Below are 72089 nucleotides of genomic sequence, written 5' to 3' on the forward strand. Positions count from 1 at the left end.
AGGGGTAAAGATTTGCTCCCAGGATGTAAGCTCTCTATTCTATTGTTTTTTTTTTTCTTTTTCTGATAAAAAAACTTTTTACTTTGAATTCCTTTCATGTGTTGATTCTTGGTTTTAATTCTTGTGCTATAGGAATCTTATTAAAGAAGTTGGGGTCCAGTCCCACATGATGAAGATTAGGGTCTACTTTGCCTCTATTAGATAGAGAGTCTCTGGTTTAATCCCAAGATCCTTGATCCATTTTGAGTTAACTTTTGTGCATGGTGAGAGAGAGGAATTAAATTTCATCTTGTTGCATATGGATTTCCAGTTTTCCCAGCACCATTTGTTGAAGTTGCTATCTTTTCTTCAGTGCATGTTTTTGGCACCTTTGTCTAATATAAGGTAGGTGTAATTATCTGGGTTAGGATTTTTATTTTTTGCGTCTTGTGAACAGTGACTATAATCATCTACTAACCTGATTTGTCTTGTTGTTGTTCCTTTCATAAAATCTTGATACCATATAATTCCAATTGGCTCAAGTATTTAAACATTTTTCTATTGAATATTTTTAATTGGTTATTTGTGTAGATGGGGTAATTATGCTCTGATGTCAAGGTAATTCTTCCAATAAAGTAGCTATGTTTAAATAATTAGGATTCATCCACACGTGGAAAACCTGTGTGGACATTTCTGGTGTGTCTTACTGATCTCATATTTCTTTGCACAGAGATGATGACAGTCCTATGACTCTTTAATGACTAATAGCATCTCACAGCATAATTGTCACAAAAGGATTCATACTGGAGAGAAGCCCTACAAATGTAGAGAATGTGACAAAGATTTTAATCAACAATCATCACTTACTCGACACCAGAGAACCCATCCTAGAGAGAAGTCCTATAAATGTGAAGAATGGCAAAGCTTTTAAAATTGAAGATCACATCTTACTAAACATTATAGATTTTATCCAGAAGAGAAGTTTTACAAGTGAAAACATTGCATCAGTGTATTTAAGGATGAATCAACCCTTATTTCACAGTAGTTCAACAATATTTCACACCAGAGATATGATAGCACAGAAATTATACAACTGTAAAATAGATGACAGTCTCCCCCCAGTTGTTCACACCCTACTCAGCACCTCAGAATTCATACGAGTGAGAGGACATGTGAAAACATTTTTGCAAAGCTTTTGGCCATTGATCAAACATTTTTAAAACACTGGAGGATTTATAACATATAGAAACCCAAAGAATGTGTCCGAGACTGTATTCAAATTTCAGAGATTTTTCAATTTTTGACCTCATATCTGCAGCACATGTGGAGTAGCATTTGTCCAAAGTGTGTACCTTAGGTAACAGAAAAAATATTTACAAAAACACCTTGACAAATATATAGATTGTTGTAAGTTTCTTGTCTATACCCTATCCATTGAAGTATTTGGGACCTAGAAGGGGAAAAAATCATTTAAACATGCAAAATGTGTAATTGCTTTTGACATTTGCTGAAAATTTTCTTAACATCTTGAGCTGATATTGTAGAAATAAGGAAATACAAGTATAGAATAGTGTATCCCTAAAAGGATATAAATTTACTATAAATCAACAATTACTAAAGATTCTCATTTTTCACAACTGGATAAATAATAATTCTCAGAATTGATTATTTCAGAAGTCTCTTAAGATTTATATGACATTTTAAATTTTAAATTTTTATTTTTGTACTTAAAATTAGGAACACTTAATCAGTAAACCACATCCACAGATTCTTTTCTTTTTTTTATTTAGAGATAGGGTTTGCTAAGTTGTATAGGACCTCACTAAGTTATGGAGCCTGGCTTTGAACTTGCAAAGCTTCTCACATCCCTAGGGTCACAGGCATGGCCCAACATGCCCATTTTACAGAGCAGTTTTTACTTATATTTCATTATGGATGCAATTTGTTACTAAATAAAGTGTGAATTTCTTAATGTTAACCTTGTCATGCATTTAATGATGTTATTAGTTCACACATCTCCCACTATTCACTTTGCTAATGGATCGATGCAATAGTAAAACATTCTATTGGGTATATTATGCTATAACATCTCCATTAATTATTTCATATGTTTAATCAAGTTTTATTTGGGGAATATTATTTATGTAAATTATATACTCTCTTGTTTGTAATTAAGGAAAAATTCAGACACTTATAAGAAGGACCTAGGTATACTAAAACAATGCCCAGATATCCCTCTTTGAATTATGACTTTAACATGTCACATTTTACACGTTTCAGGTTACACTTTTCTACTTGTAGAAAAGTGTAACCTGAAACGTGTAAAATGATGACTGTAAAAAGAAAAAGACGTACTATACGATCATTTATGCCCCCACATTTTTTACTTCATAATATATTTTGATTTTTATAGACCTTTTTTGTTCTACTTAATAACTTACAATATAATGTTTGTTATACTTATTGGATTATATGATAGATAGCATGTGTCATGGTCTCCCAGACCCCTCTACAACCCAGTAATTATAAGATACTATAAACTAACCCTGTCCCTCTTCAGATCTTACAGTTCCAGGAGCCTATGACACTACAGAGAGAGAAACATGATCTTGATTGAAATAAACCTCCAGACTCTCATCTACAAGTCCTGTTCAAAAACTAAAAACACAATTTTATCTTCATATGTTAGACTTTTGGGTAAATAAAACACCACCCACAAACATTTTATTTAACTATTTGGGAATATAAATATTGAAATATAATGATAAGTTCGAGGAGAATAATATTCACAGCTTTTTTTATTCCAAAGAGTAGATCTCTAGGTTTCATGCTTATATCCACTCCATGTTATTTTAGGCAGAAAACTGGCTTCATTTTACATATGGGTCTTAACTATTTATAAGGCCTAGAGAGAAGATTCAGTACTAGAGGTCTAAGGAAAATACTAAAGATCTTCCCTTTCCATATGCCTGCATGAGTCTGCATATCCTTGATGAAACAGCTAAAGAATGCCAATTTCTCAATGAATCTGGCTCAGTGGCTCACTCATTGGAACCCCAATTTATTTACTCATCTCAAGGCTATCACTCCCTCTGTGGTGAGCCGCTTCTGCGGACTGTGGTCGCCATTACAAGATGGCGCTGGCCTCGTGGTGGTCTGTGACAAACAACTCCTTATTTGGGAGAGTTGGCGCATGGTTCTTTCACACCCTATGAGAAAGTTCCATGTGGCAGCTTCGCATTGGGGCTTTAGATACTTTATTAAGGCTGGGAGGGGTTTCCGGAGAAGAGTAGAAGAAAGTTCGAGGATCCTAATAAACGGCTGAAAGAAGATTTCTGGTGTTGCGTCTTCCTTGCGGGCAAGGGGGTCGCGACAAGTGGTGCCGAAACCCGGGAAAAACCAGGACTCTCAGTCGTCAGGAGTGGTGCACCAGATCGTCCCGGTGAGTGGGACCCCATCGTCTCGGAGAGCGAGACCCCATCGTCTCGGAGAGCGAGACCCCATCGTCTCGGAGAGCGAGACCCCATCGTCCCGGAGAACGGGACCCCATAGTCCCGGTGAACGGGACCCGCGACCAAAGCGGAATCAGCTCCTCTACTAAGAAAGAGAGAGCCTCATATTTTATTGCAGCTGCACTGTGTACTTTCATTTTTGTTTTCTGTGTGCTTTCATTTTTGTTTTCTGTGTTTGTTTTGTTGTGGTATCATGGGTGTCGCATCTTCAAGTCCACTTCTTCTGGCCCTAGACGGCCTGTTACGCTCCAAGGGCCTGAAAGTGAAACATAGCACTTTACAGAGATTTTTACAGAAGGTAGATGTTGCTGCACCGTGGTTTGCATATTCGGGCAGTCTTACTATACCTAGTTGGGATAAATTAGGCAAAGATCTTGATTTTGCTTCTGAGCAGGGCATATTAGAGGGTGGGGTGATACCCCTTTGGAAAATAGTCCGTAGTTGCCTCACAGATGACAGATGTCATGACGCACTTACTAAAGGACAGGAAGTTCTAGAACAATTACATGAGGAGAAATCAGAGACGGCAGGAAGTGAGGTATCTCAGGGGGACGGGAGCGTGCGGAGCGTGAAACAGGGGAGGAGACGATTGTCTCCGGCAAAAGGTGAGGTATCTCGGGAGGATGGAAGTGTGCGGAGCGAGAAGCAGGGGAAGAAACGCTTGTATCCAGATCTCAGTGCGCTGCGCACGCCCCCATGTGAAAGTGGGTCAGAGGAAGAGGAGGATGAGGAGGAGGAGCTTGGGAGGCTGTCTCGCCAGCTAGGGAGTTTAGCTGTAGGAGAAGGAAACAAAGATAGACAGGGGCTCAAGAAGTGTGATCCTCCGGATCCACCGCCGTATGGTGGGGGTGTTTCGGGGAGAGCTTTCCATGCTCAAACATGGAAGGCTGTTAACGCTGAGATGGGTCTTGCTTATCCAGTTTTTCAGGATGAGAATAGGGGAAGATTTCAGGAGCCTTTAGATTTCAAAATTGTGAAGACCCTGGCAGAGTCTGTGCGCACTTATGGAGTGGATGCCGCCTTCACACTAACTCAGGTGGAGAGTCTGTCTAGATACTGTATGACTCCCTCTGATTGGGCTAGCCTTGTTCGGGCTTGTGTTTCTCCAGGTAAATATTTAGACTGGAGAGCATTTGTGCTAGAGGGCGCTATAGAGCAAGCCGCCCAAAACCATGCGGCAGGACATCCTCATTGGGATAAGGACATGCTTTTGGGGCAAGGTAGATTTGCTAATCAACAGACTGGATTCCCTCTTGAGGTATATGATCAAATTAATAACATCTGCATCCGGGCATGGAAGTCACTTCCAAATAGAGGAGAGGTATCTGGTAATTTGACAAAAATTTTGCAAGGCCCTACAGAACCCTTTTCAGATTTCGTAGCAAGGATGGTGGATGCTGCTGGAAAGATTTTTGGGGATCCTGATAGAGCCATGCCCCTTGTCAAGCAATTAGTCTTTGAGCAATGCACCAAGGAATGTAAAGCAGCAATCGCTCCTTATAAGAACAAAGGCATAGAAGCATGGATGAAGGTGTGTAGAGAGATTGGAGGACCTTTAACTAATGCAGGTCTTGCAGCTGCTGTCCTTCGGATTGCAAAAGGGGGCGGTCCTACCGCCGGAACATGCTTCCATTGTGGGCAACCCGGTCATGTCAGACGTGAGTGTCCCAAACTAAACAATTTTGCTGGACCTCCTCACGGTGGCAATTTTACTGGACCTCCTCACGGTGGTCCTTCCAATGGCCTTCGGCTACCGGGATTGTGTCCAAAATGCAAAAAGGGGAGGCATTGGGCAAGGGAGTGTAGATCAGTGAGGGACATCCATGGACAGCCTCTTTCAGCTGGACCAAAAAACCATGGACAGCCTATTTCAACTGGGCCAAAAAACGGCCGACGGGGCCCCCGACCCCAGGGCCCGCAAATATATGGGGCAGTGGAGAATGTCACACCCGAACCCGAGACATGGCCGTCTCTACGCCATCCCATGCAACGCGGAGAGCCACTACAGGTGCCGCGGGATTGGACCTCTGTTCCACCTCCAGACTCGTGTTAACACCTAAGATGGGAGTTCAATTGGTGGAAACTGAGTTCAAAGGGCCTCTACCACCTGGCACTGTAGGTTTGCTAATTGGACGTGCATCCTCTATTTTACAAGGTCTTCATGTTTTCCCCGGAGTCATAAGTCCTGATACTGTTGGGATAGTACAGGTTATGGTGGAAGCTCCAAGGGGCATTGTGTCCATCTCCCCAGGGGATCGGATTGCTCAATTACTAATTTTGCCTAGTTTACATGATCATTTCCCTGCAGACTCAAGGCCACGGACAGGGAATGAGATTGGTGCCACAGGAGGGAATTGTGCTTATTTGTCACTAGATATGAGCAATCGCCCTACTTTGGAATTAAGTATAGAGGGTAAATCTATTGTGGGCTTACTTGATACAGGGGCAGACCGTAGCATTATTGCACTTAAGGACTGGTCTAAGGGATGGCCAGTGCAGACTTCTGATCAGTCTCTGAGAGGACTTGGATATGCCCAAGCTCCTCAGATTAGCTGCAGGCATCTATTCTGGAAAGACCCGGAAGGACATAATGGTACTTTTCAGCCTTATGTGCTTGATTTACCTATCTCTTTATGGGGCCGTGACCTGATGAAAGACATGGGGTTTACTCTTAGTAATGACTATTCCCCAGTGTCCCAACAGATTATGCAAAATATGGGGTATAGGCCAGGTCTAGGACTGGGAAAACACTTACAGGGACGTAAGCATCCTGTACAAGGTCATCAAAAGCTTGACAGATTTGGTCTGGGTTTTTCCTAGGGGCCGCTGAGGCTCAAATACCCATAACATGGCTTACCGAGGAGCCTGTTTGGGTGCCTCAGTGGCCTCTTCCCTCGGTTAAATTGGCAGCAGCCCATGCTCTAGTTAAAGAACAGCTTGACTTGGGTCACATCCAACCCTCTACTTCTCCATGGAATACTCCCATATTTGTCATTAAGAAAAAATCAGGGAAGTGGCGCCTACTGCATGATCTACGAGCAGTTAATGCTCAAATGCAACTTATGGGGCCCATTCAAAGAGGGCTGCCTCTGCTCTCCTCTGTTCCTCAAGGCTGGCACATTATTGTTATTGACATTAAAGACTGTTTCTTTTCTATTCCTTTGCATCCTAAAGACTCACAGCGTTTTGCCTTCACCCTTCCCTCGTGTAACCACGAGGAGCCAGATCAAAGGTACGAGTGGGTAGTGTTGCCGCAGGGAATGGCTAATAGTCCCACGATGTGTCAGATGTATGTGGGAAAGACACTCGCACCTCTCAGGCGCAAGTATTCCTCCATCAAGATCATTCATTATATGGATGATATATTATTGGCTGCTAAATCAGAGCAGACAGTTCATGAGGCCTATGCAGACCTAGTGAAATTGTTAGCTCAATATGGACTGCATATCGCACCTGAAGAGGTTCAAACAGGGGACTCTATTAAATATTTGGGTGGAACAATTGGGTGTGACAAATTACGACCACAAAAAATCACCATACGAACTCAGGATCTCCAAACTCTAAATGATTTTCAAAAACTGCTGGGAGATATTAATTGGATACGAGGATATTTACATGTTTCTAATGTTATGCTGCAGCCTTTGTATGCTACTCTTAGAGGTGATCCAGATCTTACTTCCCCTCGTAGCCTCACCAAGGAGGCTAGAGCGGCCCTTATGTCAGTAGAAGAAGCTATACAACATGCAACTTTATGCAGGCTCCAGAGTGATAAACCTTTCCAGCTATGTGTGCTTGCCACTATGCGGCAACCTACTGGGGTACTATGGCAAGAGGGACCTTTGCTATGGATACACCCACATGTATCCCCAGGAAAATCCTTGGAATATTATCCTGATGCTGTTGCAGCATTAGCACTTAAAGGGATTCACCAAAGCATTCAATTTTTTGGACAATCACCTTCTTCTCTTATTATACCCTATACTAAAGCTCAACTTAGTGTTTTGTGTGCTACTCTAGATAACTGGGCTATTCTATGTTGCTCGTTTCAAGGGGACATTGATAATCATTACCCTTCTCATCCGTTACTCCATTTTGTTAAAGAACATCCTATCATTTTCCCTAAAGTAACTTCATCCAGTCCAATTCCGGGGGCTGTTAACATTTTTACTGATGGTTCCAAGTCTGGAATGGGAGCTTATGTAATTAATGATTCTCCCCCTGTTCAGCATCAATTTGCTCCTGGAAATCCACAATGGGTAGAACTGCAAATTGTTATTGAGGTTTTTAAACAGTGTTCTTTTCCCTTTAATCTCATTTCGGATTCCATCTATGTAGTGCAAGCACTAAAAATCTTGGAGGTTGTGGGAGCTATTAGTGATACCCGTAATGTATCTGCTTACTTTAATCAGCTTCAACAGCTTATCTGTAGCCGCACTGCTCCTTTTTATCCACTGCACATCCGGGCTCATACCTCTCTCCCTGGTCCGTTATCGCAGGGTAATGCCTGTGCAGACTTAGCCACTAGAGGTCAGTTGATCTGTTTGGCTTCCTCCTTAGAGGAAGCTAAATTATTTCACCAAAATTTCCATGTTAACGCTTTAACACTGCGCAGGCGTTTTTCCATTTCAAGAGCAGATGCTCGGCAGATTGTATTACACTGTCCCCATTGTGTCACATTTCTTCATCCCCCTACTTATGGAGTAAACCCACGGGGATTGAAACCATTGGTTGTCTGGCAAATGGATGTGACACACATACCTGACTTTGGTAACCTCAAGTATGTCCATGTTTCTGTTGACACGTACTCCGGAATTATTCATGCTTCTGCTTTATCAGGAGAAAAGGCACGTAATGTCATTACTCATTGCCTGGAGGCCTGGGCGGCGTGGGGTGCGCCCACGTCCCTTAAGACTGATAATGGACCTGCTTATACCGGCAGACAATTCACATCCTTTTGTTCTGCTATGGGAGTACAGCTTACTCATGGTTTGCCTTACAACCCTCAAGGGCAAGGCATTGTTGAACGTGCTCATCGCACCTTAAAAGAAACTTTACGAAAACAAAAGGGGGGAATAGGAGCTGAACATACTCCTAAAGAACGCCTGTCCTTAGCTCTCTTTACCATTAATTTTTTGAATTTGGATATTCATGGTCGCTCTGCGGCCGATAGACATGTGTCCCCTCAGCCCTCTGTGATTGGCTATGTTAAGTGGAAAGATGTTCTTACGGGCCAATGGAACGGCCCTGACCCCGTGCTGACATGGGCACGAGGATCTGTATGTGTTTTTCCCCAGGATCGCACGGAACCGTTGTGGGTCCCGGAACGCCTGACAAGAAGAGTCTTGGCGCCAGCTACTCAGCAACAAGAATTACCACGGCAATCCCGCGATGAGGATCTTTATTCTGCTGAGTGCTCTGGCTCTGGTGCTGATGCCGATGACGCAGACGACACCAATGCAGTGGTGGGCAGTGGCACGGGCTTGGCCAATGCTGATGCCGGTTCATGGTAATTCTAGTGTCCTTCCCACTCTTTTTTCTACCTCATGTGAGATGTCTGCTCCCTGTGCCTCTCCTAGAGGGGACGTGGAAAGCATTTTCAATCAGTCTCAAGTTAATCTCACAGGAGTTTTTTGTTTTAGCCTTGGGAATGCTCATTGTATCAGTCTTAAGACCAAGAATTTGACTAACTGGGAGGATCCATTGCAGTCCAGTCAGGTCTCAGGGAGCATTCTCAGTGCTGTATTGAGCCAAGTAGCCTCAGGGGAACAATCAGGCTCAGGAACCCCTGCAAGTAGCTCTGCTTTAAACATAACTACCTTGGCTATTATCTCTGAGGTACTAATCCCAGTGCCTCCTTCTTCTAATAATCTTTATAATGCCACTCATTTTAAGGCCTCTCCTTACTGTACCCCTAATCTCGGTTTCCCCCCAACATTCACACCTTGTCAGGATCATTCTTGGGAGAAACGTCAAGTTGCTAAAGGTTTCTCCTTTTCCCCCTCTCTTAAGAGGCATGTTTACAACTTTAACAACAGTGCCAACTCCTCTACAGGAGCGGGTTGGTCCTGGTTTCAATGGCTGATTTCCAACAACAAGGGGGCTTCAGCTGATATTTCTGCATTGGCTCGATTGCTGGGGGCCAAAAGTTGGCTGGCTAATGTTTCTGGCACTGTTTACGAGAGTGAGCGAGGTAGTAGACTCACATCTGTTTCGTTCAACTCTCTGTTGGATAATGCCACATTGCCCCCTGCAGCGGTTTGTGTTCAATCCCCGTTCTTACTCCTTTTGGCTAATGACACCTCATCAGAGATGCTGGATTGTTCTAATGTTACCTGTCTCTTAGCTGAATGTTGGGATGGTTCCTCGACTGTAGCAGTGGTTATGAAAATTCCAACTTTTGTCCCAATCCCAGTCACTGCGGACCCTGACAAATTCCCCATTGTTGAGCTACTTAGAGTCCGCAGGGATTTTGGAATCACGGCTGCTATAGTGACAGCCGTGGCGGTATCTGCTGCTGCAGCGGTCGCGGCCGGAGTGGCCATGGCCAATCAAGTGCAGACTGCTGCCACTGTTAATCAAGTTGTTCAGCAAACTTCCACCATACTTGAGTCCCAAAATGCAATTAATCAACATATTTTGTCAGGGATTTTAGCTGCCAACCAAAGAATAGATTTACTCCAAGCTCAGGTAGAAGAATTGGCTGATTTGGTGCTTTTGGGCTGTGTTGATCAACGTGCACATTTATGTATAACCTCTGTCAGATTTAATGATTCCAGGAATGCCTCTCGTATCATTGGCGAATACTTGGCCGGAAATTGGTCCATGGCAGCGGAAGACCTGATCCAGTCTCAACTAACCCAGATAGCTGTCTTGAATAGTACCCACGTCGATCCCATAACTTTGGGTCAATTCACCGATTGGATATCTTCTGCCTTTTCCTTTTTTAAAGAGTGGGTGGGGGTAGGCATTTTTGGCGCAATGTGTTGCTTCGGTATGGTTCTCTGCTTGTGGTTTCTCTGTCGCCTCAAGGCCCGCAATGCTCATGATAAGGCTATGATCATTCAAGCTCTTGCAGCTTTAGAAAATGGCAACTCACCTCAAGTTTGGCTTGCGCAAATTAAACAGTAAATCTTTGACCTGGTCGTTGCACCCCAAGTTTTTCAGACATTGCACTGGGAACGACATGTCTCTTCTTGCTATTCTCTTAGTGTTGGAAAGCCCTTGCACTCTGCCGGCTTTACTGCCATTGCACGCAGATGGGTTTCCACACTAGTGCTTTTCTATCGCTTTAAGACCCGTGCCTTTCTTTTAGGGTGTTACCAACTTGTTTGTCGTTGTATTTCTATACAGCCACAGTTCAGCCTCAGAGACCTAATAATGACTGGCTGAGTAGATACCATTAAACGCCTTGGCAATAACGAGCTGATCTTGTAGTACCCAGAGACGGGCAACTTTCACGCTTGCACTGCAACCTAAGACAGGGGAATGGGGCCTCCCCAAAGACGGGTAAGCAATGTAAGGGCAGTGAACGACCTAAGACAGGGGCTACTTGATTCCCTTTGACGTGCTACAAACAAAAGGAAAAAACTGCTGGCAGTGGATTCCCCCCGGCCCCCAGGGCTTGGATCCAGCCCTGAACTTTGTGCACGTCAAGGAGGCCAGCTCACAGGGCCTTGAAAGCTTTGTGGTGTCTGTTTTCATATTCAGCCAATAACGGTCATGTGGGAACGTCCTGACCTGCTTGGGTCTGATCAGGTTCCTGGTTGAAGGCTTAGTATGAGTAATGGCAATTCACCTCTACTCTCGCCTGTTTTGTTTTTAGAAAACTAAGGGGGGAACTGTGGTGAGCCGCTTCTGCGGACTGTGGTCGCCATTACAAGATGGCGCTGGCCTCGTGGTGGTCTGTGACAAACAACTCCTTATTTGGGAGAGTTGGCGCATGGTTCTTTCACACCCTATGAGAAAGTTCCACGTGGCAGCTTCGCATTGGGGCTTTAGATACTTTATTAAGGCTGGGAGGGGTTTCCGGAGAAGAGTAGAAGAAAGTTCGAGGATCCTAATAAACGGCTGAAAGAAGATTTCTGGTGTTGCGTCTTCCTTGCGGGCAAGGGGGTCGCGACATCCCTCCTCTGGGATCTGACCTGTTCTTGGAAGGACGTAGTGATCTTCAGGGGATCACTAGGTCATGCAAGCTGTTAGAATGAAGCTTTCTTTGTTCTAACTTGTATTGATTCAGCTCCTTTAAATACAAGTTATAACAAGACTTCAGACTCTTACCTGTGGTGAGGATGCTCTGCCCAGTACTTCCCAGTCAGGACCATGAAAAGCTGTTTGGGACTCCCCAGTACATAGGTTCAGTGTTGGTTGCTTTCATAGTATTACTCAAAGAAACACTGTCTTGTGTGAAGAGAGTGTCTTCCTTATCTATTGGATCTGACCTGCCAAGTTGAGCAGATGCCCACATACTTAATGTCATAAACACATGTATGTGTTATCTAATCAGTAACTAATGTATCTTTCAACTGCATGACTTTTTATTGCATGGGGGAGGAAATTGAGAATGCTTTCTTTGAGTGCACACAGCACTATTAATAGTTTTCATAACACTGCTAGGTAATGTTTCCTCTCTGCCCAACTTGTAGGCATTGATCTTGTGCTGCTTTTTAAAACAAATAGAAAAGAGTTGTAAACCAAAAATTTTGTGATAATAGATAGTTGTCCAGACTGACTTGGGCAACTCTATTTACCATTGTTGTTTTGTATGGGCTCAAAGTACTCTTTTATACTTTTATTTATCCTTAATAACATTACCATTCATTGAAGAGTTTTTAACTCAGAAACCTTCTCTGTATACAAATGTTCCCTTATCATTTTTAAAATTTCTTACTCTTTTAGGTATACATGACAGTAGAGCAAAGTTTGACATATTATACATGGTGTAAAACTTATTTTAGTTAACATTCTATTCTTGTGGTGTACATGGTGTGGACCTTCCCTGATGGTGTATTTATATATGAACATAGAAAAGTTACATCTGATTCATTCTACTGTCATTTCTATTCTGATTTTCCTTTTCTTCTCTTGATTCCAAATTTGTCTAATCCACTGAATTTCTATTCTCTCCCCCTCCCTTGTTGAGTGGTTTAGCATTCATATATATTATGTATTATATGTACTGTCTGTTTCATTCTACTATCCTTCCTATCCCCATATCCCCTCCCCTCCCTGCACTCCTCTCTACTTAATCTAAAGTAATTATTCTTCCCCATCCCCATTGTGAATTAGCATACACTTATCAGAGAGAATATCCAGCCTTTGTGTTTGTGTGTGTGTGTGTGTGTGTGTGAGCTTATTTAACTTAGCACGATATTCTTCAACTCCATCCATTTACCACTAAATGTCATAGTTTCATTAATCTTTAAATCGATGTGATATTCAATTGGTGGTGGTGGAGAAATATATATATACACACACACATATATATATATATATATATATATATATATATATATATATATATATATATATATATATAATCACATTTTATTTATCCATTCATCTGTTGGAGGAAAGCTATGTTGGTTCTATGGTTTAGCCATTGTGAATTGGTGCATCTGTGTCCCTGTAGTATGCTGTTTTTAACTCCTTTGGGTATAGTCCGAAGAGAGGAATAGCTGGGTCAAATGGTGGTTCCATTCTGGTTTTTCAAGGAGTCTCCATATTGCTTTCCATGTTGGTTGCACAAATTTGTATTCAGTCCCATGAGCAATGTGTGAGTGTTCATTTTCCCCACATCTTCACCAAAATTTATTATTGTTGATTGCCAATCTGACTGAAGTGAGATAAAATCTTAAAGTAATTTTGATTTACATTTTCCTAATTGCTAGATGTGTTGAACGTTTTTTTTCATATATTAGTTAATGGATGATATTTCTTCTGTAAAGTGTCTATTCAGTTACTTACCCATTTGTTAATTGGGGTTTTTTTGTTGTTTTTGTTTGTGTTAATTTTGAGTTCTTTATATACCCTAGAGATTAATGCTTTATCTGATGTACGTGTAGTAAAGATTTTATTCAAATCTGTAGGTTCTCTTTTCACATTATTTTTTCTTTTGCTGATAAAGTAGCTTTTTAGGTTGAATCTATCCCATTTATTGATTCTGGATTTTTAATTATTGTGCTGTAGGGGTCTTGTTATGGAAGTCATATTCTGGACCAACATTCACCTCAGATTTTTAAATGGCATCCTAAGATCATGAATATTTCACTTTTATTGTTTCTCTTACCATATTGCCTAATAGATCTACATGATCTTGAGTCATGAAATGATCAAGCTTCACATGCATGATTTTCTGATGACTATTATTTTTCAATATGTAGCTGCAGATTAATTAAAGCACATACTTGCCTTGTGTAGGAAATATTCCATCAGATCAACATCAAATCTATAATATATATAAAAATATATAAATATATATAAAGCCTGGATTCAAATGCATGCACATCCACTCCAGAGCTTGGCCCACAGCACTTATTCTATACTAGTTCTACATTTTTGAACCTCCGAGAAAGCTGTTATAAATCCAAAACCCAAGACCCTCTCAGGGCTGGGGAATGATGAAGATTGAACTCAAGGACACTCAACCACTGAGCCACATCCCTAGCCCTATTTTATGTAGAGACAGGATCTCACTGAGCTTCTTAGTAAATCTCTTTCACTGAGGCTGGCTCTTAACTCATGATCCACTTTCCTCAGCCTTCCAAGCTGCTGAGATTACAGTCATGTTCCACTGTGCCCAGATCCACTGAAAGCCTTTTTTTTTTTACTGGTTGGAACCCACTTGTTCAGTATATTTTAGCCTAATCCTCACAATTAGAGATGAAGTTATTTTTCTCTTTATGAAAATTCAGGGCAACAAAGTGATTGGACTCAACAGCACCTAGTTACACAGCAAGTCCACATTACAACAAAGGTGTGGTCTGCAATTCTCCACCTCTCCAAAGAGCTCTTCTTGGCTCCACAAAGTTGGGAGTACTGGCCAACGTTCTGCCATGGCTCATTCCAGAAGCCTCCCAGGAGGTGAGTGTACATGAGGGACAGTATTCCAGGTAGCACCTTGGTGATTAATGGGCCATGCCAGGGAGTAAGGCAGAGGCCAATTCACCAAAGGACAAAACTTTCATGTGGCTGGTCCAGGATGGGGGCTGCACAAGGGTATAATTTTCCTCTGCCCTTGATGTGTCTTGCCTAACTGTGTGTATGCTGAAATACTTTTTCAATGACTTGCACTCTTTTCCTGTTTTGTGTTTTCCTCTCATGTGGCTTTGGATGTCTCATGCTTTGGCAATTATTGTGACTTTCTTCTTCAGTTTTCTAACCTCCCTCATCCCATCATGTGAAATTTCTGCCTGTGGATATTACAGTTTTCATTTTATATATTTCCATGTGGTCAAAGTTTGCAATTACTTCTAGAAAAAACAAATGTTTTATTCATTATTATGTTGTACTAACCCTTCAAATGTTGATAATGGCAGTGTTCAAGAACTATCTTCTGATTTCTACAACTGGAACATAAGTGGATCTGTTTGAAATGACTGTCCTTTGTTTTGACTCTATATAATGGGGCTCCATTTTCATATAGGACTTTAATACTTTTATGTATATTTATACACAGTACCCAGGAGACTGAGCCTGATTTTTACATGGTTTCTCTCAGAGAAGGTGGAGTTGATCATGTAGGTTTCTTAGAGTGGACTCCAGCTCGGACTCTGCCTTGGCTCTGACAGTTTCCATCTGCCTGTGATTTCTACAACATGTGACCTATAGCTCTTTCTCTACTTTTCTTAATTTTAATATTTCACTCGGAACTTGAGCCACAAAACTCTCACATTGGAAATGATGACATACCAAACCATCAGTACCCCCAAAAAGGTTTACTTCATGTGCACACTAGGCAAGAGAGGCCCATCACACACTGTAGGCAGAAAACCTTCAGGGCTACAGGGAAACTATGGGGGGTGCCAGGAGTTCCTCACACCAAAGTAGATGCATTATAAATTGTGTGACAGGTTTGGACTAATATTATTTTAGTACCAGAATTAGAATAATGTAAGTTTCCTTATCAACATGAGAAAATATCTCAATCAAGATCCTTTTCCAAATGTCTCCAGGAAACTATAAGAATTTGGAGCCGAGCTCTCTTGGATTGCTGTTATCCATCAGAGAAGACAGTACAATTAAGAAAGATGACATATCCCACTGGGAAGCCACAGTTCTGTGTTCTCCAGTGGGACCTTCTTGCCTTTCTAAAGACATTAAAATTACAAACCTGCAGAGACAGGATTTAAATACATCCTTTTCATAAAACCTACAAGTGTTTGTGCTCTGTTCAGCTTATTCAGATGACTAAGTACCTCTGTGTCCTCAGATGCAGAGTTAGTGTGGGTTCTAAAAAGGGCATTGGAGGAGGAAATTCAGTCTACTAGTGAGGTTTTCCAATAGCTTCAGAGGAGACATTCACTCCAACAGTCCTTATTAGCCTAGAGGACCATGTTCTGTATAGTGCAATGAGGATATTATCTTCTAAAGATGTTTGCTTCTTTAAGATCCTGCTAAAATGAGTCAATTTTTCTAATAGGGAATGTCAGTTTTACTTTTTCATTTTTTAAATTTAATAACTTAATGTGACATAACTTACATATGGTATGTCATATAGAGATTTTAAACACTACTAATTTTTATACTTATTACCAGGGAATTAATAAGTTTTAATATTTTTATTGATAATCTTGCTTTGGTCATCTTCATAACTCCTAGAACAATTATTGTTTGAATAATCATACATTTTGAAATCTTTAGAGGGAAAAGAGGTTCTATGTTCAAAACCTCATTTTATAGAATGGAATCTCACATGGTTAAGAACTTTCCATGGGTAAATGTCAAACAAGGGACTCTGATCAGAAGGAAGTACATTAAATATTTTAGAAAATCAAATGTGCTGGTAATTTCCAATTCATGATACCAAATTAGTCTTGTGAATATCATTCACAAGAATTTGGAAAAAATATTTTTATATATTAGGCCTTTCTGTTTTAATAACTAAAAACCGTTTGCAATATCTAATAATGGAAATGTGTAAATTCAATTTTGCTTAGAGGACCATTCAGGACAGTTGAAACACATCCTGCCCTGGTCACTTTCAGATTTTTTTCCAAAATTCCATTTTTCATGTCATTAGCATGCACAAATAAATGTGACCCTAAGACAAACAGAACAAGATAAAGCAGGAAAGTTGAAAGAATAACTTGACTCTTCCATCGCAACATCAGTCAGGGGAAGCAGACCCTCCTGCAGGATCGTGTGTGTTTCCCAGTAATGAGAGCTTGGGGTCTGCAGAAAAGTGCATGGGCTCTCTCATCCCAAAGGAGGTCCACAGAACAGAATAGAAATGAGTGTGGCTGTGGAGTCTCTAATCAAGACCTCCAGAGACCAAGCAGGAAGCAGGCCTGATTTTATTGTGCAGTTTGCATGTATATGTACTCAAGCAGTACCTAAGCAAAATATAGATGGCCGCCAATGCAATGTCTGCCAACTGTCCTTGCAGTGAACAATCAAGGAGTGGGGCTTCAACACACGGCCTCGTGCCCAGAACTGTGCTGATGGAATAAGCAGTTTGCCACTCACACGCCTAGTATGGGAAGTGGCCTGCCACACAGATGCCCTTAACCTATGCCCTGTATGCAGTACTCCATGCATTTGTCCCCACAGAGAAGTACCTCTGAGGCTTCTTCTTTTCTTGACTTTAAAGAACAATTTCTCTTCTAGTGGCTTTTATCAGGAGAAATTTAAAATAATAGTAATATAAATATCATAGATATAAGTGTGAACCCTGAGCTGTATTTTAAAACTCTGAAAATTTACAAAAGCATCCCATGATTCTCACATGTACTACTTACAAAGAGCTGCCATTCATTCAGTCAAGTATTGCCCAGGGTTTGCTCATTGTGTTGCTGGAGGGTGTGTTTTGCAGCAGAGGTGCTGGGTGATGGTGTCGCCCTTTCTGAGGTGTCAGTCATTTCTCCCTAGTGCTCTTCATAGATGCCCAGCACACAAAGAGCCACAAGTACGAGGTTTCTGCTGAGGCTGACATCAGTCCCAAGCCCTCTTGCTTGAAGCAAGACCAGTCTCAATTCTCCATCTCCCTTTTGTCTGTTTTTATGTTAGTGAATACCAAAGGGACATGAGGAAGGTTGGCAGTAGTGGTGAAGCTGAGCTGTGTGATGAGGACAATCCCAAGCTGTAAGTCTGCACATGTGTTGTTAGGGGTGACAGATCCTATTTCCTCACACCTCATGAGCAGGTTGGTGCTCGTACTGTATATGAGAGAAGAGATGTTTCTTCCTCTCACTTTCACCCTGGAATGTGCCCACCCAGAGGGTCCAAATAACCCTAACTTGCAGTGGGGTGTCCTTCTCCTGTAATTCTCTCTACTTCTGTCCTGACCACCAGCTCATGTCCACTGCCTTAGCAGTCCTCACTAGATTGTTGCATGTATCATACAGCCACCCCTTACTTTAGTGACAACACCATATCTAACATGACTCCTTCCTGGATTCAGATACTAAAGGGAGTCTTTACTATCAGCTTTAACAAACAAAACTTCTGATTTTTTTGAAAATTTCTTTTTTATGTATGATCTGTTTTTTTTCTCATCTCCTCACTTGGCCTTTCCTTCCTCTTAGCATATGTGAATTCTTCAAATGTAACCTATTTCAGAAATATGTGTTAGATTCCCTGTGATTTACATATCCTTCCACACAGAATATCCACTCTAGGGGGCAGCTTGATTTCTCCAGTGCATAAAGGACATTATTGTACAGTACAATAGGGCATACCTGGACCAAGCTGGAAGCATCACTCCATAGACATTTGTTTGAGGGGTGTTTCTCAGATTACCTCCCTGATGTCAGAGAGCTTGTGTTATGTCTCATGATCTCTTGCACTATGTTGTTCCAGGCATAATGTGCACAGCTGGGGAGGTGTATAGCTCAGGATTTCAGTCATCTATAAATAATTCCCATTCCCCAGGATGCTTCTTAACAACAATGGAACTTCAGCATGGACATTACTATAGATATTTCTTCACAACACTACCATGATATATTTACACAATTTAATCATATGTTTGGTGCACATCATTTAGTGATGATTATGGTTCAAAACTGGAGCTATCAGAATGATCAGACTGTGCTTTCTCCTGGCACTACCTATATGAAGATTAGTTCTCCTCATTATTACATGAAATTGTCCCTTTCTTTGAAGCATACTATCAGGAAAAGGTCTGTTTTTCCAGATACTGATATATAAATTTACCATCAGAAAACAATTTTCCAACAATTTCAATGCAATGAACAATCCATAGATGAGTTATTGACTATTACTGTGAATTTATGGCACCTGCACACTCCAGTTTGCATGACTGCAGATTCCTCTGCCACACTGACCTTAAATTCATCCAATGGCCTTGAGACACACGTGATTAAAACATGTCATTTATTGAGTGTTAAAAAACTTGGGTTGTGTAAGATTCAAATGTTTAAAATTAATTAAAGCAGATTATGTGTGTCACAGAAAAGTGATAGAATGCAGGTTTTCATTTTAAATTTCACATTTGTTTTTGTTGTTGAGACATGGCAATTTTAAAACCCTCCTCCTTTTCTTTGTACCACAGATTGAACCCAGGGTACTTAGTCATTAAACTATATTACCAGCCATTTTTTATATTGGGGAAAAATCTGGCTAAGTTACTGAACTTTGGCCTTGCATTCCTCTTACTCCTGTGACAACAATATTTCAGGCATTCAACCTGCAATTAAATTAAAACAATTTTAAGCTATTTTTACATGCTAATATAGATCAATTTAAGCTTTTACTATAAAATATTTATATAATATTTGACTTACATGAAATAAATTCATAAGAATTGGCATATGCCATTTATATATATATATCTCACCAAAAAAAGAACTAAGGCCTAGTGATTAAATGTGAACCCTAAAATATTTGGGGGGGACCAGTTATTAAACTCAGGGACACTCAACCATTGAGCCACATCCCCACTCCTATATTGTATTTTATTTAGAGACAGCATCTCACCAAGTTGCTCAGGGCCTTTCTGTTGCTGGATTTGAACTCACCATCCTTCTATCTTAGCCTCCCAAGGCACTGAGATTCTAGTTTATAAATTTAAATTTATATTCTTTTTTTCTGAATTTACCATTGGAGACTATCTTTTTCTAGTGATTTTTCATATTTCACAAATCCTGTATGTTTGCACTCATATGTTGAAGCTGAAAAAGTTGATCACAAAGAACCACAAAAAGAAAAGCTTTTTATATCTGTTTTAAGAGATAGTTGGCAAGGAGTGCTGAAAAGCAGTTAAGAGGGAAAAGTAACTCTTAGGGTTTATAGCATATAGTTTGAATTGTATAAGTAATTATTAGATTGTGGACATTCTAACAAGAGTTCACAGGTTTCAAACATCACAATGATATTTTAGAAGGTAGAAATTGCACTGCTTTGATCACTACACATTTTCAATTAAAATGCTGGATTGTATATGTAGATACCAATTAAAAATTAAACAATAATTAACACTTCAAGTCAAGTAGCAAAAATAAACAAAGATGGCTGGAAATACAGAGCATGTCTCAATAGTAACCTTAAATGTTAATGGCTTAAACACACCAATCAAAATACATAGGCTAGTAGCCTGGATTTAAAAAAATCCAACAATATGCTGCCTCCAGGAGACTCAGGAAAAGACAGACTGAAGGTGAAAGGTTGGGGAAAAACATAGCACTGATATGAACCTTGAAAGCATCAGGGGTCTCCATACTTATATCAAATAAAGTAGACTTCAAGCCAAAGTTAATCAAATAGATAAAGAAGAACATCTCATACTGCTCAAGGGAACCATACACCAACAAGACATAACAATCATAAATATATGTGCCCAAAACAATGGTGCAATTATGTTCAAACAAACTCTTCTCAAGTTCAAGAGTCAAATTGACCACAAAATGATTTTGGGTGACTTTAATACACCTCTCTCACCACTGGATAGATCTTCAAAACAAAAGTTGAATAAATAATCTATAGAGCTCAATATCACAATTAATAACTTAACTGACATATATAGAATATATATAAACCAGCATCAAGTGGATACACTTTCTTCTCAGCAGTGCATGAATAATTCTAAAAAATAGACCATATATTATGCCACAGAGGAACTCTTATAAAGTACAAAGGAGTAGAGATACACCATGCATTTTATCAGATCTTAATGGAATGAAATTGGAAATCAATGACAAAATAAATAAAAAATTCTGCACCATTGGAGACTGAACAATATGCTACTGAATGAACAGTGGGTTACAGAAGACATCAAGGAGGAGATTAAAAAAAATTTAGAGGTAAATGAGAACATACACACAACATAGTACTGCTTTCATAGTGTCTGAAAGATTTTGCTAACAAAAACTTCATTGCATGGAGTTCATTCCCTCAAAGAAAACCCTACAAATAAATGATGGCAAACTACATCTCAAAGCCCTAGAAAAAGTACAAATGAGCAGTAGAAGGCAAGAAATAATTAGAGCTGAAATCAAAAAGTTAGTTCTTTGAAAAAAAAATTGACAGACTCAGAGCCATGCTAACAAAGAGAAAGAGAGAACCCAAATTACTAGCATATGTGATGAAAAAAAGCATTATCACAACAGACACTAGAGAAATGCAGAGGATAATTAGAAATTATTTTGAAAACATATACTCAAATAAAATAGAAGACATTTCTTAAGTCATAGGATTTCCATGATTAAGTCAGGAAGACATACACAACTTAAACAGATCAATATCAAGTGAGGAAATAGAAGAAGCCATCAGAAGCTTACCATCCAAGATAAAGCCCAGGTCCAGATACACAGCTGAGTTCTACAAGTTCTTTACAGAAGAACTAATACACTTCAGTTTATTTCAGGAAATAGAAAATGAGGGAGTACTTCCAAAATCACTCTATGAGACCTATGTCACCCTGATCCCAAAACCAGGCAAGGACACAAGGAAAGAAAACTTTAGACCAATATCTCTAATGAACACAGATGCAGAAATTCTCAACAAAATTCTAGCAAATAGAATACAAAATCATATCAAAAAGATTGTGCACCATGACCAAGTGGGATTCATCCCAGGGATGCAAGGATGGTTCAACATACAGAAATCAATAAACATAATTCATCACATCAATAAACTTAAAAAAAATAAGAATCATAGGTTCATCTCAATAGATGCAGAAAAAGCATTTGACAAACTACAGCACCCTTTCCTGTTCAAAACACTAGAAAACCTAGGGATAACAGGAACATATATCAACATCATAAAGGCTATCTCAGGCCAACATCATTCTAAATGGAGAAAAACTAAAGGCATTCCCTCTAAAAACTGGAACAAGACAGGTATACCCTCTTTCACCACTTCTATTCAACATATTTCTTGAAACACTGGCCAGAGCTATTAGATTAAAGAAATAAAAGGAATACGTATAGGAAAAAGAAAAACTTAAATTAGCACTATTTGCTGATGATATGATTCTATACCTAGAAGACCTAAAAAGCTCCACCAGAAAACTTCTAGAATGAATGAATTCAGCAAAGTAGCAGGTTATAAAATCAATGCCCATAAATCAAAGGCATTTCTGTATATCAGTGACAAATCCTCTGAGAAGGAAACAAGGAAAACTACCCCGTTTACAATAACCATACACACACACACACACACACACACACACACACACACACAAAAATACTGAGGAATCAAGTTAACTAAAGAGGTGAAAGATCTATACAATGAAAACTACAGAACCCTAAAGAGAGAAATCAAAGAAGACTTTAGAAGATAGAAAGATCTACCTCGTTCTTGGATAGGCAGAATTACTATTGTCAAAGTGACCATACTACCAAAAGCACTATACAAGTTCAATGCAATTCCAATAAAAATCCCAATGGCATTCCTCATAGAAATACAAAAAGCAATCATGAAATTAATCTGAAAAAAATGAGAGACCCAGAATAGCCAAAGCAATCCTTAGCAGGAAGAGTGAAGCAGGTGGCATCACTATACCAGACTGTAAACTATACTACAGAACAACAGTAACAAGAAAAGCATGGTACTGGCACCAAAATAGGCTGGTAGACCAATAGTACAGAATAGAGGACACAGAGACTAACCTGAAAAATTATACCTATTAGATAAAGATGTCAAAAACTTGCACTGGAGAAAAGATAGCCTCTTCAGCAAATGGTGCTGGGAAAACTGGAAATCATTATGTGACAAAATAAAATTAAGGCTGTATCTCTCACCATGCACAAAACTCAACACAAAGCAGATCAGGACCTAGGAATTAGACCAGAGATGCTGCATCTAATAAAAAAAAATGTATGCCCTAATCTCCATCATGTGGGTTTAGGCCCCAACTTCCTTAATAAGACTCCTATACTCAACGAATTAAAACCAAGAATCAATAAATGGGATGGACTAAAACTGAACAGTTTCTACTTAGCAAAAGAAACAATCAGCAAGGTGAAGAGAGCCTACAGCTTTGGAGCAAATCTTTACCACATACACGTCAGATAGAGCTCTAATCTCTAGGGTGTATAACAATTCAAAAATCTTAACACCGGGGATCCAACATGGCTTCCGGCGAGGAAGCAGCGATTCCAATGTCTCCACATTTACGGGATCAGAAAGACCCTTTGGAACAGCGGCAGTCTACCTACTGAGGAGCTTCTAGCAAAATTCCTTGAAGAGGGGACCTGCCGGGAATTGGTAGGTTTATTAGAAGTGTCAGTTTGTCCCAGACAAGTGGATCTTGGCCAGCCACGCGGGCGCGGAGGTCCAGCCCCGCAGCCACCAGCCACTTCAGAAAGCGGCCGGAGGCCCCGAGCGGCCGGCCCGCCCGAACCCGCAGACGGCGCCCGCCACCTCGCCATCCCAAGAGGCCCCGCTCTCACTCAGCGAACGGCCACTCCACCCGCCCGGATCTTAGCCACACGGCCGCAGATGCCCAGCACTACCAGCAGCCCAGCGCAGCGAGAAGTGTCCCCGCCTGGCCCAGCAGATAGCCCCGCCCACCCGGCGAACGGCTCCCACCCCCCGAGACAGCGTGAAGGGAATAAAACCAACCCTTTACGAAATAGCAAACTGGGGACTAAAACCAGAGATTGTGTCAGACCAGAGACAAGCCAGTTCCACCCCTCCCTTCGGACACTCCGGCAAGGAGCCAGGGGCCCGCCATAGCAGAGAGGGGAAGTCACCAAAGTTCGGCCAAAGAGATTCCTTCCCAGCGGAATCTACTTTAGCAGGTGTGTGACTCCCACCCACATCAGATACAAACAACCGGGAAACTTCAAAATCTCTCCGTGGGCGTGACCCTAAGGGCCAAAGGACTCTCGACCCCCAACTCCCCCTACTGCCAGTGACGAGGGCGTGACTGTAGGGGCAGAGGGAAGCAGAGAAGACTCCCCACCCCCAAATCCCCCAACCGCGAACTGAGAGGGAGTGACGGTAGGGGCGGAGGGAAACAGAGGACACTCCAGACCCCCAACTCCTCCTACCGCCAGCAGTGTGGTTGTGACTGTAGGGGCTGAGGGAAGTAGAGGGGATCCTAGACCCCCAACTCCTATTACCACCAGCAGCGACACCAATGGTCTTAGCTGCCAGATTCCAAAGGTGTGCCCACCAAAGGGGTACGGAAAAATCACACAATTGACTCCCAGACTACAGCTCCATAGCACTGGGGCTTAGATGAATGACAATGAGAGTGCTCAGTAGTTAGAGAAATAGAGCACTCGGTGGGGCTGAAAGTGTAACCAAATCCTTGGTGAACTGCCTCCGGTGAGCAGGACCTGGTTGGCTGGCAGGAGGAAGGGGAGGAGGGGCCGTAGAAGTGAAATGGCTCTGGACCAACAGGATTGAGAGACTCCCAGGAACCGCCTTACAGGGATTGCTGTTGACACATTGAGGGCAAAACTCAGCCCGGAGGGCACAGCTTTGCCTACGGGAAGAGAAAAAAATGGATCTCCAAGACCTAATTTTATTTCCTATTTCATTTTAACTTTTTCTCTCCCTTTGCCCTCTCTCTCTCCCCTTCCAAGATTTACGGCTCTTTCCATTCTCCTCTATGCTATCTATCTCCCTCTCCTTCTTTCTTTTCAAGAGCACCTACCTTCCCCTTCCCCCCAACTTTCATCCCAAGCATTACGTCCTCCATTTCGCGTAACTGTCTAAATACAAATAGGTGTGCACTCTTCCCCCGCACCTGCAAGGTAGCCGGACCTGCAACCCACCAGAAGGTCAGGCCCAGCAACCTGGGAGTGGCAGAGCCGCCCCACGTGCCTGCAAGGTAGGTGCACCTGCTACCAACCAGCAGAACAGGCCCAGCGGCCTGCCGATGTTGTAGGCACAGCACCCCAATTGGAGGAGGAGCAGAGCCCCTGCCCGCGCCTGCGCGGGAGACTTTGCAACTATACAAGAGTAATACAAATATATAGGGGGAAAATTCAACAACACAACAGTCTCAGTAAGCAGAAAGAAACGCGAACAGTATGAAGAGACAAGCAAAGAAAGGACCACAAGCAATGCAGGTCAACTCAACGTTAGAAGAGGTAATTTCTGCAGCAGATGAAATGTCAGATAAAGAATTCAGGAGATACATGCTTCAGATGATCTGGAGTCTCAAGGAAGACATTAGACAGCAAAATAAGACAATGAAAGATCTCTTCAACAATGAAATACACAAACAAATCCAGGAAGCAAAAGATCAACTATACAGGGAGATAGAAGTTTTTAAAAAAACAAACAAACAGAAATCCTAGAAAGGCAGGAAGCAATAACAACTTAAAAACTCAATTGAGAATACTACCAACAGAGTAGAACACTTAGAAGATAGAACATCAGACAATGAAGACAAAGTATTTCAACTTGAAAAGAACATAGACAGCTCAGCAAGACAGTTAAGAAACCATGAGCAGAACATCCAAGAGATATGGAATAACATAAAGAGACCAAACTTAAGAGTCATTGGGATACAGGAAGGCAGGGAGGTCCATACCAAAGGAATAAATGATCTATTCAGGGCTGGGGATGTGGCTCAAGTGGTAGCGCGCTCGCCTGGCATGCGTGCGGCCCGGGTTCGATTCTCAGCACCACATACAAACAAAGATGTTGTGCCCGCCGAAAACTAAAAAATAAAGATTAAAAAATTCTCTCTGTCTCTCTCTCTCTGTCTCTCACTCTCTCTTTAAAAAAAAAAATGATCTATTCAATGAAATAATACGAGAAAACTTCCCAGACTTGAAGAATGAGACAGAATCCCAAATCCTAGAAGCCTACAGGACGCCGAATGTGCATAATCATAAGAGATCCTCACCTAGACACATTATAATGAAGATGCCCAACATACAGAATAAGGAGATAATTTTAAAAGCTACAAGAGAAAGGAAACAGATTACATTTAGGGGTAAACCAATCAGGATAACAGCTGATCTCTCAACACAGACTTTGAAAGCTAGAAGATCCTGGAATAACATATTTCAAACACTGAAAGAAAATGGGTTCCGACCAAGAATTGTGTATCCAGCAAAATTGAGCTTCAAGATGGAAGATGAAATTAAAACCTTCCACGATAAACAAAAGTTAAAAGAATTTGCAGCTAGAAAACCATATCTCCAAAAAATCCTCAGCAAAACATTACAAGAAGAGGAAATGGAAAATAACAATGAAAACCAACAGTGGGAGGTAGGACAGTAAAGGGGGGAAAATAAAGAGGAAAACAAACCATATTCAGTAACATAAATAAACAAATATGGCTGGAAGGATAACCCATATCTCAATAATAACCCTAAATGTTAATGGCTTAAACTCACCAATTAAGAGACGCAGGCTAGTAGAATGGATCACAAAACATGACCCAACAATATGCTGCCTACAGGAGACGCATTTGATAGGAAAAGACATACATAGACTGAAGGTGAAAGGTTGGGAAAAATCATATCACTCATATGGACTTCGGAAACAAGCAGGAGTGTCCATACTCATATCAAATAAAATAGATTTCAAGCCAAAGTTAATCAAAAGGGATAAAGAGGGACACTACATACTGCTCAAGGGAACCATACACCAAGACATAACAATCATAAATATATATGCCCCAAACAATGGTGCAGCTATGTTCATCAAACAAACTCTTCTCAAGTTCAAGAGTCTAATAGACCATCATGCAATAATAATGGGAGACTTCAACACACCTCTCTCACAACAGGACAGATCTTCCAAACAAAAGTTGAATAAGGAAACTATAGAACTCAATAACACAATTAACAACCTAGACTTAATTGACATATATAGAATATACCACCCAACATCAAGCAGTTACACTTTTTTCTCAGCAGCACATGGATCCTTCTCAAAAATAGATCATATATTATGTCACAGGGCAACTCTTAGACAATATAAAGGAGTAGAGATAATACCATGCATCTTATCTGACCATAATGGAATGAAACTGAAAATCAACGATAAAAGAAGGAAGGAAAAATCATGCATCACTTGGAGAATGAACAACAGGTTACTGAATGATCAATGGGTTATAGAAGACATTAAGGAGGAAATTAAAAAATTCTTAGAGATAAATGAAAACACAGACACAACATATCAGAATCTATGGGACACATTGAAAGCAGTTCTAAGAGGAAAATTCATTGCATGGAGTTCATTCCTTAAAAAAAAGAAAAAACCAACAAATAAATGATCTCATACTTCATTTCAAAATCCTAGAAAAAGAAGAGCAAAATAACAGCAAAAGAAGTAGAAGGCAAGAAATAATTAAAATCAGAGCTGAAATTAATGAAATTGAAACAAAAGAAACAATTGAAAAAATTGATAAAACTAAAAGTTGGTTCTTTGAAAAAATAAATAAGATCGACAGACCATTAGCCATGCTAACGAAGAGAAGAAGAGAGAGAACTCAAATTACTAGCATACAGGATGAAAAAGGCAATATCACAACAGACACTTCAGAAATACAGAAGATAATCAGAAATTATTTTGAATCCTTATACTCCAATAAAATAGAAGATAGTGAAGGCATCAATAAATTTCTTAAGTCATATGATCTGCCCAGATTGAGACAGGAGGATATAGACAACCTAAACAGACCAATATCAATTGAGGAAATACAAGAAACCATCAAAAGATTACCAACTAAGAAAAGCCCAGGACCGGATGGGTATACAGCAGAGTTTTACAAAACCTTTAAAGAGGAACTAATACCAATACTTTTCAAGCTATTTCAGGAAATAGAAAAAGAGGGAGAACTTCCAAATTCATTCTACGAGGCCAACATCACACTGATTCCTAAACCAGACAAAGATACTTCAAAGAAAGAAAACTACAGAACTATATCTCTAATGAACATAGATGCAAAAATCCTCAATAAAATTCTGGCGAATTGGATACAAAATCATATCAAAAAAATTGTACACCATGATCAAGTAGGATTCATCCCTGGGATGCAAGGCTGGTTCAATATACGGAAATCAATAAATGTTATCCACCACATCAATAGACTTAAAAATAAGAACCATATGATCATCTCGATAGATGCGGAAAAAGCATTCGACAAAGTACAGCATCCCTTTTTGTTCAAAACTCGAAAAAATAGGGATAACAGGAACATACCTCAACATTATAAAAGCAATCTACGCTAAGCCCCAGGCTAGCATCATTCTGAATAGAGAAAAATTGAAGGCATTCCCTCTAAATTCTGGAACAAGACAGGGATGCCCTTTCTCACCACTTCTGTTCAACATAGTTCTCGAAACACTGGCCAGAGCAATTAGACAGACGAAATAAATTAAAGGCATAAAAATAGGAAAAGAAGAACTTGAATTATCACATTTGCAGATGACATGATTCTATACCTAGCAGACCCAAAAGGGTCTACAAAGAAACTATTAGAGCTAATAAATGAATTCAGCAAAGTGGCAGGATATAAAATCAACACGCATAAATCAAAGGCATTCCTGTATATCAGCGACAAACCCTCTGAAATGGAAATGAGGACAACCACTCCATTCACAATATCCTCAAAAACAATAAAATACTTGGGAATCAACCTAACAAAAGAGGTAAAAGACTTATACAATAAAAACTACAGAACCCTAAAGAGAGAAATTGAAGAAGATCTTAGAAGATGGAAAAATATACCCTGTTCATGGATAGGCAGAACTAACATCATCAAAATGGCGATATTACCAAAAGTTCTCTATAGGTTTAATGCAATGCCAATCAAAATCCCAATGACATTTCTTGTAGAAATAGAGAAAGCAATCATGAAATTCATATGGAAAAATAAAAGACCCAGAATAGCAAAAACAATGCTAAGCAGGAAGTGTGAATCATGTGGTATAGCGATACCAGACTTCAAACTATACTACAGAGCAATAGTAACAAAAACAGCATGGTATTGGTACCAAAACAGGCGGGTGGACCAATGGTACAGAATAGAGGACACAGAAACCAATCCACAAAACTACAACTTTCTTATATTTGATAAAGGGGCTAAAAGCATGCAATGGAGGAAGGATAGCATCTTCAACAAATGGTGCTGGGGAAACTGGAAATCCATATGCAACAAAATGAAACTGAATCCCTTTCTCTCACCATGCACAAAAGTTAACTCAAAATGGATCAAGAAGCTTGATATCAAACCGGAGACAAGGCATCTGATAGAAGAAAAAGTTGGCTATGACCTATACACTCTGGGGTCGGGCTCCGAATTCCTCAATAGGACACCCATAGCACAAGAATTAATATCTAGAATCAACTAATAGGACTTGCTCAAACTAAAAAGTATTTTCTCAGCAAAAGAAACAATAAGAGAGGTAAATAGGGAGCCAACATCATGGGAACAAATTTTTACTCCTCACACTTCAGATAGAGCCCTAATATCTAGAGTATACAAAGAACTCAAAAAATTAGACAATAAGATAACAAATAACCCAATCAACAAATGGGCCAAGGACCTAAACAGACACTTCTCAGAGGAGGACATACAATCAATCAACAAGTACATGAAAAAATGCTCACCATGGCTAGCAGTCAGAGAACTGCAAATCAAAACCACCCTAAGATATCATCTCACTCCAGTAAGATTGGCAGCCATTAAGAAGTCAAACAACAACAAGTGCTGGCGAGGATGTGGGGAAAAGGGTACACTTGTACATTGTTGGTGGGACTGCAAATTGGTGCAACCAATTTGTAAAGCAGTATGGAGATTTCTTGGAAAGCTGGGAATGGAACCACCATTTGATCCAGCTATTCCCCTTCTGGGTCTATTCCCTAAAGACCTAAAAACAGCATGCTACAGGGACACTGCTACATCAATGTTCATAGCAGTACAATTCACAATAGCAAGACTGTGGAAGCAACCTAGATGCCCTTCAGTAGATGAATGGATAAAAAAAATGTGGCATTTATACACAATGGAGTATTACTCTGCATTAAAAAATGACAAAATTATAGAATTTGGAGGGAAATGGATGGCATTAGAGCAGATTATGCTAAGTGAAGCTAGCCAATCCCTAAAAAACAAATGCCAAATGTCCTCTTTGATATAAGGAGAGTAACTAAGAACAGAGTAGGGAAGAAGAGCATGAGAAGATGACTAACATTAAACAGGGATGAGAAGTGGGAGGGACAGGGAGAGAGAAGGGAAATTGCTTGGAAATGGAAGGAGACCCTCAGGGTTATACAAAATTATATACAAGAGGAAGTGAGGGGAAAGGGAAAAATAATACAAGGAGGAGAAATGAATTACAGTAGAGGGGGTAGAGAGAGAGGAGGGGAGGGGAGGGAAGGGGAGGGGGATAGTACAGGATAGGAAAGGCCTCAGAATACAACAGACACTAGTATGGCAATATGTAAATCAGTGGAAGTGTAACTGATGTGACTCTGCAATCTGTATATGGGGTAAAAATGGGAGTTCATAACCCACTTGAATCAAAGTGTGAAATATGATATATCAAGAACTATGTAATGTTTTGAACAACCAATAAAAAAATTAAAAAAAAATCTTAACACCAAAAAAAAAAAAAATAACCCAGTCAATAAATAGTCCAAGGACATGAACAGACACATCTCAGAGGATTATATAGAATTAATCAAATAAATAAAAATAAATGTTCATCTCTAGAAATTAAAAAAAATGTCACATTTAGCTTCAGGATATTTCTTATGGAATAAGTTATGAGACATAGTCTAAACAAAAGAGGGGCTATTTTTTCAGAGTAGAATATCATTCACATCTCTGATGAGTTGCAATTAAGGAAAAAAACATGACATATTAATACTTCAGGTTGAAGTTGTCTGCCAAGGTCTTGCTGAGTGTTTTTTTTAAACAATACAGTAACCTTCAGCAATATTTTGGAAAAGAGTTCCACAACTTTACAACAACTACCCAGCTTTAGAAGCTATCAGATTAGCATGAGCATTTGGTCACATGGTTAATATAAATTGCAGAAAACGGGAAGAAATCCTAGATGTGGGCTAGAGGGAGGCTGCATGCTATGTCACTCTGTGACCTAAGATTCAAGCAATGGAAATACTGTTTCTCTGAGAGTTACTAGAGGACACCTGACTGCTGCTCTGATGCAGAAATGCTGGCTTCAAAGCCCACACATGTCCTCCAGTCACCATGCCCAAGAAGAACCATCAGCATCATCACCTGCACAGGACTCTTAGAGCCACACCAATGCAGGTCACTGCCCCACAGGATCCTCAGCCATCACTTCTGCGTGGACCCCCATTACCAACATGGGCTCCCCCAGTGTCCCTCTATCTTAGGACACTACAACCACTGCCATAGCTCCGTACATGTGGTAGCCTGCACCTGGGGACACTGGAAAGGGTCTGGAGACGGCTTCCAGCCACAACACTGCATGCCACAGAGCTAGATCTCTGAACATGCCACCCAATGCCACCACCAGACCAGACACAAACAACACCCTATCTCTGAAAGCAGTTGACTCCAACTTGGGACACCTTTGATGCCATCTTTAATAAGGGCAAATCCTAGATTGGGACACAGGCTGGGGCCTAGAAGCAATATCACGGTACCTAGAATCCCCAAATCTCCCCTATTCCCAGCAGCTGCTAATCCAGCACAGTGCTTGCAGCCACACAGCCGGTCTATAGCCTGGTCCTGGTCTGTTCAACATCTCTCCACAACAGGGGAGCAGCCCCCAGGGCCCAGCCCACAAGATCTCTGGGGAGAGAAGATTCTGAATGGGAAGTAAAAAGGGGCAAATTAAAAAGAGTTCAGAGACTAAATTAGAGGCCAGGAATTGTGAGGTCTCTAGGTGGGCCCAAGACGAGATCCTTGGGGTGCAGCCTCACATGTGGAGTGGTAAGTGCTACACCCTATTTCCAGGAACTCCACACCAAGACCAACCCTCTCACCCTCATAACCTTCACCATCCTGAGGGTGGAGACACCAGCAAACACAAACAACCCCAACTAGTAGAAAAGAAAATAAGCAGAAAAGATACTACTGAACTCCAAGAAAAACATTCTGTATCTTCTTTTTATATTTTATTTCCCTTTTCTCTCTCCTCCCACGTTCACATCCCCAACATTTGTGAAACAAAGAACTTTTCATAGATTAGGCTACTGAGGTCTGGGAGGTCTGATTAGTATATTACAGTTCTATTATATATTCTTTTATCTCCTATTTCTACATTATTCATTCCTTATTTATTATGTTTGTGTTTTGTATTCCCTCTACTGTCTTCCCACTAACTTTTCTCCCCCAAAACACTTCCTCTTTTCTCCTGCTACTATTCAACTTCTTTACATTCCTCTTTAACTCTTCTTAAGATCTAATAACTCTATATCCTTACCTCCCACCTCCTTAACATCTCAATCTATACCTCACTCCTGGTTCTTTTTCCATCACAAGAAACTGTAGACCTATTTGCAAACCTATTGTTTATGTTGTAGATAATGATTGAACTCGCCATTTCTGTATATTGTTACAAAGCCAGAAACATCTTAATAGCAGCTATTTGGTTTAAGGCTGCATAATTTTTGTATTGGGATCTGTGAATATTGATCTCACCCTTAAAGGGGAGGTATTGGGGCCCATTAGGGATACTAAAAGCCTCCAGAGTAAAAAAATGTGACTCCTTGAAAACACAGAGCTGGAAGGGAAGATGAACATGAGAAACCAAGGGAAAAGTGTGCCCCCCTCATCCAAATGCTACATTATGGGAATCCATGGCCAGAACAGCAGGAGAAATGATAGAGAAGGAGTTGAGGAGGTACATAATTAAAATGTTCTCTGAATTAAAGTATTATATAAGAGAGCAAATACAGGAAGCGAAGGATATTTTAGACAAAGATCTACATAACCAAATATAAGAAGCAAAAGATTACTTCAATAAGGAGAGAGAAATTCTGGAAAAAAAAAAAACAAACAGAAATCATTGAAATGAAGGAAATAAAAAAAACAAATTAAAAACTCAATAGGAAGCATCTCCAACAGAATAGATCACTTAGAACACTGAACTTCAGACAATGAAGACAAAGTATATAATCCTGAAAATAAAGTTGACCACAGTGAAGATGGTAAGAAACCATGAACAGAACATTCAAGAATTATGGGATAAGATGAAAAGACCAAATTTAACAATTATTGGGATAGAGGAAGGCATAGAGGTACAAACCAAAGGAATGAACAATCTATTCATTGAAATAATATCAGAAAAATTTCCAAAGTTGACCACAGTGAAGATGAGAAGAAACCATGAGCAGAACATTCAAGAATTATGGGATAACATGAAAAAGACCAAACAATTATTGAGATACAGGAAGGCAAGAGGTCCAAACCAAAGGAATGAACAAACTATTCATTAAAATAATATCAGAAAAATTTCTAAACTTTAAGAGTAAATTGGAACATGAAATACAAGGGGCTTACAGGATGCCAAATGGACAAAATCACAACACACCCACACCAAGGCACATTATAATGAAAATGCGCAACATAGAGAATAAGGAGAGATTTTTAAAAGCCACAAGATACAGGAATCAAATTACATATGGGGAAACCAATTAGTATCTCTGCTGATTTCTCAACCCAGACCCTAAAAGTTACAAGATCCTGTAACAACATATACCAAGCTCTATAAGAAAATGGATGCCAACCAAGAATCATATCCAGCTAAATTAAACTTTAGATTGATATGTTATTTTATGACAAAATAAAAGCCTTCCATGATAATCAAACGTTAAAAGAATTTACAGCTAGAAAGCCTGCACTACAGAACATCCTTGGCAGAATATTCCATGAGGAGGAAATAAAAAACAACATAGGTCAAAAAGGGGAGGTATCACTAAAGCAAAAACCTAACAAAGAGAAACCAAGGCAATTTAACTATCAAAAATAAACAAAAATAACTGAGAATACAAATTATGTTTCAATAATAACACTGAATGTTGATTTCCAAAACTCAGCAATCCAAAGTCATAGACTGGCAGATTGGATTTATAAAGAAGACCCCAAAATATGCTGCCTTCCAGAGACTCATGTCACAGGAAAAGAAATCCACACAGTGAAAGTGACATGTTGGAATACACTTGGGTCCTGGGGCTGTGGCTCTGCAGGAGTGCACTAGCCTAGCATGTGCAAGGCCCTGAGATCGAGTCTCAGCACTGCATAAAAATAAGTAAAACAAAATAAAGGTATTGTGTCCAACTATAAATAAATACTTAAAAAACATATGGCTGGGACTCAGGGGTAGAATAATCGCCTGGCATGTGTGAAGCCCTTAGTTCGACCCTCATTATCACATAAAAATAAATAAAAAGGATTGTGTGCATCAACAACTAAAAAAATTAAATATTAAAAAAATACCACTCACATGGACTGTGGATGCAAGCAGGGTTTCCATCCTTATATCAATAATGTGGACTTCAAATGAAAATTAATCAGAAGGGACAAACAATATTTCATACTGCTCAAGGGAAACATATACCAAAAAGAGATAACAATAACATATATATATATATATATATATATATATATATATATATATAACATATATAAAATATTTCATTATTCAACAAGTGAATACCCTTTCTTCTTAGCAACACATGGATCCTTCTCAAAAATAGACCATATACTATGCCACAGGGCAACTCTTAGCAAATAAAAAGGAGTAGAGATACTACCCTGTATTCTATCAGACCATAATGGAGTGAAATTAGAAGTCAGTGATAAGATAAAAGTTACTCCAACACCTGAAAACTAAAAATTATGCTACTGAATAAACAATGGATTGCAGAAGACATCAAGGAAGTGATTTAAAAATTCTTAGAGGTAAGTGAGAACACTGATACAACATATCAAAATCTCTGGGACACTAAGTAGGTGGTACTAAGAGGAAAGTTTATTGCAGGGAGTTTATTCCTTAAAAAAAGAAAAAGTCAACAAATAAATGATCTAACATTACATCTCAAGCCCTAGAAAAATAACAAACCAACACCAAAAGCAGTAGGAGAGAGGAAATAATTAAAATCAGAGCTGAAGTCAATGAAATTGAAACAAAAGAAGCCATGAAAAAATCGACAAAATGAAAAACTGGCTCTTTGAAAAAAATAAATAAAAATCAATAAACCCTTATCCATGCTAGTGTAGAGAAGGAGAGAAAAACTCAAATTTCTAAAATCCATGATGAAAAATAAAATATCACCATGAGTACTACAGAAATACAGAAGATAATTAGAAATTATTTTGAAAATTTGTACTCCAATAAAACAGAAAATATTGAAGACATCAACAGGTATCTAGAATCATAAAATTACCCAAACTGACTCAAGATTATATGCACAAGTTACACAGATCATTTTCAAGCAATGAAATAGAAGACACCATCAAAAGCCTACCAACCAAAAAAATCCCTTGACTGGGTGGATACACAGATGAGTTTTATCTAATCATTTTTCTTCAAATGGAAATATACACACACACACACACACACACACACACACACACACACATGTCTATATATAGGTATGCATATCTGATGATATATATATATATATATATATATATATATATATATTCACTTTCTATAAATAGAAATACTTAAGATAAATGTATTTTTCTATAAACTTACTTTCAAGAGAAAATCAAGAAATTTTTAATTCTGAAATTATTGTACAAACTTTATAAGATAAAAAAATGTAATTATGCCTGCAAAAATATTAAGGGCTTTAACTATATTTTAAGTAAAATTAAACTATATTTCATTTCTCTTTATCAATGTGCAATAATTTGTTTAAATTCTAGAATTTTCAGAAATCATTCCACAATATAACCTTTAAGAATTCTAAAAGAAAAATTAGATACTTCCACAGAGAGGAAACAAACACTGGATGTTCTAAAAAGAAGAAAGAAATCATCTTTGATTAAAACAAGATTTTTATATTCTAAATTTTAATAATAAAATTATTTCCCTAATTAGAAAAATCCATATCATTATATTTGCAGATTACATAGAAAGTTAAAATAATTGAGAAACAGAATTGCATATAACAGGGCTGATTATAAAAAAATAAACTAATTAATTCCAGGATATTTCAGGTTATTTCCCTGATTTTATTATGCTGATATAAGCTAAGATTTTTTCCTTATTTTGACATGATAAAGACCTAATAAAATGTTAAGTTTATTTTCTTTAAGGAAGGTCTTTATTGCCTGATGATTCTTACTGTTTAAGACACGGGTTAATTTTAATAAATAAATTCACGTTCTTGATTAAACACTAAATATAGAAAATGACTGAGACTCTAATTTTGATAATTCTTTTTGAAGACTAATTTGCTTAATTTAAAGTAACTGCTGATTCTTGCATATTATCTCTGTTTGTTGGATATTGTAAGATATTGGAGAACATATTTTTAGGACTGATGCTCTCCAAATTAAAGTCCTATGTTAGTTTTAATCAATAAAAATTACAAACTTTGTTGGAAATTCATTAGTATTATATAAGTTCTCTGAGAGGACCTATTATCCATAAAAATATGGTAATATGTATATACTACTTCCTACATTGGGAAGTTACCTTAATCATATTCTGTAGAACACAATTAAGAGACACCTATTCAAAGTACAATATTCTAACAGATAAAGATATTTTGAAACCTTCTCTCAAAAAGGGATTGAGGGTTCCTTTTAAATTGTCAAATTACACATAATATCAAAATAATTCATCTATTGTATATATGAAAAATTACAGTGATTAATAAAAGATGTCTCATTTTCATAACTAGCCTCAATTACTATTAACAGAGAGGACTTTAAAAATTGCCTACTGGAAACTAAAGTTGAAGGAAACTTAATATAGACCAAAAGAAATTAAAAGAGACCTTCAAAAAACCCAAACTCATACGTTGTATCTTTCAAAATTTATGTCAGATGTCTAACATTATCTAAAGAGATATTATTCTGTTACTTAGATAAACTTTAAAATAGATGGTCATCTGAAAAACAGTTTAAAAAAAAAAAAACATTTATCTTAACCATGTCCCAGTAACACACAATAGGGACAAGTCTTACAGTCTGGAGAACAAAGAGTTCCCTGGGACATATTGGTATTAAATAGCAAAAGAAAATGCCTAAAAATAATAATTTATTAACCCTTTAGAAAAAATTTACTATTTTCATAGAGAGACTTAAAGAGACAATACACACCTTTAATCTATAAGGGGTAACTCATTTTCAAAAGATGAGTTTACCATCCAGTTAGCCCTAGACATTCTAAGACATTTACACAGATTAACAAAATTCTAGTCAATTATTAATATTACAGCATAATTAAATAAAGCCTAAACAAAGAAAAAAAGGCAAACTTACAGACAAAAGGATTAAAATGCTAATCTTATGCCAAGAAAAATAAGCTTCCTAGTTAAAAATTTTACTCCTCTTCTAAGGCAGAAAAAATTTTTTAGAGACCTCAGACATTGAAACAGGGCCTTATTTCAAAACCCTGTCAACAGTTTTTCACTGGAAAAAAAAAATAGCCTTAAAAATAGTTACCCCTAAAATATTAAACAGGCACCCAATAAATCAGCTCAGCAGCCGATAGCTAATTTCAATAAGAAATCTAACATGGTGAATATTTTCTCAACCTTATAGTATAATATAATATGCTGAATACTTGATATTTTTAAAAGTGGTAAGGCCATAAATTATACATAATTATTGAAGCTAATTTTGCTACATTAAGTATAGTTATTTAACATGCTCATATAACTGTTTATTTATAAACAAAATTGCTTTAACAAGGTTACCTCAATGTAATTGCTACTTCAATGCCATAAAATTCTAATTAAATCATTGTCCCAAACAATACTTTGCCTTATTTTTACCCATTTATATTTGAGATAGCAACACACCCTACTTACTAAGTTTCATAATAATAATGACAGTTTTTCATGGATTGATAGACAAATATTATTCATTTTTCTAAATCATTTTTATTAATTGTAATATTATATATATTAATAATATATAATAATATATTATATCTTCTCTAGGTTTATTTAACATATGTTCTTCCTATTTTGGATAGATGTTTATATAATTTCTCATGCCCCTAATAAAGACCACTGCTTCTAAGTTAAAAACTCTGTCACAAACAACATTCCAAATTAAGATAATTATTTGAGTTAATCTAGAGCTACTTTCAAAATACACATTTTATATACAACTTATTGTATTCTTGACTTTAACATAATTATCAAAAAATAAAAAAAATAAAGTTATACATTTAGAAAAACCTAAATATATTTGTCATGGTCCATTTAAATAACTTTTGTCAAATTCCAGGACCAACTACAGATGGTAATTTTTTTCTTATTATTTAAATACATGTACTATTATCTATAACTTAAGCTAATGATACTATGGCTGACACCAGGCCTTTTCTCAATTTTATTAAGTGAGGAAAGGGGGAAAACAGAACCCCATAGGACACACTAAATCTTACAAATATTACAAAAATTTTCTTAATTATGATACTGAGAGTCCTACTGTACTGAACATGAATCAGCAAATTAATCAGATTTCAAAAGGTAGAGTTTGACCCAGTAATTGTGAAAATGACTGAAAAACCTGACACAGAAAATTGAATCTCCCAAATGCAGAGTTCATAGACATGCAGCTTCATGGGTTGATCAGGAAAGTAAAAATTATTAACAAGTTCTATGGACTTATTTCTCAGGTTCACCTTTAATGTGCATTGCAGAGTGGACTCAAAAGCCCTCCCACATAATTTGTACTAACTCTAATGGTCAGTTATTTGTATATATTGATCCTATTACCATCAGGATGTCTAGGAGTATCTTTTGAGAAAAAGACAACATATAAGAAATCTAAGACAGCCAATGATGCTGGTTCTTAGTAATGAAGACTATGTATCTGGAAAAATTGTCAAAATAGGAAGATTATGGAAATAGAACTTTCTTTTATAGGTCAATTATTTTCATAAAATATCCACCAATGTATTGTTGCACTAATCGTTTTACAATTGAAATGGCACCATTCCTAAGTGAATAGATTTTGCAAATGGCTTGCCAGTATGATATAAGGTGTCTAGAAATACTGGGTATACTTTAAACTGGTTTCTTAGAATTGAAAAGATGATTATACAAGGATGCCATGATGCCAGAGTTTTATTGTTAATACCCTAACCTTCAGCAAGATAGCACCAAAAAAAGATGTTTTATTGTTTGAATTCTACCTTCAGAACATTTACATTACTGACAGACCAGATAAATTCCTTAAAAGTGAGAATTAAGAGAAAGAATAATGGGTATCCTGTAGCCTGTAAGAATACAACTTACCTTATTTTACCACTAGTTATTGCCACTAATATTTTAGAGATAAAATATGCTGAAGTTAATGTTCAGGCTTTGAAAGAGGTGCATACCAATAAACAAGATCTAGGAAAACTCTGAATCTGATTTCATAATCTTTGAAGTGACTATTTATAAGTACTATTCCTTGCCACTACAATTCAGCTTTTGTGGCTATGTTTTTAAACTTAGAAAAAGTGAATTTTCTGAATATTTGACTCAAATTACTTCCAAAATTCTTCATAGTCAGATAGTGGTGATTGAAGGATTGAAATTAAGTTAAAATGCTCTAGAAGCCACTGTGATAAATAATGTGAATGATCTCTTTGCTGTATGGCTTGTGGAAAATATGGCATGCTAAATTAAAAATGTCCATTTTACTATGGCCAAATGCAATGCTTCAAAATAAAATTGGGGAAAAAATTAAAAACCTTCTGATGTGTGTTTGGCAGAGTAATAAGAAATAACCTGGATCTTCCAAGTTGCTTATGTTCTTGAAATGATATGTTTGCTACTAATTTCTTTCATGTTTCAACAGTAGGTCATGATGATCTTGGATCAAAAATCCAGTGACTGAAAGATATAATTCCCCAGTTGACTTTTTAATTTATGTTAATAAAAGGGGAATAAGTGGAAAGCCACTATGAGTGAGTGACCACACATTCCATCCCTGAATCACAAGGCTCTGACCAGTCACTACATTTCTTGGTGTCTTAGGAGTTCTCCCATCTCAGATAGCAAGGCAGGTCTATATGTGTCCTAATAACCCACAGGGTTGAGTTACACTCACTTGTTCCTTTGTAATCCTACCCTTTCCCTCATTTGAATGGCTTCTTCCCAATAAAAGGATTCAGCACATACTCATTTCTTTATTTCCACAGACCCCCATAGGTCAGAAGAGTCATCACAGGACCCCCCAAAAAGGTATTTCTCTATCTCTGTGTGGTAATTTCGTGCATTACAGTTTACTTGAAGTGATCTTGAATGTTTATTCATAAGACATGACACTCTACCACTGAGCCACAACTTTAGCCCAGCATTATCATTTTATAAGCTATATGTTGGATTTTTTTCCACTAACTGAACCCAGAGGTATTAACAACTGAGTAACATCCTCAGCCTTTTTTAATATAGACAAAATATTTTATTAATTTGCTAAGTTGCTGAAGGTGGGTTTAATATCATGATTTTCCTGCCTCAGCCTCTCAAGACACCAGAATTACAGACATGCACCACTGTGCCTGGGTTTGATATGGACTTTCTAAAAAAGCATTTCAGATCATTTTCTCTTCAGTATGAATGTAGTAAAATGACATTGGAGCAAAAGTTGTCAGTATTTCAGGAAGTACTGGCTATGGTACAGGAAGATAACTGGTCACTGATGTTTGAATTAAGGTTGAATCAATTTTCTTAAGTATGTAAGATACTGGTTTCCCCTCTAATTTCTTTTGTTTATCATTCTCTAGTTCACAAGGTCTTTTCACTTGTTTCTCATTGCTTTAAATAGATGTCCCTTTAGTTGTCCTCCCTCCCTTATTGTGTTGTAGAGAAAAGGCCTTCACTGGTGATCAGTGTTTGTCAGGAAAGACCATATCCACTCACTTTATTTCTGTCATAATCATGTGTTATCTGCTGATGACCCTTTGTTCTGTTTCCTCTTTTCTGATATTTGTATATCCTCAGTTAGTTGACAATTAAAATTGAAATACTTTATTTTGAAAATGGACCACTACACTTTCTACTTCTCACAAAAGGATTACCAAAACCTCATATGTAAATACAGGGAAATAAAGACAGAGTTGTGGTGGGTCATTAATTTTTAAAATGAAGGCATCTATGTCACTGAGTGAGGGCCATCCAGGCATAGCTCATAGCTGAGGTATTACAATCCCCAGTGTGTTCTATTTCTTTTAGTAGATAGGCCTTGCTTTTCTCAAATATGGTTATATTTACAGGGCAATTTACCATATAGAGAAGTGTTCCCATATGCCTGCTCTACACACAGATTTTCCTATTATTTACATCTTGCATATTTATGTTAGATTCATTATCATTATAGAAACAATATAATGGCAACCAAGACTTTTTTACTAATTGGACTACTTGTTTTTTTATTTCTGAAGAAATTGATAAAATATAATGTTGAGTGTCCACCATTATTCCATATTATTAACAGTGTCAGAATGTAAAAGTTATCTGTTCTTCATCTCTTCACTGTCTTCTATTGCCACTGAATATCTGGAACCATTTATACTTTATTGTCTATTCTTTTTCATTTTTCAGAGTGTCACATAGTTGAAGTCACACAGGTAAGGCATTTAAAACCAGTTATTTTTTAAGCAGTATGCATTAAATGTGCCTCCGTATCATTTCATATTCGTTAGCCCATTGATTTTGTATTTTGAACAACACACCATTTAATGGAAATGATAATTTTTAATTAAAAATATGTAAGTGCTTACTGAAGGATATCTGGTTTGCTTCCTATTCTGGGACTGTGAATAAATAAAGTATGAATATTTTTATTTTTGTGTAATCATGGAATGGAACTAAGGAACTGATGCACACTAGGCAAGTACAGTGATACCTTGCTGTATCCACAATTTAAGACCTTATAAAAATGTGCATGTAGGTTTTCATGTAGGCATTAGATCTCAACTCCATTAGATAAATATCATCAATGTGGTTGTGACAATTGTGGTTAAGACTGTATTTAGCTTTGTAAGAAAATGCCCAACTCTTCCAAAGTGGTTGTACAATTTTGTTATCCTACTAGGAATGAATGAGAGTTCCTGTTGAACCTCCACTTACACAAATCAGTTGGTATTGTCAGATTTTTGGATTTACCCAAGCTTGTAGATGTGAGTAATTTCTAGTTCTAGTAATCAGTCTGCTCAAGTGGCTGAGACAAGAGGATGACAAGTTAAAAGCCAGTCTCAGAAAAAGTGAGTTGCTAAGCAACTCAGTGAGACCCTATCTCTAAACAAAATACAAACCACAGATGGGGATATTGCTTGGTGATCAAGAGCTCCTGAGTGCAATCTTCTGTACAAAAAAATAAATTAAATTTAAAAAAGCAGTATCTTCAGTATGGCCTTGGTCCTCATGGTGTGAACCGTGCAGCTTGACATCCTATAACATAGAATACTAAGCATCTTTTCCTGTGTTTATTTTTTGTCTCTATACTCTCCTGCCTTTTTTTCCTTTTATTTTTGGATTGCTTGTAGTAATGTTTATCATAGCAGCTAATACTTATTGCCTATTTATATGACAGACATTGTTTTTGGTGAGTAACTAATTTCTCTTTTCCCTCACATTATCCTTATTAAGTGGTAGAATTATGATCATCATTTTATGAACAAAACATTTGAGGTCCAGGCTGGTAAAATAATTTACTCAAGATTTTATTGCTACTAAATAACAGAGATAGAATTGGATCCCAGGTAATCTGCATTTAGTACAAATGTCCTAATTATTATACTCTGCTCCACTTTGAAAATGAACAAGTGATACTAATCAATGCATTGATACTAAGCCCCACATTAGCCTTTGTCATATGCCAGCTAATCACTGCATATCACTGCAGACAATAGTATGACTCAGAGATTTTTACGTCCCTGCTTAATAGCAGAAAGAACTGGGAGTACTAAAATCCATGTCAAATAAGCTGCATGGTTCACAACATGAGAACCAAGAACACATTGAAGACACTGCTTTATCATAGGGAATCTAGGATTCAGATAATCTTTTTTTTTTTTTTGTACAGGAGATAGAACTCAGGAGCACTTGAGCACTGAGCAACATCCCAATCCCTGTTTTATATTTTGATTAGATACAGGTCTCATTGAGTTGCTTAGCACTTAACTTTTGCTGAGACTGGTTTGAACTTGACATTCTCCAGTCTAAACCTCTCAAGCAGCTAGATTACAGGCATGAACCACCGTGCCTGGCTCATATAATATTTTGTTAATCTCTCTGTCAAAATGTATTTTCTACAAATTTATTTCGAACCTGTTAATAGGTACCCAGGGTGCCCAAGAATACACTTCCACCCCACTTTTTGTCTTTGGTTTTCTCATCAATAAAACTGAGCAAACCAGATAATGACTCTCTTATTGCAATAGGGTCCTTTTTTTCTATTTTGTTGTTTGGTTCATATATTTGTATATAATGGTGGAATGTGTTGTTATATATTCTTACATACACACAGTATAACAATATAATTTGACAAATATTATTCCCCAGCACTTCCCTCCTCCCTCAATCTCCCCATTTCTTTAATCTACTGTTCTTTGCCAAGGGAAGTATATGGCTATAGGTAGTATTATCTAAAACTCTAAGGTCAGCCCAACATGACTTATTATAGTTATCTACGTTAGTTTCATTGGCAAGAGCAAAACAGAGGATTTAGCTGTCTGGATTTTAGATTTCATTACATCTACTATAGAGAAACAAATGGACAGGGTATATATGGAAATGCTGCATTTCAGGTTAGGGACAGCTCCTAAATTGATAAGTCAGAATAAATAAGGTTGGAATTATTATAAATTATTATAAATCTCTTTCACAATTGGCCACTGCTAAAGGTGGTGGCTTAGTGACCAAAGCTCAATTTACCTGATGTGAGGCCTAACTGTTAGCAGTGAGAGGTGCATACAATATGTTCACCATCATAGGTCAAGGAATGAGGTTGCCAGCAGGCAAAGGGGCCAGACTGGTGGCTTGGTCAAAAAGGTATTTAATATTACCCAGGTTACTTTAGGTGAGGTCCATTTGCATTGTTGAATTTTGCCTGCATGGTTTTTCTACAGAGTTAGTTTCTTCATCTTTTTGTTGATGGTTTTGAAGGTCCAGATATTGACTTTTATGGCAAGCATCGAGATTGGGTGAGGCTCCTGTTAACAAATGCAAACCCTCAAACTCATGGTTAGGAGGAGCCCTGGGCCATCCTATGCATTAGTTATAAGATCCTTCCATGAGACCATAGATCCCTGAGAGGGGGACCCAATGTTAATGGGCTGCTGTTTCTATACAAGATTTTGACATTGAAATAAAATTCAAGTGAACAAGGTTTTGTTCAAGGCATCAAGAGGGGATTTGTATACTTTTCTTCCTCTATTTTGTAGCATGGTCTTTAATTTCTCATGCATTATTTCTACAATGCCTTGAGCCTGAGGGTTAAAGGAGATCCAAGTTACGTGGCATATATACCAATCTTTGCAAACCACCTGGAAAGTCTTACTAGTATAGACTGGCCCATTGTCAGTTTTAATAGACATGAAAATATTTATATTATTTATATTTCCAAAACATTTAAGTAGATGGGAGATGGACCTCTTTTGTGATTTCTCCTGTGGAGGCTGTAGCCATTACACAGCCTGAATAGGTATCAATGAATACGTGAATATACTTAATTCCAAAAAATGCATAATGATTGGAATCCATTGGCCATAAAGCATTAGATTTTAACTCTCTGGGATTTACTCTAGCAGGTTGTAAACCATAAATGGGAAGAAAGAGTGCACACTTTTTGCAGTCTCTGACTACCTGTCTGCAAGCCTCTTTGTTCTTCTTTTATGTGATTGCCATGGCTGAGACCAGCAGAGAGGCTGAATTATTTTCTTCTCCCAGATATTTTATGAGATTTAGAGTTATTCTTTACTAATTTATAATCATTTAAATATTTCAAAAAATTATGAGAATTGTCAATAAACAGAATTAACTGGACATAACTTTACTAGGTACATATATGAATCTACCCCAGTGAATAACATCATCAAGTAAATTAACAAAAGTGGAGGTCCCAATTAGAATAAGATATATTCCATTCTTGTATAATTATACCAAAATACATCCTACTGTGATGTATAAGAGACCCAATAATTAAAAAAAATGCTTATTTTATTTTTTACTATCTTTAATTATTTTTTTTAATGTTGTGCCAAGGATTGAACTCAGAGCCTCACAAGTACTAGGCAAGCATGCTACAACTGAGTCACAACCCCAGCCCCTTGCTTATTTTAAATATATAAATGCTTCTTAAACTTAAATGACAAATTGATTTATTATAATTTTAATAAAGTTTCTGCAATGAAGAAGAGCAATTTACAATAACCTAGCAAAAATATATTTTTTTCATGAGAACTATTTTCTATTTTCCATTCAAATCTTGACTGATGATGTTCTGAGTTAATTTTTTTAAAAAAAATATTTTCCAAGTGCAGTTTCAATCAAGTCACATTTGCCTATTCATGAAGTACATAAACCAAAACCTTCAGGAATTTGTTTGATTTAGATGAAGAAAGAAATGGTAACTAGATCATAAGAGTGGAGATGTTTTGCACACTGGTTAGCAACTATCTAAATACAACCATTGGTAGGAGAGTGACTTTAAGTTTGAAAACATGGGGCAGATTTTGTAAAGAAGAAACAATACCCTGGGTGTTTCAGTGCCTCAATGAATATGATGTAAGAGAAATCATATAAGAAATGTCATATAACAAATATTCCAGCATCATACAAACACAAGTTTTCCAATTTTTCTTAAACTTGTTTATAGGAGACAGTTCTTTTTTTTCCATTGGTGATAGATATTCTAACAGAAATGTTACAGGTTGAATTTAATAGGTTCTGAATTTGATAGGATCTGATTTAAATTAAGGTCATGTGGATGAACAAAAAATATTCTAAACTTTTAAAATTCAGCACTTGAAATTTAAAAAAAAAAGACTTGGAAATGGGCATGTTGGGATAATTTCCCTAGAAGATTCCTATATCATTTTTAAAAATATTTTTTATTTGTAGATGGACACAATACCTTTATTTTACTTTTATGTGGTTCTGAGGATTGAACCCAGTGCCTCATACTTGCTAGGCAAGCACTTAACCACTGAGCTACAACCCCAGCCCAATATTTCTATTTCTACCTATCCAAACATAAAATCCACAGTTTGTGGTAAATAATTTTTATGTAAGCAAAAGTATTTCAGATACTGTAGATACAAGCAAAATATTTTTAAGAAATCTCCAGGGAAGATTCAAAATCAAACAAATAATTAAATAATATAACTTATGATACAAAGGAAAACATAATGTATACAGGCTCAAAGACAAGGGTAAGATCTGAGCAATTTCATGAGGTAAACAGAAGTAAACAAAAATATTACTCTGAAGAATGAGGTATGTTTGAGTTAAAATTTATTTTTTACTTTTTATTTCCCTTTTTTCTTTCATTTTTTTTGAGCTGCATCAAGGGATTTCTTTGTGGTAGGCCATTGAAACTCTTGACATGAAATTAAGATCAAGAATAAAATCCTGCATTATATAGAGTGTAATAGACTGACTGAAAAGCATGTCAATAAAAATCCTGCTGCAATCAAATACTCCTATTTTTCTTCCAAGAATCCAGATAAAGATGAACAAATATTTCAGTTGTATTTCCATAAGAAATACCTTCTATCCTCAAGCTGGCATTGGAATCACAGCAGACACATTTCCACTTTGCCTTTACATTGTCACTGTCTTTTTGGGACCCAAACCCAGGATTACTGACCTCCCAATCACCCACATGGCTCTAACACTTATCCTCATGCTCCTTACACATGAGACTTTTGGTATCTACAGATTTTGGAGAAGTGTAGGACAGTTCATGTCATTTCAAATGCAAAGTGCTTGACTTCCTGGACAAAGTCATATGGGGACTCTCCAGCTGTGCCACCCACATGCTGGGTGTGCTTTAGGCCATCTAGTTTTGAGACTGTATGGTTCTTTCAAGCAGATACATAATAATAACCTTTCATAGATTTAAACAACAATCGTGTTTTTTTCTAAGCTCCAGATTTTTTCCCTAAAGTTCCCCAGAAATAAGACCCACTCATGCCCTTCTGCTGCCCATCATGTGTTTTTACATCCAGTATTGCTTGAACTCCATCATCTTCCTGTTAATAAGCATAGTGTGAGCAAGTTATCTCATCCTGAGATGTCTTCAAAGGCTTGGTATCAATGGTGATGGCATACTCAGTCCTTTGGTGCTGATCTATGCTGACACTCAAATAATAAATGTATGCAAATTTAATGGAGAAAAAGGTCTGTTTCTGACAAAACTGATCAAAAGCAACTTTGTCACTCTTATTAAAATAATATTCTCTATTTCAGAAAATTTTACCTCTTATAAAAATCAATGAAATAGAATTAAAATTTTCTATTACAACAATGTTATCTAAATAGAAAAAATAGCTTGTGGATAATTTTTTTTCTGTATATGGATCATTTTTTCAACATTTGCATTAATTTTCACTGTATCTTACACCATTTGTGTATCATAAAGTTTTATGTCATGTGGGGACTCTCCACCTGCGCCACCCACATGCTGAGTGTGCTTTAGGCCATCACATATATATTTGTTAATATGAATATATCTATATGTATATCTCTTTATAGCATCCATATATATGTTTGAATATTATTCTGCAATAAAAATGAAATACTGACACAAGTGACCATGTTGACAAATCTCAAAAATATTAAGAAAAGTAGACAAAATCATACATGAAATTTCACCTGTGCTATAACTACGTTCATATTAAATATTCAAACTTTGTAAATCATAGAGTTAGAAAGAAGAGAGTTTGTTTCCAGGGGCTTGAAATGCATTTAAGTGAGTGGTTGATTAACTGATTATATAATTTATTTTCAGTAATTAAAATGTTTAAATCAAAATAATTGTGGTAATTATACCACAAAAGTATAAATGTCACTACTTATTTTTGATGGGGTCTTTTATGAGCATTCAACCTCAATAAAACCAATAAGAAAAAAATCTTTAAAACATTGAAGTCTATACAATTATAGTTAGAGGTGACAAAAATGAACTATGGAACTGGACATAATTTTCTTATCCTTGTATTTCAACACATGACCACAGTAACTGCATTATGTAGAACCACAAAAATAGAATCCTAAGTACAATGAGTTATATTCTATGTGTGTATAATATGCCAAAATATATTCTATCATCATGCATATCTAAAAAGAACAAATAAAATAAAAAATAAACTATGGATTTATAGTCACCCACATGTACTCTGCATCACCAAACTAAAGCATGGATGGTAACACTGGATACCAGAAATCAAGAGCCTTCTCTGTGTCAGGCAGTATTCTTGATTCATTATTCACTTTGTCCTTATCTTTCAAGTATCATGAGTCCTGATTGGAAGACCTCTGATCTTACAGATGAGTAAACTAAGTTTGAGGGATGACTGATTGTTCCAAGATCATTATCTATGCACACTAAGGCTCTGACAATTAATTTGTGCGATTTCCAATTTACTGTATCATGTATCACAATACAAAGTCAGGGGTTTTTTTGTTTGTTTTGTTTTATTTTGTTCCCCCCACCCCTTGGAGGAGGAAACAAGAGGAAGAAATAAAACAGGGCACCAAGAACAATCTGCATAAACTATCAATGTTAAAAACTTGATTTCAGTCATTGTTACGCTGGTAAATAAGTATGTGAAAACATGACAATGTAGGAATTATACATGTATAGTTTATTGTATTTCAGTATTACCCTAATACAATTGTTTTAAATTTGAATGAAAAAAAAATATATTCCTCAGAAAAACAAGCTATATGTTTGGAAAGCATAGGAAAAGATGCTGAATATTATATGTCATTAAGAAATTACATATCAGCCACCGCCTTGAGGGTCAAGCTGTGCAGTTTTAGCAGATACAAGATATACCCCAGATATGGGAGGTGCTATGCAAGGATTGATGGAAAGGTTTTCCAATTTCTTAATGCAAAATGTGAGTCGGCTTTCCTATCCAAGAGGAATCCTCGGCAGATAAACTGTACTGTCCTCTACAGAAGAAAGCACAAAAAGGGCCAGTCAGAAGAAATTCAAAAGAAGAGATCCCAACGTGAAGCCAAATTTAAGAGTGCCATCACTGGTGCATCCCTTGCATATATCATGGCCAAGAGGAATCAGAAACCAGAAGTTAAAAAGGCTCAATCAAAGCAAGCTCTTAAGCTGCCAAGGAAGAAAAAAAAAGGCTAAGCAGACATTTAAAAAAATGGCAATTGCTGCTGCTAAGACTCCCACAAAGGCAGCACCTCAGAAAAAGACTGTGAAACCTGAGAAGTTTTCTGCTCCCTGAGTTGGTGGAAAATGCTAAATTGGCAGATAAGATTTTAAAATAAAGATGTAACCCTTTTAATTGGAGAAATGTTAAGATAAGGCAATAAAAATGTATGATTGAATGCTAGCTTTACTTAGATGTGTTTAGGACACACTACACAGACTGAAATTACTGGAATCTTGCATAGATTTAATCCAAGTTGACTATTCAAATGCTCTTTTCCTGTCATTTCTCTATTTATGACAGGCACATTTGTTTTTTATTGGGTTTGACTTATACATTGGGACCCCCCTCTTTCTCCCACCATTAGCTATTATCTGATTTGATAGTGCCAAAAATTAATAGCTGTATTAATCTCTTGCTCCCAGAAAATAGCATCCTCCTTTTTATTCTGGCTATATTATTCTGTCTCTGAACCCAGGGACACTGAATAAGAGTATATTTTACCTATTCCCAGAGTAGTTTGTTGAGCTAGGACTTTTGACAAAGCTGTGCAAATGTGTAATGTGATAAGAAAAATATTATAATTTGTGAACAGGTTTGTACTCTATAGATGTCTTTATTATCTGCCCACCTGTGCTGAGTTGCAAGGATACAACAATGCATAAGTCATGTCTTAAACAAGCTTGCTCAAGGTAAAATTATGGTGCATGTCAACATTTTCTTTATCCCCAATTAGCCAAGATAATGGATTACTAATTTTCTTGCTGGTGCATGTTAAATTCAGGCATTATTCTAATTGTTGGGTATAATAAATAGGTTTTGAGAGAAAAAAGGAATTACAAATTAAGCACATTCATAAAAATTTATAAAATTTTATACCTGACAATATCAAGAGCTGCCAAAGATAGGGAACAAAAGGAACTCTCATACATTGGTGTTGAGATAACAAAATTGGACAGCCACTCTGGAAAACAGTTTGGTAGCTTCTTAAAAATCACAATATACACTTAATATGGCCCACTAATTGTATTTCTCAGTGTTAATTTGATGGAATTGAAAGGTATGTCCACATACGAGTCCACAAAACCCACATACAAATGTCCACAGCTTATTCACTCATGATTGCCAAGAAAAGAAAGCAGGTAAGAGAGATTTCAGTAGCCATTTACCTGTTATTAATGTAAACACTTTGATACATCCAAACACTGGAGGGTCACTCAAAAAATTGAATAAAATGAAATTTACTATCAAACATCAAAACACAAGGAGGCATCATTAATACATATTGCCAGAAAGAATATATTGTCTGAAATGCCATATTTGTGTGATTCCAAATTTATGACATTCTGGAAAAGTCAAACATTAAAAATGGTAAACATTGCCAAGAAATCAGGCAGAGTAGATGTTAAAGAGGTGAAGAACAGGGACTTCTGGCATGGTGAATCTACTCTCTAAGATGCCATCTTGGTGAAAATTGACATTATTCTTTCTCAATGCTTTAAAAACTGTAAAATTAATGTTTTAATATATAACTAAACTATTTATTGCCATTAATAATTATTTAGTACCATCACTATTGGCAAAATATTTTGATTTTTTACTTACATCAAATGTTTCTCAGTAATATATAAAGAAAAAATAGTAGAAACTCTGAATAGGAAAGGCATATGGGAATATGGTACTATGTAATTCATTTTTCTGTAAATCTACAACTCTCCTTAAAATAAAGTCTGTTCATTAAAACAATCAAAGAAGGCTTGGTGATTTTCCTAGCCTCAAACATGTTCGGCCCTAGGACTGGCCCTCAACAATAAAATTTGTACTGAGAATTAATAATTTCCAACAACTCTTTCTTTCTTTTACTTTTATTTATCTTTTTTGTATATTTTTCTGCGAAGTGTTGCTGATCTTTTCCAACAAGAAAATCAAGAAAATCTATTTTTTTTCTATTTTCATTATCTTTTTAGAGAACAGTGGACATAAGCCCTTAGTGAATAAACTAGTACCTTACATTAAAAAGATGCTTATACATCAATAAAAATGATTATTTATCACTCTGCTCCATAGGTAGTAATTCATTAAATACTAAGGAAAAGATGTTCTAAACTTATTTTACTAAACTCATATTTATGAGAGAATTATCTGATATTCTTTTAAGTCCACCTCACTTCCAATATGCTACCTATAAAATGAGATTAGTTTCTTTTTCTTACCCAACTGCCACAGTCTGGCTGCAGCAAACTAACTGGGGGGTGATGAGCAATGGGAACCATTTATTGTAGTACAGGAGGGGTATATATACATTACTGAATACACATAGCTTATCTTAATTAACATAAACTAGATACAGCAGTCAACCAATAAGGAATCTTCACACTTAATGGCCCACTGGCATTACTTCACAAACCACTCCCTCTGGCAAAATGCCAGGCTCCATCTTGACTTGTTTACAGACCCTAACTCCCAACATACCTCTGGTTGAAATAAATGAAGATAGTCCAAGTAAAGGGGTTTGCTGATACACATTAAGGGGCAGATAAATTGTGGGTGATATTACTGAGAAACACAGTCCTATTGATCAGATAAATAATAGGTATTTGGTGATACTGAGAGCTGCATAATCTTTCTCCATTTTTTTTTAATTAACACTTCCCATGTAGATTTTGCAATTCTGAGCTATGGTAGTTACTAACACTAACCTACCAGAAACAGATAACATGGTCTGTGAGTCATATTTTCCAGATCAAGTTCCATTATGTTCACAACAATATTTAGTAGAGTTGGACATGACCAGGGCAAGTCAGGACCTTCCCTTACATTTCTCAGACAAGGTTAACAGAAAAGAGGTTCTCATTTTGGTTTCTAGAATGGGAAAGAGAAAATCCTGCAAGATTGGCATCAACTTTTTTTTTCTTCACAGTTCTTAAACTACCTGCTCATGGCTAAGCTGGACTGTACAGTAGCTGAAAAAATTTCTTCAAGCACAGATTGGTTCATAATGACAATGTATATCTGCTAAATATTCAATATGATGAGGGTGAGAGAATGAGAAGATAGACTACAATGGAAAGGGGAAATTCGAAGAAAAACTGGCTCCCTCAGGAAGAAGGTGCTTTAACCTATTTCCATTCCCAAATGAGAAAAACCATTAGTCAAATTTCTTCCTTCCTTTCTCTCTTGTCTACTTTCTTCCTTCCTCATTTCATTGGTTATTTTTTTATTTCTCATTTTCCATCCCTTCCTTGATTTCTTTCTAAGAGAAGATGTCTCAATTCACACTCCATATTTACTTCTCAGAAACTAGTCATTTGGAAAATAAAGCTCTATGGGAGGCATATCCATTTATATAGGGTGTCATTACTCTAAAATGTTTCCAATTGAAAAATCTGAAAAAATATATTGTAAGAGTATACATACTCACATGAAACATTAGTTTGGGGTTTATAAAAATTTATGTTCTTATACACCAAGCCATACATATCTGGGGTATAGTGAGAGGCCTTACATTGTTTTGCTAGGAACAGAACAAAAAGAAAAAAGAAAAAAAAAACATGACAACAGCAATAAAAACCAAATATTCTCTATCATATTACTGACTTTTCTGTAATAAAAGCAGTTTATGATAATTTAAAGTTATTTTGTCTTTTCTTGAAAAATATTTAAACTTTCAAATGAATTTTTATTGATTTTTCACTCAAATACCAAAGGATGATTTTGTTCACTGAAAAATTTAAAGAAAAAATGTTTTTCAAAGACAATTTAAATTCATTTAATGAATGACAACAGACTTTGGGTGTTTAGGTAAGGTAAGCATTTTCTTTCTTTTTTTTTTTGATGGATGTTTATTTATTCATTTATTTATATGCGGAGCTGAGAATAAAACCCAGTACCTCACACATGCTAGGCAAGTGCTCTACCACTGAGTCCCAACTTCAGCCCCTACATATATATATATTGTGTTTGTATTATTGTACATAATAGTTGGGTTTGTTTTTACATAATCATACATGCATGGGATATAATTTACTCCATTTCAGGCTCCAGTTCCTCCCCTTCTCTCCCTTCTCCTCTTCCCTATTCTCTTTCCTCTACTCTTAAAGTAAGCATTTTCAATATTTTTTTTTGTAATTTTAAAGGATAAAGGTAATTTGATCATCAGAGTACAAATTTGCCCCAAACATCTGAATCCATACATTGATATCAGGATGGCCAAAGCTTGGGAAAAAAAGAAAACTTTTCCTGAAGAAAACTCAAAGCCCTGGGTACCTACTTTGTACCCATAAGTCTTTCAGGCACTATGTGACTATTCTAGATGAGGCAACAGAGTTAATGAATACTGCAGCATTATTCAGTGTAGCCATTTATCTGAGAAGACTTTCTGTTATTACTGAATTTATTCATGGGAAATAGTCATTTTCCCTTCTTGGTCATAGATGTGTGAAAGACAAGTTGAACTTGACAGTTTCTTCTACCAGAGCCTGGTTTATTATTTTCCCTTGAAATGAAGAATCTTTATTGAATTTATTAAAAAAATTGTAAACTACTGCCTTCTACTCTGTCCTCAGCAGCAAGAGAACTGATGTTCTATTTGCTTAACTTTATTGCTTTCTACAAAACATTTCTAGGCTTCACATTTAAATTTCAAGCTAAATTCAGCATGATATTTATGATAGTGCTTCCCTTATTTCCCTATTTCTTAACACTGTGATAGTATCTTATATTCTCAGTGAGGTCACAGTGAGCATAATATTAGAGTGTCAGAGTCAATTATGAAGACATTATATGAGTGCCAGAGGCAACATGTCAAGATATTTTGTGAGTGTTGGAAAACATTATGAGGATATCATGTGATTCTAAGAAGTCACAGTGAAGATATTATGTGAGTATCAATACCAAAGTGAGGATAGTTTTTGAATGTCAGAGGCCACAGTGAGGATATTATTTGAATGTTAGTGACCACATGGATGTTTTTATGAGTGTCAGAGGCCAGCATGAGGGTATTATTTCTGTGTCAGAGGGCATAGTGAGGATATTATGTGAATGTCAGATGCCGCAATGAGGTTTTTATGGGATCAGTCACATTGATGGTGTATGTGAGTGTCAGAGTCCACAGTGATATTATGTGAGTGTTGGAAGCCAAGTTAGAATATTATTTTACTACCAAAGGCCATATGAGTATATTATGTGAGTGTCAAAACCACAGTGAGGATATTATTTGGTGTGACCACTCTGGAAAGCAGTGTGGAAATTCCTTAGAAAATTCAGAATGGAACAACCATTTTACCCAGTTAACCCACTCCTTGTCATACACACAGAATATTTAAAATCAGCAACAATGGTGATGCAGCCACATAAATGTTTATAAGCAGTATAATTCACAATGGCTAAACTATTTATCCAACTTAGTTACCCTTCAGCAAATGAACAGATAATCAAAATGTGGTACATATATACAATGGAATATAACTCATATATAAAGAAGAATAAAATTATGACATTTGCCAGTAAATGGATAGAACTGGAGGCTATTATGATAAGTGAAATAAGCCAACCTCCACACCACTAAAAAATAATAAAGGGACAAATGGTGTCTCTGAAATCTCTGATAGGCAGAGGGTGAGGGGGAGTGGAGGAAGCAGTTCATCAGATTGCAAAAGAACAAGTGGGAAGAAGGAGAAAATATGGAAATGGGAAATACAGTAGAATTAATTGCACATAAATTTCCTATGATCATTCATGAATGTATGTAAAACCACAAAAATGAGTATTTATACTTTGTGTTTTATGATATGTCAAAATACATTTGGTAGTCATGCATAACTGAAAAGAACAAATAAAAAAGTAAAAGAATAAAGAAGTCACGTTGAGGTTATTATAAGAATGTCAGGCCAAATGAGGATATATGTTAATGTCAGAAGCCACAATCAGGATATTATGTGAGAGTCACAGGCCACAGTGATTATATTATAAGATATTACCAGACTCACCAGTGAGGGTACTATGTGATATCACTGATACTGTAAACTGGGTATTAGGTGATTGTCAGAGGCAAGAATGATGCTATTATATAAGTGTAAGAGGTCACATTGCATATATTAGTGAGTGTAAGAGGCCACTCTGAAGGTATTATGTGAGTGTCAGAGGTCACAGTGAGGATATTATGAGAGTTTCAGAAGACACAATGAAGGTATTAAGTGAATGTCAGAGGTTATATTCTTTATATTATGTGAGTGTCACAGGCCACAGTGAGGATATTATGTGATTGTTGAAGGTCATAGTGAGGTTATTATGCGAGAGTTAGAGGTAAAGTGAGAATATTCTGTGAGTGTCAGAAGCCACAGTGATGGCATTATGTGAGTGTCAGAATTAACATTGTGGATATGATGTGTCTCAGGTTACGTTGAGGAATTTATATAGGTGACAGAGGTCAAAGTGAGTTTAATATATGAATGTCAGAGACTACTTTCAGGGTCCTATGTGAGCAATAGAGGCCACAGTGAGGATATTATATAATTGTCAAGGGTCTCAATGTGTATATCATCTCAGTGTCAGAGGCCAAGAAAGGATATTATTTTAGTGCAAATGGTAACAGAGAGGGTATTATAAATGTGTCAAAGGCAATGGTGAAAGTATGATGTCAGTGTCAGAGACAAGATTCATATGATTATGTCAGCATCAGAGGTCATAGTGAGGGTATTATGGCGTTTCAGAGGCCATAGTGAGGATGTTATGTGTATGTCAAAGGTCAAAGTAAGAATTTTCTTTTGAGTTTCTGAAGACACAGTGAGGATAGTTTATGTTCTCAGAGGAAACAATGAGGATATTTTGTGAGTGTCAGATTCACAGAAAGGATATATATTAGTGGTGTCAGAGGTCAGAGTAAGAATATTTTTGAGTGACAAAGGCCACAGTAGGGTGTTATGTGAATGTCTGAGGTCACAGTGAGCAAAATATGTTAGTATCAGAGGCCACAATGAGGGTATTATGTGAGGTCAGATGCCATGATGAGGTTATTAATTGACTGTCAGAGATCAGAGTCAGTGCATTAGGTGAGTATCAGATGTTAGGTGAGGATATTTTGTGACAGAGAACATGGTGAGGATATAGGCATGTTAGAGGCCAGAGTGGGGGTACTATATGAATTTTGAAAACACAGTGAGGATATTTTATGTGTGTCTGAGGAAACAGTGAGTATATGTGAGTTTCCGATGTCACAGTTTCAGATGACAAGCTTGTGTCAGAGGCCCCAGTGAGAATGTTATGAGTATTCGAGGTCACAGTGATGGCATTATGTCAGTGTCTAAGGCCACAATGAGTGTGTTATATGAGTGTCAGAGGTCACAGGGAGGATATTTTGTGACTGTGAGCAGACAAAGTGAGAGTAAGGGTATTATGTGTGAGGGGTCACAGAAAATTATCTGAGTGTTATAGGACAAAGTAAAGGTATTGGGTGAGTTTCAAAGGTCACAGTGAGGACATTATAAAAGTTCCAGCAGCCAAGTAAGCATATCTTGTGAATGACAGAACCCAAAATAAGGATATTCTGTGAGTCAGAGGTCACAGTGAGGATATTATGTGAGTGTCAAAGGCCGAAGTGAGGACATTATGAAAGTGTCAGTGGCCACATCAGAGGTATAATGTGAGAGTCAGAGATCAAAATGATGATATATTGTGTTTTAGAAGCCAAAGTGATGATGATATTTTGTGATTATCAGAGGTCATATTGAGGTTATTTGAGAGTCAGAAGCCATGTAAGTACATTATATGAATGGCAGTGACAACATTTAATTTATTATGTGAATGTCATAAATCAACTTAGAGTATTATGTGAGTGTCAGAAACCAGAATGGGGGCATTATGTGAGTGTCAGAGACCACATTGTTGGTACTCTTTGAATGTCTCATGTCATCCTGAAGAAAACATGTAGGTGAGAAAGGATACATTCAGTGAAATAGGTGAATGTCAGAGATTACTTTGAGGGTATTATGTGAGTGGCAGACGCCACAGTGAGGGTATTATATGAGTATCAAAGGTCATAATGAGGATAGTATGTTACTTTCAGAAGTCACAGGATATCATGTCGGTGTCACAGGCTCAGGAAGATATTATATAAGTGTCAGTGGTCACAGAGAGGGTATTATGTGAGAGGCAGAGCCCACATTGAAGGTATTATTGTGATGCAAAAGGTCACAGTGAGGATACTATTTTAGAGTCAGACATTTATTTTTATCTGTTTATTAAATTTAAATTGAACCATTTTAATCCCATGAATTAAAGATTTTTGGATCCATTTTTAAAAATTTTTATGAGCGCTCCTTATATATGTTAATTTGTATATCATATATATGATATACAGACATATGCACATATAGACATACAACACATAACACAAGTGTGCACACATAACACAATAGTAAATGCCTTGTACCTTTTTGCAGGTGAAATCTCCATTGCAATGTTTTAAAAACTCCACAGTTAGTCAAAAATAGAACTGATCAGAAAAACATTAACCTAGGTCTATAGGATCAAAATCATGAGCTCAAAAAATACAGAATCTAAGAAAAAGAAAGAGTCCTAGAAAAATGACTGGCCAGTAATTAGTAAATACCATACAATTTCCTTTTTTTTAGGCCTCAGATCAGTCTCCTACTGAGCTTGCAGGCTTCTTTCATTTGCATTTTAATGTAAGTTCTGACTGAGGTCTGGAAGGAGCAGGAAAAACTGTTATTCTGAGCAGACACCTCATATATAAGGCATTTTAACCATAAGTCATAATTTTTAGGTTTGAATGTTGAAAATTATGATACAAGTTTAAGACACAATTCACAAAATTTTATATCTTTACAACTTGTTTTGTCAACAGATACCATACTATGATTTACTATCCTTGTCAAAAATAACACACTGGTACACACAATGAAATCTTTCCAGGCTATCCAATTTAAAAATTGGTGAAAAAACTAAATGATTGGGAGTTACTTGCCAACTTAGAAGTAGAGTTCTTTAGTTTTTTATCCTAAGTATTTAAATTCTCTGGCATGAGTTATCTGAAATAATAAAGTAAACAATTACCTATTACCTAAACCCAACATTTAACTGCAAGATTGTGCAATGCTTCAAAACCACATTCAGATAAGTAGACAGATGTAGCATAATCCTTACAGTGCAGGGAAGGAAGGAGGGAGTTCCCCGAAGCAAAAAAAGGCTTCGACAGATGCTGGGAGTCCCTCAGTCCCTCCTTTTACTTACAGGATTAGCTCCTCTTTTGTAGGTGGTGGATCCTCTGTTTTTAATTTAGAAGCATCATAAATGGGGGCCTCATCATCTGAGGAATCACCTTCACTCATTGAAACTATTGATTCCCTGTCCTGAAACTCCATCCAAGTTCCCTGCATCTGCTCTAAAAATACACGCACTTTTACCTCTCAAGATAAAAGTACATCTTTCACCAACTTCCACAAAGAAAAAGTAGCTACAGGTAAACTGTCCGGACCCTTTTCCCTTAAGTCTTTTTTTACATGTCCCCAATCAGGAACCATTAAATTTCCTGAGTACAAAAACCAAGGGGATGAGTTTCAATAGCATGCATAAAAGCAGAAGCTGTTTTTCTATTAATTGCAGTTTTTTGTTTCTTAAGCAAAGCCATAATTGCCTGTTGCATTTGACTTCTTGAGATTTTTGATCCCATGGCACCTCTCCCCTTCACTTACCTTCACCAGTAAGGGGACTTTCTGCTGGCCACCCAGGGATGCCACCTGTCAGAACCGGCTAACAATCTGTAATTCCTGGTACAGCAGAGATGCTTAAAGAAAGACATACGCACACACACACATATCTCAGTAGAAATGAGCACCATCTTTACTTTTTTCTCTCCTTCTTTTATACAGCATTGTTAATTAAAACAAGGGAAAAGAAAAAAACATCCTTTTGGCAGCTTAATCCTCACAAGCATGGATAAACATTCTTAGGAAATCTTTGTTTATGGTCACAGTGGTTCGTATTTCTTATCAATTAACTTGTGGTTAGTTATTCCCAGGCAAACACACATATATATAAATTTTGCATTTGGCAGAATATTCTTTTATCTTCTTAAGACAGTAACAAGGACACAGTTCAAAAAGTTCATACTTTCTCACAGAACTTCTTGTTTTGCTAAGCACAGCAAAACTGATTGTGAATCTTTTGAAGTGTATCAGGGGTTCTCCTCTGGGGGTGTTTGGGTCACTTTATTGTAAATCTTTCAAAGTGTCTCAAGTGCTTGATTGTAAAGCCCAAATGTGTATCAGGTGACATTGAGCCTGATGATACCTTGGTCAAGACTCAGCCAAGCTCCAGTAAACCTCCAGATTGTGATGACAGTCAAGAGCTGAGATTATATGGAGGAAAGAGTGTCTTCCTTGTGTTTTGGTCCTATTTGTTGTTATTGTCTGCCCAATTTTTGTTTGTATTAATTTGTACCTCAGTTTGTTTCCAACATTATTTTCACCGTTTTCTCCAGTGAGACACTTTATTTTATTTTAACAGACCTGATCTGTCAGCATCTTGCTGGCCCACCATGTTCAGACTCATGTCACACTAACTGCCTTGTTAAATTCTTGTCTTTTGCTTTCCTTTTATTTTTATTTTTTTGATAGCCTTGTCATGGCAAATCCATTACAAACCTGAACTGATTACAAACCTGGAAAAAAATGGTTAAAATTTTTTTAACTGTACTCACTAAAGCTTTCATTAAAATTTAAATTACTGCCAACATGACTAAAGAAAAAACAATGTCAAAAGTAAAAACTAAAGATAGAAAAGCACTTTAGAGTTTGCCTTCACTTAGTACCTGGGCCAGGTGGCCAACAGAGTAGAAAATATCCGTTTCTATAGAAAGCAGGTTAAAACTGAAAGGTTTTATAAGATTATCATTTCTAAAATGTGTAAAAAATATCATTTTGTCTAGGAAATTTTGCTTTTGTCTCTCAGACAGCCAAGGTACTTGTATAAAACTCCAAAAACATAAAGGTTTTATAGAATATTTCTCAACTATTGGAGGTGACCCAAAAGTATTTTTAACCATGATAGTCCAATTTGTAAATGTTTTTTAAAACACCAGGCTAAGATTTTAGTGGCCAATATCTAAGAGACCAGACAAACAGGTTTATAACAGGACCACAAACTGAGGGGGCTCTTACAAGGAGACTAATGGAAGCCATCTCTATTGCTACCTCTTAAGGAAATTCTTTCAGGATAAAACCCCTTTGACTCTTTTTACCTCTGATGAATGGGTTCACATCAGGATAAAGGCCAGGAAGCCTTTCAAATTCTACATTTTTTTGAGTTTATGATTTTTTGTTTGTTTGTTTGTTTTTCATCAGTCTTATTTCATCCAACTATAAATTTTTTTTCTTTACATTATTTTTATTTATTCAAAGGCAAAATTACAAGGTTTACCTCTAAATCTAATACGTTTTAAAAATAAGCTACAAGACCCTTTTTGGTTGTTTTGTGTATAAAAGAAAGAAAGTTCAGCTTCTGACAAAACTTATATTAAAAGTTTTTCTATTCTAAGTAGAAAAAATTTACCTACTTTACTGAATTTGTTCTATGTGAAATGTTGTTAGGATTCCAAACATTCTGTCATACTGAGTTAACTTGCCTGGCTGGTAAGAACCTAGTGAATAATTTTACTCTATAACAACATAATTATTTTCATTTACAAGTGTATGCAAATAAATCTGAATTTCTGTAGTTTGTTTTTTGTTATGTATCTCAAATCTCCATTCTGAGATTATTTTCTTTCTTCATGCTTTATGTTTCTTGATAATGTTGTCAATAAAATTCTATTAGAAGTAAATTGTTCTTTTGCCTAAAAATATCAATATTGAACTCTTTGTTAAAAGATAGAATATCAGTTAGGCATGGTCGTACCTGTGTATCATCTTAGCCACTTGGGAATATGAAGCAGGAAGGTCAAAATTTTGAGGTCAGCCTTGTGAGACCCATCTGAATAAAAAAAAAAATGGACTATTGGATTTAGTTCAGTGCTTGTCTACCCTGGGCTCAACCCCTGTGATAAAAGGGGATAAATAAATAAACACAAGACCCCATTCTACACCCACTAGGATGGCCAAAAATAGGGAAGGATGTAAAGAAAATGAAACTCCATACATTTCTGGAAGGATTGGAAAATTATGCAGCAAGTACAGAAAACTGATAATTTGTTCATATGTGAAGCAGGATTTTCATAGGACCTACAAATTCCAATTGAGAACTGAAGACAGATTCTCAAGCAATTACATATGAATGTTTATAGTAGCATCACTCATTATAGGAAAAAAAGGTAAATGCTCAACAATATATGAGAATATTATTCTGTCATAAAAAGGAATGCGATGCTGATGCCACAATATGGATAGATCCCAAAATTATTAATCTAAGTAAATGGAATTCAAATGCACAACCATTATATATTGTATTTTATTCATGTGAAATATCCAGAATATGTAAGCTCCTGTATAGAGACTGGAATGGTGGTTGGAAGTCTGGGAGGACAAGAAAGGGAGTGATAGCTTAATGGAAACATAGTTTTTTTATGGTGGTTAAAATATTAAAGCAAGATGAAGGTGATTATGACACAAATTGGATATGTCACTAAATTTCACATTCTTAAATGGTCACTATTATAAAAGTTAACCTAAAATAAAAACACACTAAAATCAAGAGAAGTCTGTACAATTTCTGTGGATAACAATCTAGCTGATAGATTTTCATGTTAGCTTCTTTCCTTCTGCCACTCTTCCACCATGGTGTTTTTCTTTACCTTGAGCCCCAAGAGATGGAACCAGTGGTCTATGGACTGAGACCTCTGAAACCATGAGACCTTAAATAAACTATTCCTCCTCTGCATGGTCTTGGTCAGCTCTTTTAGTTACAGTAGTGAAAAATCTGACTAAGACAGAAATTGATATCAAGAGTCCAGTAGTTGCTGTGACTAACCTGACCATGTAGTTCAGAAGCTTTTTGAGCATTTTGGAGTTGATTGGAAGAATTTTGAGATGTTTAGCAGTGCAAGATGGAAATGCTTTAGGTTCTTGTAAGCAGAGCTTAATGACCAATTTTGGTGGAAGCTCAGAAGACCAGAATGTCAATAGGACTGTAGACCAGGAAGACAGTGCTCAAGGGTGTTTAGAGCAAATGGAGGACACTACATTTGTAAATGGAAGCCATTGCTATAATGCTCTGGTGAAGAAATTTGTAATGATTGTGTGTTTTGGATTGGGGTCTCTAATGATTTCATGTCTGGCATGCTTGGTGGCTGGGAATGTTTCTGCACAAAGAAACAGGAAACCTAGCTGCTGGAAAAGTTTCTGTCCAAAGACACAGTATGCCAAGATGTGTAGCAATGCACTCAATGAGGAAAGTCTATGCTAGAGTCTTATCAGCCTTGACCTTGATCTCAGACGTTCAGCTCCTAAGAATAAAGAAACTTTCTTGTTAGAAAACCACAATGTTGGGGCTGGGGATATGGCTCAAGCTGTATCATGCTCACCAGGCATGCAGAGCCACTGGGTTCAATCTTCAGCACCACATAAAAATAAACTAAAAAGATGTTGTGTCCATCGAAAACTAAAAAAAAATAAATATTAAAAAATTCTCTCTCTCTCTCTCTCTCTCTCTCTCTCTCTCTCAAAAAAAAAAAAAAAGAAAACCACAATGTTTCACCAACCTCTGTTGTGCCTGAATTTGTCCATACAGTAGTAACTTTGAAGGCCCTGTCTCAAAGTAAAAGATAAAATTGCTGAGGATGTAACTCAGTGATTAAGCACTCCTTGGTGAAATCTCTAGTACCCAAAAAAGAACATAGTATGCACATTCTTATGAAATCACAGGATACTTTTGGCACACTTACAGCTTTTTTGTTACCCTTTTTATAAAGCTGCAAGAAACTTTGAGCTGTCCAATTTCCTGCCCACTGTATAAAGTCATATAAGAGCTCCCTACAGCCCCACAAGTATCCATGGAGTTGCCTGGATCTCTATTAAACCTGCCTGGGATAGAGGCTGCACAGCACACAGAATCTTTTTTTCCTTGCTATTTTTTGGGGGCAGGGGTACTACTGCGGGTTTAACTCAGTGGTGCTCTACAACTGAGTCCCATCCCCAACCCAATTTTGCATTTTATTTAGAGACAGGATCTCACAGAGTTTCTTAGCACTTTGCTAAGTTGCTGAAGCTGGCATTGAACTTGTGATCCTCTACCTCATCCTATCGAGCCACTAAGATGACAGGTGGGCACCACTGTGCCCAAATTTTTTTTTCTGCCTTACAGCCACACATGATGACATACTCTCTCCACATTTCATCTTTCTTCTATTTCTGCCACCTCCACATTCCATGGCTTATCCCACCTGGTCTCACTGTTACTCTGCCTCTTCTCTCAATGGAGGCTGATCATGTTCTGTTCTTGGAGTCAAGCAAGCAAATAAAAAAACGTTTTCTAAAATTGAGCCCCCAAACAAGTTACCAGGAGCAACCTTTGAAGAAAGTTGAGTTAATCAGTCCCTTAAGAATGATTAAAAGTTTTCAAAAATTTTCTGCATCCCTGAGGCCTGAGCCCTTACCACATGAAATCCCTGGAGTGTAAGGGTTGGGATATTACAGAGGGATTAACATTTGGAGTGTAACATGAGCTCTGGAATGGCAGTAGCTTTTGGAGACCAAGATAGCTCAGTCCCCGGAAAATACCTCAAAGACCCTGCATGTTTTTCTCTCTGTGCTTACTTAGGGTTTCTCTGGCCTCTTGTGTTTTCCCTTATTTTTTCTGGATTTATCAGTTCTTCTAATGTCAGCATCTTGCTATGATGTGGCTCTCTGGCTCCTCGATGCTGGGTCTGCATTTTTTCAGCTGCCTCTCATTCATCCAGTTCTCTAATTTTTCTGTCATACTCTTTTCTTTCTGTGTGCCTGTCTGACCTGCTGTGTGTGTTTTTTCTCTGGTGGCCTCTCTATGTCTCTGTTGCTTGGGCTGGTTTACTTAATGACCTGCTCCTTTGGTCCATTTCACACCATGTTCCTCTCTGGAAAAAAATTCTGGAATGACAACATGGATCCTGCCTGAGAAAGGATACTGTGGCAACTCCAGGTAAGGTCCCTGCTGTTACCTGGGATGCATTCATGTCATTCTTCAGGAGCTGGGGGCAGAGCAGGAGAGAGGCACTGAAGATGGAGGAGGAGATGAGTTTGGCAACCCTCTTTGAGCCAAGTAGGGTGAGAATGGAGCCAGATGGAGAGAGGTGGGTGGCAACTCCTCTCCTGGAAATTTTGAGAGCTTCCTCAGGTGTCCTGTTCTGAGGAGGTGGGAGGCAGTTGTGTTTCCTGCAGGCCCAAGGTTACAACAAAGCCCTAGAAGATACACATTTAGCTGGAAAAAAATCAGGCTGGAGTGAGCTGTGCCAATGTTGCCAAAAGCTAGGTCTTTGTTCCCAGTATAAATCCAGTTACCAGGATATAGTTTTGAAAAAGGGAAAAAGAATGTTTTTTTTTTTTTGTTTTTTTAGAAAAGGAGAAACACAAGGGACTCCTGTTCCAGAGGCTGTGGATTCTGCCCATCAACAGGCTTTTAAAGAGGTGACTCAAAGGCTACATTGTCCCCTGTTCTATGTTGGAGTTGACATTGATTTGTTAATTTAGGAGATAGTCATTTCTGAGATCTACTGGTGCCATGTCCAAAGTCTGGATGACTTGGTTCCTATATTGGGTGTGTACTCAGGGATGAATCAGTCTATCTAGGATGGTGTAGAAAGAGAATAAATACTGTTTACCCTGAGATTAGGGAAGGGGAAAGATTAGAGAGGAGCAGGAGGAGAGGAAGAGAAAGAAATATGTCCATTTTTAAAATGAATTGCAGTAGCAGAGCTTCATGTGTATATTCAAAGCATAAAGTGGGCCACTGATACACAGGGATGAAATGATTTCACACCATGGTGCCATGTGGGTCTTTCAGTACACTGGTGGAAACACCAGAGCAGGTATTAGTCTCCTCTTAGAGGGGACCTCAAAGGCACATATGTGGAAAAACCTCTTCACAGCCCTATACCTAATGCATAACCAAGCCAAGGTTCAAATCCGTACCTGAAAAGTTCAGTGCCATGGCACATACCTGTAATCCCAGGAATTTGGGAAGCTGAATCAGGAGGACTGCAAGTTGGATACCAGTCTCAGCAACTTAGAAAGCCATAAGCAACTCAGCAAGATTCTGTCTCTAAATGAAGTATAAAAAAGGTCTGGGTATGTGGCCCAGGGATTAAGGACCCCTGGGTTAAATCCCTAGTGCCAAGAAAAAAATAAATAAATCTTTGTGGCTCCCTAGTTCTGGAAAGAGGAGGATTCCTCAATGGATATGCTACACCATAGGCCACTTCAGTTTTGCATGGATTTTCACTTCAGGTAATGAGGTCAACTCCTATCAAGGATTCTGGGGAATTCAGGGTGTCTGAGCCCAGCAGATTTATCCCTCAGTATTCCCAAACTTCACACTTTCTCTTTAGCTTTATTTAATTTCTACCCTATTCAATGATTTATTTTTTCATATTCATTATTTATTTGATTTTTATTCATTATTCAGGTGAGTCATTACCAACTTGTTTAATAATTATCACTTATTGACTGAGCAGCAGTGATTCTCTGGCTCAGTGGGCATCAGGAACACAACTATGAGTTGGTAAGTCTTGAACTACTGTGACAATAAGGTTATGTGTGTATGCTGTGTGTAGGCATATTCACACATGTATATGCTTATACAACATTAAGTGACATGTGTATATATGCTTGTGATATTTTAGGATAGATGTCTATCATACACATACATATATTTATTTATACACACATATGCATTCAATACAAAGTGATATGAATTTTCTTTGTGAGTTGGAGAGAATATTTTTGGTAGAACACAGATAGTGTTATATATGATTGTAAGAGTACAGGGTGAAATGCACATCAAAAATTTAGCTTACCTGGATAGTTGAATGACTGTTTCTCAAATTATTATTGTTTCCTTACATTTTTTTTCGTACTGGGATTAAGCTTAGCCACATCCCCAGCCCATTTTTATTTGGAGTCAGGGTCTTAATAAGTTGATTTTGGCCTCACTAAGTTGCTGAGGCTGGACTCAAACTTCTGATCTTCATTCTCCAGCCTCCTCAGCTGCTTGGGATTGTAGGCATGTGCCACTCCACCTAGCCAATTCTTCAAACTTCAAAGGAGAAAAAAAAATGTATATTTGAAATTCAAGCTTCAGCATGAGAAGATGTTACATTACTATTAGGTCAACAGTTACAACTGCCTCACCAATGTTTTCTAATTCAGGTGGGGTGGTTACTGGGGATTGAACTCAGGGTCACTCAACCACTGAGCCAATTTCCCAGCTCTATTTTGTATTTTATTTAGAGGCAGGGTCTCACTGAATTGCTCAGCACCTCACTGTTGCTGAAGCTGGCTTTGAATTCACAATCCTCCTGCCTCCGCCTCCCGAGCCACTGGGATTATAGACTTTTTCTAATTTTTCTCCTAATGTGAGTAAAACCAGCTGGGGACAAAGCAAACATACAATGTATTTGTGAAACCATCAAGACATTGGAGCAACCAGGCAGGGTGGTGCACACCTGGGATCTCAGTAGCTCGGGAGGTTTGGGCAGCAGGATCCTGAGTTCAAAGCGTGCTTCAGTAACTTAGTAAAATCCCAAGCAACTCATCAAGAACCTGTCTCTAAATAAAATATAAAAAAGGGCTGAAGATGTGGCTAAGTGGATAAGTGCAACCGAGTTTAATGCCTTGTTATGAAATAAAGAATTCTGAGAAGTCCTCAGAAGTTTTATTTTATCAACAAATGTTTTTCAAAGGTTCATATTTAATATATAAGAAATATGATTCTATTATTTCAGGAAAGTTCTGTTTGATTTTTATGATAATCATATGAATTTAGGTCTATACCTCAGTCCATAAAGGCAACTTACCATTTTTGTCTCATATATTTACCATCTCATTCTGAACTCCTGTTTATTATTTAATGGAAACAAAGCCAACTTTTGAGTGTAAATGCTTTTGATTTTAGAATACATTTGAGAATGGTCTGAGAATAGAATTACGAAGTCAGAAATTTCTTCCTGAAAATTAAATTTTTAGCTCAAGCCAGCATGGTGGCACATGTCTATAACACCAGCTACCAGGGAGGTTAAGGCAAGTTCAAGGCAAATTTCAGCTTCCTGTTGAAATTCTATCTCAAAATAAAATAAAACAGCCAGGTGCAGTAGCACACATCTGTAATCCCAGTGGCTCAGGAGGCTGAGGCAGGAGTATCACGAGTTCAAAGCCAGCTCAACAAAAGTGAGACCCTAAGCAACTAAGTGAGATACTGACTCTAAATAAAATACAAAATAGACCTGGAAACTTATCTCAGTGGTTAGGCACCACTGGGTTCAATGTGGCATGCAGAGTTTCCTATCCTCCACTGTCTCTTCCTTTCAGGGAGCAAGGAGTATGGTTTTTCACTCCTCATCAACCAGCCTCAACTGGCCTCTACTGGCTTTTTGATTCCAGTCCAGGTTTCTTAGCTAGCTGATCCAGAATGAGGTGAAGCTCCTTTCTGTTCCCTGGCTCTCTACCCAGGACTAATTACACCATTGCCTATGCAGTGGTCCTTGCACTGACTCACTCAGGTAGAGAAGGATGGACTCTTGGTTTAGATAGAGGCAGTGAACGTGCTTAGAAGTGCAATAGGACACAGATGATCCAGGTGGTGGAGAAGAGGTTACGAACAGTAGAGATCAGCTAGGGCCCCATCACAAAAATCTCTGAATGCCAAGCTGAGAAGCTGAGACTTGATTATCAGGGAGATGGAAAGCCATGGAAGATCTCTGAGCACAGGAGAGAGTCACCTCTGAGTATTAGAGAGATCTCAGAGAGCCGAGATTGATGTGAAAGATGAAATGGACCAAGAGAGCAGAGGGATGGAGAAATGGGTCATACCTTGGCTATTCAATATGGTGGCCATGAGGCACATGTCCTGTTGAGATCTGAACTATAGCTCATGGAAAGTGAGGTGTGCTCTGAATGTAAATCCCCACCATATTCGAGCAATTATTCTCACTAGAGTAAGAAGTGACTCTTTTTCTCTCTCCCCACCCCCCAGCACTAAAAAGTGAACCCAAAGTTTTTCTCATATTAAGCTACACTTCTGAATATTTTTATTTATTTATTTATGAATTTATTTTTATTTTGAGACAGGGTCTCGCTAAGTTGCTGAGGGCCTTAAACTTATGATCCTCCTGCCTCAGCCTCCCAAGTTGCTGGGATGACAGGGGTTTGCTCCGGCCCCTGGCCTTCCTGTTTCTTTTAATGTGACTACTACAAAATGCTCAAGTATGTATATGTCTCCTGTTTGTGTCCCAAATTATATCTCTCTTTTTTTGTGGTTGTTGTTGTTGTTTTTCTTTTTGCAGGGGGTTGCTGTGAATTGAATTCAGGAGCACTCAATGACTGAACCCCATCCCCAGCCCTATTATGTATTTTATTTGGAAACAGGGTCTCACTGAGTTGCTTACTGCCTTGCTTTTGCTGAGGCTGTCTTTGAACTGGTGATCTTTCTGCCTTAGCCTCCTGAGTCACTGGGATGACAGGTATTCACCACACCAAGTTTTTACTCATCAGATAGCAGTCTTCTTGGAGGAAGCAGGTGCTTACTCTCATGTTGAAAATAAGTATTAATTCCTGAAGTGATGTCATTGTGGGCTACATAAGCCAGCGTTCCTGTGGTGTTCACACCATGAACAGCACTGTAATAAATGACACTTGTCTCATCTCCACAGACCAGCATGATAGGCACTGACTGTCTCTGCATTTCCAAAAAGCCACATAGACCAAGAGACTAAAGACAGGCCAGGAGCAAAGACAGGGACCAGGCTAGGAGAGCAGCCACCCCCAGCCTGGTGCCTGGGCAATGGCACCTCATAAACCCATCCTCACTGCTGTGCTGGATTTTGAGCTTTTAGGGGTCACAGACGTGCAAGGGCTCCAGCTCCTTCTATTCACAGTGCTCCTGGTCATTGCATGCTCACCCTCCTGGGCAACCTGCTCATTATCACCCTGACCTTGGCTGACTGCCACCTGCACACTCCTATGTACTACTTCCTGTGCCATTTCTCCCTGCTGGAAGTGTGGTTCACGTCCACAGTCACCCTGCAGATGCTGGCCCACTTCCTCTCCGGTCACAGGACCATTGCCCGTGCAGGTGCTTTATGCAAACGGGGCTCTACTTCATCCTGGGCACAGTGGAGTCCTTATTGCAGGCTGTTATGTCTGGTGACTGCTACCTGGCCATCTGCTGCCCACTGCACTATCCTACTCTCATGATGCCCCGGGTGTGCAGCTGGCTGGTGCTGGCCTGCTGGGTCACCAGCATCTTGGTCCTTGGTGCTCTGTGTGCCTAGATGTTCTCCCTGCACTTCTGTGGTCCCTGCATTCTCAACCACTTCTTTTGTGACAGCACCCCCTTGCTGGAGCTGGTGTGTCATGACACCAGGATTCTGCAGCTGGTCAGCTTCCTGGTGGCCATGTGCACCCTGGTCAGCACTTTGCTGGTGATGGTTTTGTCATACTGCTGCATCATTCGCACTTTCTGCACCTGCCGGTATCTGGGGGCCACAGGAGGTCTTCTCTACCTGCTCCTCCCACATGCTGGTGGTGTCACTCAGCTACAGGAGCTGCATAATCATGTACCTGAAGCCCATGCAAACTGGGCAACTGACCCTCAACAAAGGAATGGCTTTCTTCAACACCATAGTGTCATCCCTGCTGAATCCCTTCATCTACTGCTTCAGGAATGATCTTGTCCAGAAAGCCAGCAGGGATGTGCTGTCCAGGGGGAGAGTTATTTCTTCTCAGATATTCAGAGGGAAAGCTTTCCAATGCTCTGCTGCTAAGCAGGGCATAGTGGCACACACCTGTGATCCCAGTGACTGTGGAGGCTGAGGCTGGAGAATTGCAAATTTGAGGCCAGCCTCAGTAACTTAGTGAGGCCATAAGCAATTTAGTAAGATATTGTCTCAAAAAGAAGGAGGAAGAGGAGGAGGAGAAGGAAGAAGAGGAGGAGGAAGAAGAGGAAAAGGAGGAGGAGGAAGAAGAAGAGAAGCAGCAGCTCTATTTCTTTTGGTTTTGTTTTATTTTATTTTTCAATGAATCTGAAGACAATTTTACTAGAATGAAGAAAGAAAAATATTAATTCAAATATCTGCTGGAAGGATGGGAATGTGACTTTTTGACTTAGTGCTTTCCTTGCATGCAGGTTCAAATAACTAAACACCAAAAAAAACCAATAAACAAACAAATAAATAAATAAAACTATAAAATTAACAAAAATAAAGAAAGAAAATAAACAAACAAAAATCCTGCTGGTGCATCTGTTGTAATCCCAGTGGCTTGGGAGGATGAGGCAGGAGTGTCACAAGTTCAAATCCAGCCTCAGTAAAAGTGAGGTGTTAAGCAACTCAGTGAGGTCCTGTCTCAAAATAAAATAGAATATATGACTGGGGATGTGGCTCTCTGGTTGAGTGACCTGAGTTCAATCTTCAGTACCCACCCCATAAAGAATCTGGTGCTGGTAACTTTACAGTGGAGAAAGTTGACAAACCCTTTCTTGTCCAACTGATCACTGTCAAGGTCAAAAGTGACAGATCACATTCACATGCACCCTTGCCATGGTGTGCTGCAAATTCTCCTTTACCTCTGTTATATTCTACCAGAAAACAGTGACCTCAGTATGATAATGAGAAAAACTTTAGACAAATTCCACTAGAAGTAAATTCTATAGCATAACTGACTAGTGCTCCTCAAAGCTCTCAAGATCATCAAAATGAGGAACTCTAGGCACTGTCATGATGGAGAAGAGCCAAAGGGGACATGCTAGCTTAGTGGAGAGCAGGATCCTGGGTGGGTCCTGAAGAAGAATTAAACCAGTAAAACTGAGGAAATCTGAGTGACCCATGGACCAAATTTTGTAATGCGTCATTGATTGTAAGAAACATGCCATACTAATATAAGATGTAAACATAGAGGGAACTTATTTGGGGTGTTTCTGACTATTAATTTTTTGAAATCTTAAAAACATTTAAAGAAATAAAATGTGTAGTAACAGGTTGTGATAGTGCACATCCATAATCCCAGTGAATCTGGAGGCTGAGATAGGAGGATCAGAAGTGTGAGTCCAACCTGGGCAAATCATTGAAGCTGTAAGCAACTTAATAGAATTCTGTTTCAAATTTTAAAAATAAATAAATAAATAAATAAATAAATAAATAAATAAATAAATAAAAGGGCTTGTGTGTGGCTCAGCAGTTAAGCACCCCTGAGTTTAATCCTGGTACCAAAGACAAAAAAGAAAAAAAAAAACTGTATATAGAAAAAGGGGCTAATTGTAGTTATTTTGAATATCCAGGAGA

General features: G+C 37.8%; 1 protein-coding gene and 2 pseudogenes across 3 annotated transcripts; all 3 read left to right on the forward strand.

Moving 5' to 3' along the window:
• Nucleotides 1–8455: 8455 nt before the first annotated feature.
• LOC308640201 (uncharacterized protein) lies at nt 8456–10622 on the forward strand (the record flags this gene model as incomplete). The annotated part of the gene is made up of 2 exons (XM_081312190.1): nt 8456–8997; nt 10268–10622. The coding sequence occupies 2 exons, from the start codon at nt 8456–8458 to the stop codon at nt 10617–10619; spliced, it is 894 nt and encodes a 297-aa protein (XP_081168316.1). The 3' UTR covers nt 10620–10622.
• Nucleotides 10623–49197: 38575 nt separating this feature from the next.
• On the forward strand, nt 49198–49687 carry LOC308640202 (large ribosomal subunit protein eL24-like; annotated as a pseudogene). Its single transcript has one exon. The product of its transcript is annotated as a large ribosomal subunit protein eL24-like (transcript).
• Nucleotides 49688–69592: 19905 nt separating this feature from the next.
• On the forward strand, nt 69593–71414 carry LOC308640203 (olfactory receptor 6C76-like; annotated as a pseudogene). Its single transcript has 2 exons — nt 69593–70521; nt 71394–71414. The product of its transcript is annotated as an olfactory receptor 6C76-like (transcript).
• The last annotated feature ends 675 nt before the right edge of the window (nt 71415–72089 follow it).

This window comes from Spermophilus citellus, assembly GCF_964194105.1.
Source record: "Spermophilus citellus genome assembly, contig: SCAFFOLD_36, whole genome shotgun sequence".
NCBI lineage: Eukaryota > Metazoa > Chordata > Mammalia > Rodentia > Sciuridae > Spermophilus > Spermophilus citellus.